The sequence below is a fragment of the Nicotiana tabacum genome, chromosome 1 (genome assembly GCF_000715075.1).
Source record: "Nicotiana tabacum cultivar K326 chromosome 1, ASM71507v2, whole genome shotgun sequence".
NCBI lineage: Eukaryota > Viridiplantae > Streptophyta > Magnoliopsida > Solanales > Solanaceae > Nicotiana > Nicotiana tabacum.
This window is the reverse complement of record NC_134080.1, coordinates 39,415,294-39,487,382: the sequence shown is the minus strand read 5'-3', so window position 1 is coordinate 39,487,382 and position 72,089 is coordinate 39,415,294. Positions and strand designations below refer to the sequence as shown.

The window sequence follows — 72,089 nt, the reverse complement described above, 5'->3', positions numbered from 1 at the left end:
GTACGAAGATCATGAAAAGGGTTTCCCATACAGAGCAGTTGATGCATGATTATCAAATTGAGGCAGACAATTGGAAAGAACAATATGAAAGTTTTCAGCTTGATATGGAAGTTTTAGAAGAAAGCAAATGTACCTTAGAGCAGCAGTTGAGGGTCATGGCATCGGAGTTACCAGTTGAAAAAGCTTCTTCCAACCAGGCAGGTAAGGATAAAACTCTCCTTGAGTCATCATTTGCCGAACAACTCTCCAAAGCCACCGAGGAGTTCAGAGGTTTGAAGGCCTTGTTGAACGAGAAAGAAGTCTATGCAGGAGAACTTGTTCAAACACTCACCCAGACCCAAGAAGATCTTTGTGTGTCTTCTGATAAGGTCAAGTTTTTGGAGAGTTCACTTACCCCTTTACATTCTTTTTACGATGTTGTTTTAGCTGAAAAAGAGGAGCTCAAGAGTGAAATTGACTATTGAGAAAGAGATTACGAGGCTCTTGAGGACAAAGCTATTGTCGAAGTAATTTGGGCTATATTGAACACACGCCATGACACCCTTATGGAGGTTAGCCAAGAAGATTTTAACTTAAATGCTGAATTAGCAAAGATTAAGGAAACTATTGAGAAAACTCAGCAAGGCCAAAATTTCTCTTCTACCATGGTTTATACTCTCGAGCACGTTGAAGCTGACTCTAGTGTGGTGGATATCCCAACTCCTTCAAATCAAATCGAGCCTTCTGTTGCTGATGATACTGTTTTGAACCCTTCTCCTGCTCCATAGTGAAAGTTTATTGGTGAAGTTTGACTTCCTTTTTTTTATGGAATATGTGGTGGTTTAACCTCTGGTCCCATTTGGGGGTTATGTTTTTTGGTGATAACAAGTCCCCCATGTCCTTTCGAGGCTTTTTGTAAGAAGACAATCAATTTATAACTAAGTTCATACTTAGTTTTAACTTAATATTATTAAGTTTTCGTTTTAACTTAATTCTTTTGAGTTTATGCTATACTCTTTTAATAATTTGCCTTGTTTTTTATAAGTCCAAGGTCTTGCTTTTTAATTCGTGGGTTTTTGTATTACCCTTTTGAATTTTTGCTTTTTTAGAAATGATTTATTAACTTCATGGATCTTTGAACCAAACATGAATTTATAAAAGAGGGCCCTTTTATATACGACACTTAATGAAGAAAACGTCTCAACTTCATAATGGTGTAAACATACGAAAGAAGAAATAAGAACACACATGTTTCTTGAAATAACTTTTATAAAGTTTTCATTCGAACTTTGTCAAGTTTAGATAACATCTTACATGTATTTAACTATCTTCTATTACTCTTCCGTAACTGTTTTCTTTACAACTGATTTTCAAAAAAGAAAATCCAAGGGTTTCTTTATGACCCATGGCTAAATACTGACTTTAACCTAAACATTCGTAAGATTCTGAAATCTGTATCCACGAGTGTCTTCTTCATAGGTTTTTGGATCAGGCTTGTGTTTTAGGCTCGTGACTTTGCTCTGAACTTGATATTTATTGAATAGACTTTAGGCTTGACTTGACATTTAGTTGTTTCAGCCTTCTTTTCCCCTCCTTATACATACATCATATGTATATTATATAGTCCCCCAAGTATTTGAGCTTTGAAGTATGAAATCTCGAGCACTTGATTATTCCTTCCATGTGGTCCTTTTCCTAAAAAGGAAAAACATATGAGACTCGGAGGTACGATTTTAGATGAAGATTGCTTAACCCATTTAAATTTCCATCAGAATAGTTGTAACCCTAGACCGGGAATTATGTTCTTTTCACGTGTCTTTCAGGTCGTAATTCATCATTTAGTACGGGCTAGCTTTCTGCCTATCATCTAAAAAACCTTTTTTTTAATAATTCAAAAAAAATCGTTAGTGAGGATACCTGCCCGGTGGTATTTTCTCCCTTAGAAGTAGTATCTCTTCAGGTGAACAACATTACAATTTGAAGGTAGAATCTTGCCATCCAATGTTTCAAGCTCGTATGCTCATTTTCCTGCGATACCATGAACCTTATAAGGCCCTTCCCAAGTTGGACTTAACTTTCCTGCATTGGCTGCCCTCGTGGATTGGAAAACTTTCTTGAGTATGTAGTCCCCAATCTTGAAGGCGAAGAGTTTGAACCAAGATTTCTAGATGAACGGGGTAGGGTATCTGAGACGAGCTTTCCGATTGTAATACCGCTCAATAACTTGTTTTTGTGATGCCATCCTTATTAATGCATTTTCCCTTTTTTCTTCAAGCAAATCCAAGTTTACTCGCATCTCTTCTTCGTTCGATTCTTTAATAGCTTGAATATATCTCGTACTTGGTTCCCCCATCTCAATTGGAATTAAGGCTTCAGCTCCGTACACAAGTGAAAATGGTGTTTCTCCCGTACTTGTTTTTGTTGTTGTTCGGTAAGCCCATAAGACTCCAGGTCGTACCTCTGGCCAATTGCGTTTAGATTCTTCTAGTCTTTTCTTTAAGTTATTGATAATGACTTTATTGTTGATTCAGCTTGTCCATTACCCATCGGATGGTAAGGAGTTGAAGTAATCTTTTTAATTCGCCAACTTTGGAAAAAATCTGTGATTTGTGCACCTATAAATTGCGGGCCGTTATCACATACGATTTCCTTTGGTACCCCAAATCGACATATGATGTTCCGCCATATGAAGTCTCTGACCTCTTTTTCTCGTACATGTTTGAAAGCTCCTGCTTCTACCAACTTAGTAAAATAGTTAGTGAGCACTAATAAAAATCTTACCTTGCCTTTGGCTTGTGGTAGTGGACCTACGATATCCATCCCCCACTTCATAAAAGGTCATGGTGCAACGACCGGATGTAATAATTCAGTTGGTCGATGCATGGTGTTACCATATCTTTGGCACTTGTCACATTTTGCCACAAAATGTTTCGCGTCTTCTTCCATTTTCGGTCAATAATAGCCGGCTCTAATCATGGCTTTTACCAAAGATCTCCCTCCAGCATGATTTCCATAATGTCCCTCGTGTATTTCCCTCATCACGTACTTTGTTTGAGAAGGCCTGAGGCATCTTTCTAGAGGACCACCGAACATTTTTCGATAAAGATTGACTTGCTTTAAACAGTAGCGAGCAGCTTTTTTGCGAAGTGCTTGAGCTTTTTTCTTATCCTCTGGTAAAATTCCATGCTGCAAAAAATTGACAATCTCGTTCCTCCAATCCCAAGTTAGATTATTGTAATTTACCTCGTTTTTGTCTTGATCGAGTACTGAATGAAACAAATGAATCACGGAAGCATTCTCTTTATTTGTCACTTCTGCAGCAGATGCAAGATTAGCTAGGACATTTGCCTCGGCATTTTCTTCCCTTGGTATTTGCATGACTTTCCAAGTTTGAAATTGCCTGACCAAATCCTGTGCCTTTTCCAGGTATTGCTGCATCCTCGCCTCTCTGGCAGTATAAGTCCCCTGCATCTGGTTAACAACAAGCTGGAGTCACTTTTGATTACTACCTGCTCTATTCCGAGCTCTCGTGCCAACTCTAAACCTGCAATCACAGCTTCATATTCTGCCTCATTATTAGTGATTGGATAGAACTTTATTTCTTATCTTATGGTTTCACCCGTAGGTGGTACTAGGACAATGCCCAGACCTGCTCCTTTCACATTTGACGAACCATCAGTAAATAAGGTCCATGTACCTGGATTAGATCTGTTAAATACCTGCAGTTCTTTTTCTGCTTCTAAGTGTATCCCTTGGCTAAAATATGCCACAAAATCTGCTAAAACTTGTGATTTTATTGCAACTTTGCTTTTCTAAAGTTGAAAAGAATTTGAAGCATTTTTCTGATGACTTGGAAATAAACCTGCCTAAGGCTGTTATTCTTCTTGTCAGCCTTTGAACTTCTTTTTTGCTCGTGAGTATGTCAGGAATATCTTCGATAGCTTTAATCAGCGCAGGATTTACTTCAATGCCACAGTTAGAAACAAGAAATCCCAAGAACTTACCTGATGAGACGTCAAATGCACATTTCTCATAATTTAACTTCATGTTAAATTTGCGAAGAATCTGAAATGTATCAATCAAGTGTTGAATATGGTCCCATGTTTGTTGTGATTTTACCAACATATCATCTATATACACTTCCATGGTTTTGCCTAAATGTTCTTGGAACATTTTGGTCACTAGCCTTTGGTATGTGGCCCCAGCATTCTTTAAACCGAATGGCATGACTTTGTAACAGTAAGTCCCCCTGTCCGTGATGAAAGAAGTTTTTTCTTCATCTAGAGGATCCATTTTAATCTGATTATATCTTGAATAGGCATCTAAAAAACTTAACAATTCATGCCCTGCAGTAGCATCGATTAGTTGATCTATATGCGGTAATGGAAAAGAATCTTTAGGGCAAGCTTTATTCAGATTAGTATAATCTACACAAACTCGCCACTTATCATTCTTTTTAGGTACTACCACAGTATTAGAACCAATTTGGATACTTTACCTCGCGGATAGACCCGATTTTTAAAAGTTTCTGCACCTCATCTTGAATCACCTGGATTTTGAAGGAGCCTTGCTTCCTTTTCTTTTGTTTGATAGGTGGGTATGATGAATCTTCATTTAATTTGTGGGTCATTACCTATGGTGCTATACCTGTCATGTCTAAATCGGACCAAGAAAAACAATCTGTGTTAGCTTTTAAAAATTCAATCAACTTACATTTCATTTCCGGGCTGAGGTTGGTTCCAGTGTAGACTTTTCTGTCTGGCCAATGTACAAACAGCACCATAGCTTCCAGTTCCTCGATCTTTGTCTTGATATTTTCATTTTATTCTAGTTCCTGAATAGTATCAGTCCTCGAATCTACATCAGTTTGCCCATTTTCAGTTGAGGTTCATGTTGATGCGTCCTCAATTGTATTCTGTGATTGCTATTTTTCATCACTTTTTGCGTGTGAATCTGCCACGGAATTAATACTTCATGAAGCTTGTTGGTCACAACGGATTTTTCGTATCCCCCATTGTGATGGAAACTTGATAACTTGATGTAGAGTAGATGGAACAGCGTCCATTTCGTGAATCCATGGTCTACCAAGAATCATATTGTAAGCCATATCCATTTCTACCACCTGAAATTTCGTATCTTTGACGACTCCTTCTGCGAATGTGGTTAGTATTATCTCCCCTTTTGTTACGACGCTCGAGTTGTCAAAACCAGATAAGGTGTGTTCCTTGGGTATCATCTTATCATCATCTTGCATCTCGTTTACCACTCTTAACAGAATAATATTCACGAAACTATCTGGATCAATCAAAACTTGTTTTACATTAGTGTCATGTACAAGTAAAGAGATTACCAGTGCATCATTATACGGGGTTAGCACGCCATCTGCATCTGCATCATCAAATGTAATACTTTCTTCTTCCAAAACCTGACGAACTCACTTCCCATGTGTGACTGTAATTTTTGAAACTTTCTTTGCTGCCGTGTATGTTACACCATTAATCTCTTCTCCTCCGCTTATGACATTAACCGTCCTTTTTGGTGAAGGAGTTTTAGGGGGCTCCTGCCTATTCTTCATATATGTTTGCTTACCCTTTTCAGTAAAAAATTCGGTTAGATATCCTTGCTTTAATAAATTTTCAACTTCGCTTTGCAGCAATCTACAATCCAGCATTTTGTGACCGTGATCGTTGTGAAACTCGCACCAAAAATCAGGATTTCGCCTATTCGGGTTTGATCTCATTTCCTTTGGCCACCGTACCTTGTCTCCCATGCTCCTTAAAATAGCCACCAACTCAGATGTGCTAACATTAAAACTCTAACCGCCGATCTTTGCCTTCGAGCTTTTGTCATCATCACGCGCCTCTCGCGTGTTTTGTTCTTTTCCGAACCTTGATGATGAACCTGACTCCTTATCTCGTGATCTATGATCGTACATCAGGTTTTCTTGTTTTGCACGAGAGTCTCTTCTTGTTGGTCCCATGTAAGGCTCGTACCTATTTTTACCGGACCTTTTTTCATTTTTAGCTCGTCTTGTACTTACCTTTTTCTCTTTTCAAGACTGAGTGATGGTATCCTCTTCTATCCGCAGCTTCGTGCTGTATCTATTGTAAACATCATTCCAAGTTGTTGCTGGAAATTCTCGTACACTTTCCTTAAGTCTTCTCGTGGCTTCTGAACTTTTCTCATTTAGATTACTAGCAAACGCCATAGCTGCCCAGTTATCAGTTATACGTAGCAACATCATCCTCTAATGCTGGAATCTGTCTACGAATTCCCTAAGCAGCTCCGTATCTCCTTGTTTTATTTTGAAAATGTCCTCCATTATTTTTTCAACTTTTTGAGCTCTCGAGTGTGCTTTGATAAATGAATCTGCAAGCTTAGCAAAAGAATCTATAGAATTTTCGGGTAAAAGAGAGTACCATGTTAATGCTCCCTTAGTGAGTATTTCGCCGAATTTTTTGACCAATACTAATTCAATTTCTTGTTTGGTAAAGTCATTGCCCTTTACACCAGTTGTGAATGCAGTTACGTGATCTCGTGGATCAGTTGTTCCATCATATTTCAGAATATCAGGCATCTTGAATTTCTTCGAAATTGGTAGAGGAGCAGCACTTGGCTTCCAAGGTTGTTGTGAGTATTTGTCCATATCTATTCCCTTGATTACAGGTGGCACTCCAAGTATTTACTCTATGCGGTTGCTCTGCTCCTTGAGCTGTTTCTGCAAAGTTAATACTAAATTTTGTAAATCAGAATTAACTGGGTTACCTGGTTCTCCATCACGAGATTCGCTGGGAGTTCCGCCACTGCCTGAATTAACGAGTCTTGAGCGAGTATTTTCCAGGGTGTTGTTGTTTGGAGTTGGTGTTGGCAGTACAACTGGCAACTGGCTGGTAAAAGCCTAAAGAGCATTGCTGACCTATTGAGCGATTAATTTCTTCAAAGCTTCATCGATGGCTTGATCATTTGCAAGTCTATCATTTTCATTCGATTCAGATCTGTCAGGAGACCCTTCTCGTGATTGTCGCTGAGAATGTTGTGGCGAAGGAGGGAGAGTTTTGTCACCTTGTTGGTTCAGCTGTTGTGGATCTCCTTGGAGTGGTAAATTTTGTTGGTTGTTGTCGTTGACATTCGATTGTTTTCGATAAAGAATCGATTTGGAAAGCAAAAGATTATCAGATTCCTAATAACGGAACCAATTTGTTTAACCAGAAAATAGGAATTTCGGTCAAAGCTCGATTTTAGAAGAACTCGGGTTACTGATAATCAAATATGAAACAAATAAGAAAAATTGACTTAAATGATAGCTGAATAAGTAAAAGAAAACAAAGTAAATCAGTGTATTCCAATAATATTATGTGTTTTTACAAATGTTATTTCTCTCCTTTTATAGCTATTTCTAAGTAATACGTTTCTTTCCTCTCATAACATAGCCATTATGAGCATTTAATGGCATTAATGTAACGTTATAATTGCCAATTGTAACTGTTTCGTAAAGATTCTATAACGTTTTCCATCATTGATGCTCATTAATCACGGATAATACGTATCTGTACTTTTTGCTATCTAGGTTCACTCCTCCGATATCTCTTCAAATTATCAAGAGGTCTGAATAACCGTTCCTTCTTGTTTCCTTGAGTCTTCATCCGCGCCTGCTAAGGTTCGTGCCTCTTCGACTATTCTTTGCCATCTGTCATTCTGTTATTGATCCACGTGTCTTGACGTGTCAGCACTTAATTAATTCCAAATGTTAACTTGATTTTTCTCAATACACTTCCTTCTGCACTTTTTAACAGAAAGAAAGCCGTAAATATGATTTGCTACTGATCCTTGAGTTCGTTAGTCACTGGGATTTGAAATATCGCTATACACCAGTGAGTGTAATCCGTTCTATCCTGGGAGAAAATAATCTTAAACGTCGAATACTAGGAGAGGATTAAGTTCCTTACTGAAACATTGCAAATTTAGTGGGCTCGAATTAATTCTGTTCTTCTACACTTCTGATTTTATATTGTTTTTATTTTTGAATATATTTTCGAGTACAGATTACTAACAAACTCTGCCTAACAAAAAAGGAAAGGGCACAACTGATGACGGTGGCTATATTAATATGAACTCATAATACTGAAGCAATTTTAGGCTTCCCTTTCATTACTTCTTTCACGATGAGAGAAATGAATCTGCATCAAAGTGGTAGAAGGTTCCCGGTTCAGAGAGATCAAGTTTTTATGCTCTTCTTTTTTAGAGCTGCTGTGTCCGAGCTAACTTGCGCAAACCTCGATTATTTCACCGGCTAAATATCGATTATTTCACCGGCTAAATAAGTTGATGAGAAATTGGTTACTTCCTAGTGTGCATCAATATTTAAAAACATATATGTATTTAGTACTATATCACCCATGAAGAACCCCTGGGTTTGCATTTCATCGCTGTTAATAACACTAGTACAGATTGATGGTTCAACCCCAAGAAATGAAACCTAATCTTACAGAATAACCATAAGCTCTATGAACAGCCATCACCCATCAGTATATACAGAATACACAACAGTACATCTCTAGCTAGCATTACTAAAAGGCAAAGCTAACTACTCGTAAATTGGTTTGTTCCCGTCATATCCTCCAGCTGGTTTCGGCATGTGTTCTTTTGTATAAACACGGTGCCGCCTCTCTCTCCCATATATCACCCAAAATGTGAGGGAAAGCAATACTGCTACTCCAACCATCACAAGACCAATGTACACCCATTTGCTGTAACGCTGTAGTCCGGGACAGTATATGCTATATATGTCACCAAAAGTTCGTCTGACGAAATCACAATCTTCTAGGTCAACTAGGAAAGGACCATAATGGTACAATCCAAAGCTCACATTTACAGCAGCTGCCATCTGGCCGTAGATGGTTGGAGTCAATCGGCCTGTTGTGGCGCAAATGCCACTTGGCGAAACTTGACATACATAATTCTTCCATACCTGCATTTATATGAAAAAATTAGAGGTGATGTGATTTCTATTTTTCAGGAAGAAGTTTTAAGGTGTACGTACCTTTGTTGCATTGCTCAAGTCCACGTCACCAGGACTACAGGATCGGTCAGTCAAGTCGGGGTTAAACGGATTGCAGAGGGTTGGCAGCTTAGGTCCAGATTGGTTGTAGTACAAAGGACCAAAGTTGGGAGAGAAATTGTTATTAGACACATTTGTAATGACCTGGTTAACAACATTGACCAGCTGAGAAGTGACTTCTTTGCTTTTCGTAAGGGTCTCTTGGGCAGTGGCATTGTCAACACACGGCAATATATCATCTAAAGCCGTATGAGCAAGAGGGTGTTGGATCCATTGATTCATTGCTACACAGGTATCTGCAGTCACACTGAAATGTCGGAACAGAAAACAATCAGAGATGTTTCACGTTCTACCTTTACAAATCAAGACTGTTGATAAAGAAGTGACTTATAGGTTTTTTTTTATAAACAGGACACAATTTCCCAACAGATAAACGAGTGATCATACATGTACAGAACAGAGCTTACTTGTGGAGAACAAGAAATATGCCACACAAAATTAAAGTCCCAGTGACAAGAATCCATCCAAAAATAACCAAGCTGCATAAAAAGAACAGGAGAACATTCGTTTAGACAGAAGAACAGAGCCAAAGGAAACGAAATACAAGAAAGAATTGGAAGGAAGAAAGAACAGCTTAATAATTTGAAATGTTCACTCACGTGTAAACAAGAACCTGCATACCGAAGAGTGAAAATACTGGAAGGAGAAAAGAAAAAAGAGACAACAATTTATTAGAAGAAAAAACTGTCAAATAATTCTTACACTCAGAATTCAAATGTAATGGTCATACTAACCAAATCCAAGAAATGTCAATAGAAGCATAATGGCTGATAGAATGATAAGAGCCAATCTCCTGCATAAATATTACCACACGCATTTTAGAACCCCAAGGGCAAAGCAGCATAGGTATATGTGTGTTTGGTGGGTTGTGCAACTAAATATGCAAGAACATAGCAAAGGTGGGATAAACATGAGCCACAAAAGAAGTTGACGACAGGATATACTGATAACTACTTAAAAGACCTGACCCACAAAATAAATGTCCCAAATAGATGCAATTAAACAGTGTTGAATAGATGAACAGACAAAATCGATCCATAAGGTAGACCGATAGAAGTACGAGAACTCGATTCAATTGTGTAAGTTATAATAAAGATATAAATTGCAAAGAACAAGCTTGTAATAATGTTCACTTACACAGACTCTACCAAACGTGCTATGTCATCCTTATTCTCTGATGTTTTAGTGGCAAGGGTATTAGCAGAAGAATTAATCTTGGTTTGGATGCGGTCTATGTCTGTTTGAACTGTACCAGGAAGCAAAACTTGATCCACAGAAATAAGTTTGGCTGCTGCTAGATAACCTGAGACGTTTCTGAGACTATCTGCTGTGGTATTTGCCTGATGGACCACGTAATCCAACGTATTAACTGTACTGCTGTGAAACTTTCCCTGGCCAATGTACAAAAGAATACATCCAACACTGCACAAGGAACAGAATACACTAAGTTATAGATTGGGCACACCAGAATAGAGAGCACGGGAATGTGACATGTTTGTGTGTGTGGGGGTGAAGAAGTTGAGTAAAGTGGGAGTATTCGTGATGTGAGAGTGGATATCAATTTTGCATACACAGCCATAAACATTTGTATATGCTAGAGAGAGAGAGAGAGAGAGAGAGGATGAATACATTGCAGCAATGGTAAAAAGTATGAGGAGTATGAGGGAGAGAGCATAAGCTATTCGAGAGTAGCCATAAGGTACTCTTCTACAGCAACAGTAGCAGAGACAGATGGACACTAAGCACAGCCCGAAGATCACAAACCAGATCAGTGCAACGACAAAGAATGGAGCTGCAGTGAAAGCCACAGACTGCACAGAAACAAATATAACATGAGAAACAATTGAACAAAGATTTTATGCAACTAAAATTTAAGGAAAGATAACCAAGTATATCCTTCATTGCTAAAAGTCAAGAGAAAAAGAGCAATGTACAGCCAAGTACAGATTGTGGGACAACTATTTTAAAGTATATGATACACGATTTTATTTGCCGATAAAAAAGATTGGAATCCACCCATTTCTAAAGGTGATCAAACATTTGAAACAAGAAAGATTTCTCTGTCCATTGATTTTGTATTACACAAAAAGGCAATTTTAAGTCGTCATGTCAGACCCGTTATAGCATAATTGGTTGAAATGCATGGGCTAAATCATCAATCGTATTGATAAGCAAAACAAAAAGTTTCAAGTCACTGAAGAGGATCGCTTTTCTGAGATGCAATTACATACTTCGCTCTGATCAATTAAAGGATAATAACTTTAATCTTCGAAATTTTTAAGTATCTGCATTCTGGAGTCCAGATGAGATCCTCAGTTACCAGTATTGTAGTCCATCATTAAAAACAATAATGGTAATACAACTCAACTCGTCAGAGTACTGAAACAAAAAATTTCATCCTTTTAAGGACAATGATCCGGACTATCTTATTATTGCCAAATTAAGCAGAAACTTCTTAGCCGTGACCTTTTCTGTAGTCAACAAAGTTGGTTAACTACCACTTAGCAATGAACTGAGAGCAACTTCTTGTAAACAAGTAAATCACTTGAAATGAGCAAAGGCAATGAACCAGATATTCTTTAGCTCAGAACTTTTTTTTTACTCAAACAAAGACTTTTATTAGGTTGAATCAGCAACGAACAAGTTTACAATAAAACTAGGAGCATACTGTTTTGGTTTAGTTGGAGAAGTATTTTTACTGTTTTGAGATCTTATTTTTACTCCATTAAAAGAGTGAAGAATTTCTTATTTTTTCCTTCCTTTTTTCCATTTCGTTTTCTCTATGCAACCCAAGAAAAGAAGTGTAAAACTTCTCAAACTTCCCTTCCACAATATTCAAACAAAATGATAAAGTAGATAACCACAGAACATTTACACATCACTAATCTACTACTTTAAAAATTAATTTTTTTCAAGTACAAGTACAGATATTTTGAATTTTATATTCCAAAGGCCAGACAATACCAGACAAAGTGGTGATTTATCTAATACTATCTCTCATTTCCAATGCAACAAACAACAAAATTGCAGCAATAAAGGTTTTAACTTTCAACCCACAACACCGTATGCTGTAACCTTTTTCAAATAATTCAGAAATCCGTTCGTCAAAATGCCCCAATGAAACCCACAAGAGAGATTTACAGTTAGTAATTACAAGAAAGGTAAAAACATTGAATACTTACAGCCCAGTAATGCCGCTCACTGATATTCCAGCCTCCAGTATATCTCTTGAAATTATCAAAAGGATCTTTTCTATATGTTCTCTTAGCAGCCAATATTAGTGATGAGTTCAATGGAGGCTCACCATTTGGACTTTCAGCAAGATACCTTTTTGTCATTTCCCCTGAAACCACCACATCATTCCCACTTCTTCCTTCACCTAAAAATACCCACAAATATCAGCACAAAAAAAAACATAAAAAGGAGATCTTTAGACAATGAAATTAAAGACAAGAAATATAATACCTGAAATGGGTGGTGTTTGGAATGTGTGAAAATCAGATTCAACCCATCCAAGGGTAAATGAAAAGAGAAATGAAGAGAAAATGAAGAAAGCAGTTACAAGAGAAAATAGCAATGACCCTTTACACAACATTGTAATTATGGTCTTATGGGTCGTTTTTCTTGATTTTTGAAGGGGATTTCTTGAAGTTGAAAATCTTGCAAAAAATTCTGCAATGGAAATGTTGAGTATATGAAATTAGACAAAAATTGGGCAGTTAATGAAACATAGTGGACAAGTGTAACAGAGAGGAGGAGGAGTTTTTAACTGTTGAAAAACATACTTCAAACAAAAGAGATCAAGAAAGATGAGAGAGAGAGAACATAAGGGAGGAAATGTCGTAATGGAAATTGATATTTGAAGCAAGGAGTTAGGACACGGGGAAGGACAAAATATATGTTTGATGTTCAAAAACTTACTAGGATGTCATTGTCTTTGAATTTTATTCCTGATTTGCCCTTAAAGATATGCTAGTAGTATATATTTTTGTCTCTCAAACATATTACTATAAAATAGATTCTTTTATGAAGTCCGGGCATAATTTGTGCGTACCATAATTAATCATTCCGTGCTTGTTTTTTCTTTCTAATATATACACGTATCAGGGAACTCTTTTTACTAATGTTTACACATAGTTAGAAAAAATTGTTGGGATTTTAAGTATATGATATGCTTAAAATAGGATGAATGGGAAATGGAGGAAAATGAAATTTTTGAGTGAAATTTTAAGTTCCCCTTAGCAAAGGGACATTGTCTCATATTGAAAGAGGAAGAAGTATTTATGGGTATATAAACAATTGCTCTTCTTCTAACTCTTAAAAAGTTGAGAAAAAGGCAAGTCTCGCGTCGTCGTCGTCGCTCGTTCGGATTCAGATTCGGTCAAATGATTGATTGATTAATTTTTTGGACCAAATTTATTTATTAACAGTAAAATATTAACAGAGATGTTATTAGATATTTGTTTTAAACTATCCTCTTCAATTTTTCCTCTTTATTGTTGAGTAAATAGCCATTTAAGTTATGGCATTTATGATGTGGCCGTTTTGCAGAAACAACCATTCTGAAGAGTTGTACCTCTTCAGATTTCAGCACCACTTTGGCTATAAATACAAGACTATTCTGCTCAGAATTTCCATACGAATTTTCTGAGTTCTTCTCCTTTCTTCTGCATATTTTAACTTTAAAGAAAGCAACAGTAAGTGTGATTTGCTACCAAACTTTGTGTTCGCTGAAACATTGGAGTTTGAAGTACCACTACACCAGTGTGTAATTCATTCTATCCTGAGAGGAAATAATCCATAACCTTGGGTACTAGGAGGGGATTAAATTCCTTAAGGAAACATTGTGAATTTAGTGGGCTTGAATTGGTTTTTGTTATTTCATTTACATATCTGTTTATGTTATTTTATTTTCTCCAAAATTGTTAGATTACTAACAAGCTTAAGGAATTTAATATATTTTCTGTATTTGTACTCACTGTTTCTGGAGAGTAAAACCTTTGTGGTTTTGTGCTCTATTGGAGATAAAAATCTACGTGATTTTAACGTTTGTGTCATTCTTTTACAAAAATAACTAATGATAATGTGAACCAAGCTGTTCCAATGGTGACTGTCAATGCCTCAACGAGCCGAATAACACTGGCAGCATTGGCACCGGCGAAGAAACCAGGAAATATTTTCGGGATTAATTTCAAGCTCTGGCAGCAAAAGATGTTCTTCTATTTGACTACTCTAAGTCTCAAGAAGTTCATCAAGGAAGATGTTCCTGTGATGTCCGATGAAACTCCAAAAACTGAACGTTTTCTCGTGATTGAGGCATGGAAGCATTTAGATATTTTGTGCAAGAATTATATTCTAAGCAGGGTGGAGGATGCTTTGTATAACGTCTACAGTGGCGTGGAAACGTCAAAAGAACTGTGGACTGCGCTTGAAAAGAAATACAAAACCGAAGATGTCGGGTTGAAAAAGTTCGTTGCTGCAAAGTTTTTGGACTACAAAATGGTAGATAGCAAGTCTGTTATTACCCAAGTCCAGGAATTGCAAGTGATTATTCACGATCTCCTTGCTGAAGGTATAAATCAAATTAATACTGATGTTGAACGTAGTAATCTTAGTATTTTTACTAATAGAAATTTCATTGAATGTCTTGTCATCAATGAAGCATTCCAAGTAGCAGTGATGATTGAGAAGTTGCCTCCTTTGTGGAAGGACTTCAAAAACTACTTGAAACACAAACGCAAGGAGATGTCCCTTGAAGATCTCATTGTTCGGTTGAGCATCGAAGAGGACAACAAAGCTGCTGAAAAGAGAGGCCGTGAAAACTCAATAATAATGGGAGAAAATATTGTTGAAGAGAACAAAAAGAGGAAGAAGGCTTCTGGACCGATATACAACCCAAGCAAGAAGCGGTTCAGTGGAAATTGCTACAACTGTGGAAAAGGCGGACACAAATCTACGGAGTGTCGTGCTCCGAAGAAAGACAAGAAGAAGGGTTAAGCAAATATGGTTGAAAAGCATGATGATGTTGATGACTTATGTGCCATGTTTTCCGAATGCAACTTAGTGGGCAATCCTAAATAGTGGTGGATAGATTCTGGAGCCACTCACCATATTTGTGCTGTTAGAGAAACTTTTGCTACTTATGCTCCTGTTGGACCCGATAAGATGCTTTCTATGAGAAATGCTGCAAAGGCCAAGATTGAGGGATGTGGGAAGATGTTTCTCAAAATGACTTCCGGCAAAGTGGTGACGTTGAACAACGTCCTTCATGTTCTCGAGATTAGGAAGAATTTAGTCTCTACCGGACTTCTTATTAAGAATGGTTTTAAATGTGTTTTTGTTTCCGATAAGGTTGTAATAAGTAAGAACGAAATGTTTGTAGGAAAAGGTTACCTCACTGAGGGCCTTTTCAAGCTGAATGTAATGGTTGTTGAAAATAATAATAAAATTTCAGATTCGTCTTACTTACTTGAGTCAAATGAATTGTGGCAAATACGTTTGGATCATGTTAATTATAAAACCTTACGGAAAATGATTAATTTGGAAGTATTGCCTAAATATGAATGTGACAAATCAAAATGTCAAATATGTGTGGAATCTAAGTATGTTAAACATCCTTATAAGTTAGTTGAAAGGAATTCAGATCCTTTAGATTTAATTCACACAAATATTTGCGATATGAAGTCAATACCTTCTCGCGGTGGAAAGAAGTATTTCATAACTTTTATTGACGATAGTACTCGATACTCCTAAGTTTACTTACTTAATTATCACTACCCCAAAATACCGGTCGGATGGCACCTATCACATTACTAGGCAAGCCGACAAATCCATAACCACAACCCATTTGCCATTAACATAAAGCCATTTTTCTAGCACAAGTTTCAAATGCGAAATTCTTTATAAGTATTATAATGACAGAAATATGCGGAAAATCAAAATAGCAGATACTACACAACCCTAACAATCTGGTGTCCCGAGTCTAGAGCCTCTAATACATAACTGAACATCTAGTACATCAAGTCTAGGAAATGTGAAAATAAACTGGATAGAGAGGAGAAAACAGGGTTGCGGATGCCATGCAGCTACCTCGTAATCTCCAGCGAACACTAAATCAGCAGAAAGCCCCCACTCTGCCCCTCGGGCACCTGGATATGTACACAAGGTGCAGGGAGTAATGTGAGTATGCCAACTTAGTATGTAACTAAAGTAAATAAGTTCTGAAAGTAGTGACGAGCAGTTCAAAAATACATAACGGAATAACCAACGAAATATCATGTCATCTTTACAGTTCAAAAATCAGTTTTCATTATAAAACCACATTTCCAGTTTAAACATTTGGAACCAATTACTTAGTAGTATATCAAACAGAGGCTTATTTAAAAGAAGAGTGAAATCAGTGAAAACATCATGACAAGGACTCTCGGGCAAGGAATCACTTAGAATCTGGCCCCTCGGGCAGCCTCTCAGTCACTCGTCACTCAGTACTCACTCTTAGCACTCGGCTCATTTATATCTCATAATAATAGAAATCATAGTAACTATTGCGGCGTGCAGCCCGATCCATATATTTATAGTCGACTACGCTCACTGGGGGTGTGCAGACTCCAGAGGGGCTCCTACAGCCCAAGCGTCATATCGATGCGGCATGCTGCCCGGTCCAATATATATATCGTTGCGGCGTGCAGCCCGATCCATATAAGTATTGTTGCGGCGTGCAGCCTGATCCATAATATATACATATAATATTCTCACAATTGGGTTCTCAACCTCTCTCAGTCATTAACCTCACAGCCTCTTGGGCACAATAATAGAAGGTAGGGATCTCAGCCCAAACAATCCTCGCATTTAGGAAAAGATTGATAAAACCAGCTTTAATCATTTAAACAGGTAAAAACATGACTGAGGATATGGTTTTAAACAAGTAAAGTGAGGGATAATAGTCAAAATGCCCCTAAGGGTTTCTATAGGTCGGCACAATGCCCCAAACATGGCATACAACCCATAATACAGTATAAAAGACTGAAATACAGTATAATGTAAGATTTCCAAATCAAATACGCAGCTTAATAGTCACTATGGGATGGACCAAGTCACAATCCCTATCGGTGCACGCCCACACGCTCGTCACCTAGCACGTGCATCACCGCTCTTATCAAATCAAGTCAAATACCGGGTTTTGTACCCTCAATTTTAGATTTACAATGGTTACTTACCTCAAACCGATGAAAATACTACTCTGCGATGCCTTTGCCCCTCAAATCGGCCTCCGCTCGCGTCGAATCTATCCAAAATCATAACGAATACATCACAATATGCTAAGGGAACAAAGCCCAAGCGAAAACAATCGAAAAATACCAAAAATCCCAAAATTAGCAAAAACCCGAGCCCTGGGCCCACTTCTCGAAACTCAGAAATTATTACATCAATTGATTTCTCAACTCCCCACGGGTCCATACATATCAATAATACCAAAATCAGAGTTCAAATGACCCCTTAAATCCTCCATTAATGGCCTCTTAAACTCAAGCCCTAATCCTTAATTTTTAGCCCTTTAATCCCATTAATTACGGCCTTAATTCATGAAATTCTACCATAGAAATGTGTTTTAAGTCCAAAATCTTTACCTCAACAAAGTCTCTTTGATTTCTCTCTTCAAAATCGCCCAAAGCTCCCAATTCCGAGTTCAAAAATGGTTAAACCCTTCAAAAATCGCGAAGGAAGGAATATATACATTCAGCCCAGTCCTTTTCGCATCTGCAGTCCCATGACCGCTTCTGCGGTACCGCATTTGCGGCCATTAGTCCGCTTCTACGGAAGTCACTTAAAAGACCCAAACCGCATCTGCGGTCAAGCTTCCGCACCTGCGGCCTCGTAGATGCGGCCCTTCAACCGCATCTGCGGCTCCTGATGAATCCTCCTAAAATCGCTTTTGCGGCTATTCTCTCGCACGTGCGGCACCGCACTTGCGGTCCCCAAACCGCAGGTGCACAAACACCAGAAGCAACAACTTCAGCAGCTGCAATTACACTTCAACTCTTCCGTTAGCCATCCGAAATCATCCCGAGACCCCCGTGACCTCAACCAAAAGCACCAACATAACCCAATACCTTATTCAAACTTGTTCCAATCATCAAAACACCTCAAACAACATCAAATCTACCAAATCACATCGGATTCAGGCTTAAGTTTCAAAAATCTTCCAAAATACGCTTTTGATCAAAAACTCAACCAAACCACGTCCGAATAACCTGAAATTTTGCACACACATCCCAAATAACACGACAAAGCTACTCAAACTATCGAAATTCCATTCCGACCCTTATATTAAAATCTCTCCTGTCAACCGGAAATCGTTAAAATATCAACTTCGCTAATTCAAACCTAATTCTAATCCGAAACTCCAAAACACATTCTGATCACGCTCTTAAGTCACAAATTGCCTCCCAAAGCTAACTGAACCATCGGAACTCACATCCGATCCCTCTAACACATAAGTCAACATCCGATTGACTTTTTCCAAATTAAGCCTTCTTAAAAGAGACTAAGTGTCTCAAACTTCACCAAACTCATTCCGGACTCGATCCGACCAACCTGATACCCCCAAACACGGATAACGAAGCATAAAGAAGCAGAAATGGGGTAAACAGAGCAGTAACTCATGAGACGACCGGCCGGGTTGTCACATTAATAGTAAAGATGAAGCAATAGACGCATTCAAGAAATACAAAAATGAAGTTACAACGCAACTTAACAAGAAAATCAAAATGATAAGAAATGATAGGGTGGTGAATATGAATCTTCTTTTAAACAAATATGTTTAGAATATGTAATTATTCATCAAACAATGGCCCCTTACACGCTCCAATCCAATGGGATTGCAAAAAGAAAGAATCGTTCATTAAAGGAGATGATGAACACATTATTGATAAGTTCTGGTTTTCCACAAAACTTGTAGGGTGAAGCCGTTCTTACGGCTAGTCGAATACTAAATCGAGTACCCCATAGCAAAACACAATCCATTCCATATGAAAAATGTAAAGGAAGGAAGCCCAACTTGAATTATTTTAAAGTGTGGGGGTGTTTGGCAAAAGTGCAAGTTCCTAAATCAAAAAGGGTAAAAATAGGACCGAAAACCGTTGATTGTGTTTTCATAGGATATGTGACTAATAGTAAAGCATATCGATTTCTGGTTCATAAATCAGAAAATTCCGACATTCATAATAATACAGTTATAGAATCAGATAAGGCTGAGTTCTTTGAAAATATATATCCGTATAAAAAGGAATGTGAATTGATTGGTGAAGGATCTAAAATACCTCAGGAAAAAACAAAAGAAAGTACACTTAACCAGGAGGATCCAAGACGTAGTAAACGTCAAAGAACGTCTACTTTATTTGGACCAGATTTTGTGACTTTCTTATTGGAAAATAAGCCTCAAATATTTAAAGAAGCTATGTCTTCTTCGAAATCATTGTTTTGGAAAGAGGCAGTCAATAGTGAAATAAAATCCATATTAAACAACCATACATGGGAATTGGTTGATCTTCCTCTTAGAAATAAACCGTTGGGTTCTAAATGGATATTTAAGAGGAAAATGAAAGATGATGGCATTATTGACAAATTTAAGGCAAGACTTGTGGTCAAAGGGTATAGACAACGAGAAAGTCTTGACTATTTAGATACATACTCTCAAGTTTGAAGAATTACGTCCATACGAACGTCAGTAGTGTTAGCTGCAGTTTATGGTCTTGAAATTCATCAAATGGATGTTAAGACAGTCTTTTTAAATGGAGAGTTGGAGGAAGAAATTTACATGGAACAACCTGAAGGGTTTGTGGTTCCAGGGAAAAGAAAAGAAGGTGTGTAGACTTGTTAAATCCCTTTACGGACTAAAATAAGCACCCAATCAATGGCATGCGAAATTTGACCAAACAATGTTGTCAAATGATTTTAAAATAAATGAATGTGATAAATGTGTGTATATTAAAAATGTTCCAAATCACATAATCATTGCTTGCTTATATGTGGATGATATGCTGATAATGAGTAATGATATTGCCAACATAAATGCGACTAAGCGCATTCTAATTGGCAATTTTGATATGAAAGACTTGGGAGTTGCTGATTTAATTCTGGGAATTAAGATCCACAAGACTTCTCAAGGAATGGCATTATCACAATCTCATTATATTAAGACAGTACTTGAAAAATTCAAGCACTTGGGCTTTAAAGTTGCAAAGACTCCAATTGACGTGAATCTTGCATTAGCAAAGAACAAAGGCCAAAGCATATCACAATTGGATTGTGCTCGTGTGTTGGGTTTCTTAATGTACATCATGAATTGTACACGACCAGATATTGCTTGTGCTATAAGTAAATTGAGTCGATATACGAGTAATTCAGGTCAATCTCATTGTGGCCATGAAATGAGTTTTAAGGTATTTAGTATATACCCAGGACTTTGCTTTGCACTACAGTAAATATCCTGCGGTCATTGAGGGATACTATGAAGCAAATTGGATCACCGGATCAACTGATTCCAAGTCCACAAGTGGATATGTATTCACTATTGGCGGAGGAGCGGTATCTTAGAAGTCGTCCAAACAAACTTGTATTGCCCGCTCTACAATGGAGGCTGGATTCATAGCCTTAGATAAAGCCGGTGAAGAAGCTGAATGGCTCCGGAATTTCTTGGAAGATATTCCATTTTGGCCCAAACCGTTAGCACCAATATGCATGTATTGCGATAGTCAAGCGGCAATTGGAAGGGCTGTGAGCGTTATGTATAACGGTAAATCTCTTCATATACGACAAAGATATAAAACTGTTAGGCAATTACTCTCTATAGGAATTATCACGATTGATTATGTAAAGTCAAGTGATAATGTGTCGGTTCCTCTTACAAAAGGCCTAACTAGAGAGGTAGTTGAGACATCATCAAGCGGAATGGGACTGTAGCCGAGAACAAGTTATAGTGGTGGTAACTCTACCTAGAAGACTGGAGATCCCAAGATCTAGGTTCAAGGAGATCAAACAAAGTCATTAATGACGGTTCAACATTGTCAATTAAACTTTTGGTCCATTCTCGTGATGAGACAATGTTCAGTACCAAGGATAAATCATTAAGGCTTTTTAATGATTTCTAAATTTGATACGGGGTATATCAAATAGTGTATCTATGGGATGACACGTTTAGGAATCACCTATGTAAGTGTGAAGTGTAAGCCGCTTCAAGGAGAATTTTGTAAGGCCAGTTCTTTATGCACTTATGAAACCAGGTGGTGTTCATGGCTGAAACGAACACAACAATGAGAACCAAAGACGGTTAAGGGTTGGTTGTGTGACTTATGGTTGTCTAGGTATACACCAAAGTTCGACGGTTCAAAGATATCAAATCTACCGATTGACCGAGTATATCCGACATAAGTTTACTACGGAAAGTTCAAAGGGAAACCTACTTATCCAGATGCGATTAATCCTTGCTTGCAAATCACACAGTTTTTCCATGCATACTTCCGTGATATAGCCATTCCCCATTCATGTGGGGGATTGTTGAGGTTTTTGTTATTTAAGATGAAATAGTCTTAAAATGAGGGTGAATGGGAAATGGAGGGAAAATGAAATTTTTGAGTAAAATTTTAAGTTTCCCCCTCTTGACAATGAGACATTGTCCCATATTGGAAGAGGAAAAGATTTTTGGTGGGTATATATATAATTGCTCTTCTTGTAACTCTTAAAGAGTTAAGAAGAAAGCAAGCCTCGCGCCGTCGTCGTCGTCGCTCGCTCGGCTCGGCTTCGGCTTCGGATTTGATCAAATGATCGATTAATTAATTTTTTGGACCAAATTTATTTGTTAATAGTAAAATATTAACAGAAATGTTATTAAATATTTGTTTTAATAACAGAATATTAATATTAAAATAAATATTAATATTAAATTCAATCCGTTTTTCAGTTGTGTAAATGAAAATTAAATTACCTTCTTCAATTTTTCCTCTTTATTGTTGAGTAAATAGCCATTTAAGTTATTGCATTTATGTTGTGGCCGTTTTGCAGAAATAGCCATTCTGAAGAGTTGTACCTCTTCAGATTTCAGCCCAACTTTAACTATAAATACAAGACTATTCTGCTCAGAATTTCCATACGAATTTTCTGAGTTCTTCTCCTTTCTTCTGCATATAGTAACTTCAAAGAAAGCAACAGTAAGTGTGATTTGCTACCGAACTTTGTGTTTGCTGAAACACTGGGGTTTGAAGTACCACTACACCAGTGTGTAATTCGTTCTATCCTGCGAGAAAATAATCCATAACCTTGGATACTAGAAGGGGATTAAATTCCTTAAGGAAACACTATGAATTCAGTGGGCTCGAATTGGTTTTTGTTATTTCGTTTACATTTCTGTTTATGTTATTTTATTTTCTCCGGAATTGTTTTACAAATACAGATTACTAACAAAAATCACCGATCACTTTTGTATGTGTTGAGATTGAAAATCTTTGTCTACCATAATTTTTTCTAAACTTTATTGATCATTAAGTCATACCAATGCAGTATCTATTCAAAGAGGTTAACACGGTCCAAGTTAATTGAACAACGTTGGTCTTCTAATTAATTTGGATTTGTGATATTGTTGTTTAAATTGCATTTGTATTGTTAAATTGTCGTCTAGAGATTTACTAAAAGTAATACTTTCAATCCTTTTTTTTAACAGAAAATATACTAGGCAGTGCTTGGTGCTAGTTTTATTAATAATAAAAAGTAAAAAAAAAATACATAGAAAGAGTACAAGTAAGGGGGATAAAAGCTTCGGTAGTATTGCCTCTATGCCTTGGCTATATAATCACTCATCTGCGCCTCACATTGCCTTATGATGACAGCCTTATGTAGAGGATCATCGTGTAGCTGCCGGCAAAGTCTCACGAGGGCATATAATCTCATAGTCGTTTGGATATATTCCCAAAGACATCGGACATAAGCAAACACATAGTGGGCTAGACCTTATCTTACTAATCCTATTGGACTTCTATTTGAAGCAAATTTAAGTTGAAGGTCTGTACTCTAAGGGCTTGTTTGGTATGAGAGATAAAGAATAATTAATTTGGGATAAATTTGAGATGAGTTTATCTATGTTTGGTTGGGATAAAATTATAGTACATCGATAAAATCGTGGTAGTATAACTAATCACGAGAATCCTAGGATAACTAATTCCGAAATAATTAATCATGAATAACTTGTTTTCCAACCAAAGGACCCCGGAAGGAATTATGTGTTCCGCCAAAACATGAATTTATATTTATTGCATAGGACTTAAAACTTGCAAAATATAATGGGTAAAAAAAGAAAAGGAGAAGGGTATTGGTTTTAGCCAGACTCAATCAATACTTAGATTATTTTTATGTGTAATCAAGAGAATATTGACTCATACCGACATGCCTCTAAGTGGAATTGGAATTTTCCTTTGTGATTAAGACTTTATATCATACTTTTAATGATAATCCAATTATTGAAATGGACAGCTCAACATTACACATGCTTGTAATCTTGGAAAATTGTATTACATAATTTAATTATATACTTCTAAGCTTTTCAAAAGCTCGATGCATGGAACAATTTTTTATGTTTATTGAGTGTTTTTGCTTTTGGTCTTATGCTTAGCCTTTTTTCTTTCTTTTCCTTAGATAATTTTATTTCTTTTTGTTTATATAGGCATTGCTTGTTCCTTTATGAGAGAACTTCATTTATAGTCCATCGGGTAAAACAAATATCATCCGGTAGCCCACAAATTGACCCATATAAGTCATAGTCTAAAAATAATGACAAGTGCTGGCCGGAAACTTCACTGAACGAATTCCCTCGCCGGAAAATCCTAGATCTCAGAAGATCTGAACTTTTACCCGTTAAAACAACAGCAAAACGCCGGAAAATCCTAGAATCGACCAGATCTAAGAAGATCTGAACTTTTACCCGTTAAATCAACATCAAAACAAAAGAAAAAGGGGTGTGTGCAAGCATCTGTTACCAGCAGCTCAGAAAAAACAAAAAGCAAAATAATTATAAAAATGGAGAAAGAAAAGGTATCCTTGGAGTTGAATAGGTTCCTGTACATCAACATATTTCAGTAGCAGCAACATATAGGGAGAGATGAGGAAAGCGAGAGGAGCAGTGTGTAGCAACGAGAGAGACAATCTTATCTTCTTTCTCTAATTTTCTCTTATAGTTTCTGTAAATATGTAGATAATATTTTGAAGATGTTTAGCTAAAAATTTAAAACTCTGGCGATCTTGTTACCATTTTTAGCAACTGTGAGGCCATGGACGCCGGTGGCTGGTTTCTCAATAAGAGGAAGAACAGAAGAGATGACTATGAAAAAAGTTAAAATATCTACAAAATAGACTGGTATTATACAAAAATTATACAAAATAGACTGTCACTATACAATTTATATACAAATAGACTGTCACTATACAATTTATATACAAATAGAGTGTTACTATACAAAATATATACAATAATAGAATACTAAATAGACTATCATTATACAAAATATGTACAAAATAGACTATCACTATATAAAAATATACTAAATAGACTACCACTATATAATTTATATACAATTAGCTCTCACTATACAAAATATATACAAAATAGACTGTCACTATACAAAATAGACTGTTACTATACAAAAAATATACAAAATAGTCTGTCACTATACAAATAGACTGTTACTATACAAAGAATATACAAAATAGACTGTCACTATGCAAAAAATATACAAAAATAGTCTATTACTATACAAAAAAATATACAAAAATAGACTATTATTATACAAAAAATATACAAAAATAGACATTTCGTATATGACCTGCATTACATATTTCATTCAACTGTTAGCTAATACTTATCAGATCCAGAAGTACATTCAAAAAGGCAAAAATATATACAATAACAGAGTGTTACTATACAAAATATATACAAATAGAGTGTTACTATACAAAATATATACAATAATAGAATGTCATTATACAAAAAATATACTAAATAGACTGCCATTATAAAAAATATGTACAAAATAGACTATCACTATATAAAAATATACTAAATAGACTACCACTATACAATTTATATACAATTAGCTCTCACTATACAAAATATATACAAAATAGACTGTCACTATACAAAATAGACTGTTACTATACAAAAAATATAATAGACTGTCACTATACAAATAGACTGTTACTATACAAAGAATATACAAAATAGACTGTCACTATGCAAAAAATATACAAAAATAGTCTATTATTATACAAAAAAATATACAAAAATAGACTGTTATTATACAAAAAATATACAAAAATAGACATTTCGTATATGACCTGCATTACATATTTCATTCAACTGTTAGCTAATACTTATCAGATCCAGAAGTACATTCAAAAAGGCAACAAAGGGTTGCTCTATCGCGCCAGGTGAGGGTCAAACCTATGACCTTCAACTTAGGAAACAAGCGCTCTAACCAAGCTACAGGCGCTTGTGTTGTCATGCTTATTCCTTTCGGCTACTATATGCAATACATTTGGGCCAAAGGGCCATTTTTTGTAAATAGGACAAAACATGGGCTATTAAAATTTTAAGGGGCTATAGAGGGTAGTTTTCTCTTCCTTTATTTGCCTTTTTACATGCCCTAAGCACTACAAAAAAAAAGTTAAAAAGAAAAGAACTAAATTAATTTTTATGGAATCAAAAGAGATTATATTTGCTTAATTTATCAGAAAGATTGAGATTATTATGTGACAGATTATTTAAAAATTGAGTGTGAGTGCTAAAATACTTTTTCTTTGTGTGTGAAGACCAATACATTTTGGGAAGGGGCAAAATTCTGTAAAGTGATTAGCCCCTGGTGGGGCCGCAATGGCCCCCCTAAACCAACGTGCTGATTTGCTATTTACCGAAGCACAAATCTAGATTGTGACAATTCTGTAAAGTGATTAGCCCCTGGTGGGGCCGCAATCTGGCATATGCACTCGTTCACATATGATGTATTTATTAAATGAAATAATCATGGTATAATACTTGGTGTTGTTGTATTTATTATTCCGTTCGGTCCACAATAAGTGATCAATTTGTTTTGTGTACACCCATTAAGGAAATACAAAATTCTAGATAAAAATATTTAGTATGATTAAACTACCCTAAATTAAATATTGCAACATAGTTAATGTGAGGAGTAAAAAACTTTTTAGGAATACGTACGTAAGGATAATTTTGAAAAAATAAATTAATTTTTTTCTTGATTATATAAATGGACACTTATTTTGGACCAAAATAAAAAGTTAAATTGGTCACTTATTGCGGACTGGAAGAAGTATTTATTTTGCTTTTAGATCATGCATAATTAATTATGATATAGTTCAATACACTAATTCGTGTACTATTTTGTACCTAAAACAACAACAATAATAATACTATTATACCATGTGTATTTTCACAAAAGAGGTCCGGAAGATAGTATGCATGTATGCATATCTTACTCTTACCTTGTAAAGATAGAAATATTATTTTCGATATATACTCTGATTAAGGAAAACATAGATCAAACATAAAAAATAATACATAGATTAAACACCAAAAGATAAAATAATCATTATTTTTTTCCTCAAACCTGTTAGCAATACCATTTCAAATTTATTAAGTTTAAAAAATTTATATTCTGATTCCTTATTACTTAATGGGCACAAAAGACAGATGCCAAGCCCCCTGATAATTTTTGAAAATAAAAATCTCAAATGCTTCTACAACTGGTCCTACTAAAAACTATTCCTATTTATTAATAATTGAAAAGAAGAGATGACAAAACTTTAGACCATGCAAATGATGATGACTCATAACAGAGAGACCAGTTCACAGACTAATTTTTGCTGTACTGGCAATCTTTCATCCCCTTTCACGTGGCAAAACTTCATTATTCTCCTATTTTTTCCTTCTCTTTGTCTCTTTTTCCTTTTTCTTATCGTTTATCGTTTGATATGTATCGATATCGAAGAGAAATTAAAATAACTAAAATGGTTTTGAAAAAATATAATCATAGTTATGCGAAATAGAATAACTAAAAAATTGATATAATACTTAGTAGGCATTTGGACATAAAAATGGTATTTTTGAAAAAAATAATTTTTGAAATTAAGTTGAAAAATGGTATTTGGAACTTGAAATTTTGTGAGTAAAATTTTTTAAAAAAGTAGTCAAAACCACATTTTGATTTATGAAAAACTCTTTTTCGAATTTTTTTTAAAAACTTACAAAATTTCATGCACAAACACATTTTTAAAAAAACATTTATGGACAAATGGGCCTTAGTTTTCTTTTGTTGTTGTTGTAAATGACAAACCGTACCCGAACCGTTGGATACCTCTAATCACAGCACATGCCCATTTTCGGCTAAAACTTTACATTTGGGGCTTCTTTCTATGTTTCATTATATCGCGTTCAGTTTAAAACGAAAACAGTATTTTGTAAAATTAAATTTTGTTTTTGTGCATAGATAGTTTATGTTATTCGTGAGAATGTTCGTTCTAACGGTATGAAAGTTATACAATTTTTTTATTGCAGAGTCGAGCCTGCTCTATTTGAATATTAAAGAAAACTTCATATCACAAATTCACAGATATGCGTCGTGGCTTTATATAGTACTTTAATTTTGAAATTTTGAACATTTGATAGGTGGCAACCCATCGATAATCACTTTGAGATAAACTTTGAAAAATGATAAATAAAGATAGTACTATGACCATGTGGTAGTTGGATAAAGGAAGAGTAACTCAGGAATTTGTTTTCTTATGAAATCTCTCCACACGTATTGTATACGTCTTGAAAGCATAAATTATGTTATTCAATTTCCAAGTTAGTAAGCAAGACAATGTAGCCATCATTTTCTCCAAAGTGTTCGTGTCACAATGTGTTACATTTGGATTGGAAAATAGCTCTGAATTTGGCATTTAAATCTTATATATATGGAATCGAGGAGAGGTTTTTCAGCTCGTTCGGAGGTACTGGGACGAGCTGTTTAACCAAAAAATAGAATTTCAGTCAAAACTAGAATTTAGAAGAATGCGGGTTACTGATAATTAAAAGAATATGTAGAAGAGAATAATTTGGAGTAACCAAAATGTAATCAGGAGAAAAACAAGTGAATCAGAGTATATTTCAATTGTGTCTGTCCTTACAAGTGACTAGATACCTCCCTTTTATAGGTGTCTTGAAGGTATGTGTTTCCTTCAAATCATAATGAGGCTATTATGAATAATTAAAGACATTGAATGCTACGTTACACAATTATTGTAATCAATACAAATTCTCTAACGTATCCGGTATTTAATGTCTATCAAATTCCGTATCTGCGCTCTTTATTATGGTCAGATCCGTTCCTTTTGATAAATGATCTAAATAGGTACGGGCGCTGAATCCTTCAAATGTCCTCCCGTGCCTCTTCCTTTGCCTTTGTTCGTTTCTATTGCTGCCCGTGACTCTTGACTAATTATAATTCTTTGACTATTTGACCAGTCCACGTGCCTCAACATATATAAATGCAATTTTTTCCAATACAGATAGTCCCCCCACTTTTCATTTATTCATCAATTGAATATTTGGGAAGTGGATTTCATTAAAACGAGAATTTTTGTCACCGTTAATGCTATGACAAAATTGACGCTTCAATTGTCACTTCCATTTAATACTTCATGCACTTGTCAATTTTCCATTGGCTCTGCAGTTTTTGCAGCCTTTTTCAAGGTTTTTACGGTGCCACTATTAACGAAGTGCTAGTTATCATAATTATGGTCTTTCCACCTCTGCACTTTTACCTTTGGCGGTTGCTTATCGGTATAAATATAATTTTTTCCTTTGTCTTTTATCACATAAAGCTTATTGAACACTTATTTCTCCAAATCTTTGTTGACTTCTTCCTTAGATCATTCCTCTTCGATATGTCTTATCCAAGCCCTAACCCTGAGAGAGTTTCCATTACTGACTCCTTCCCTAATGCCCCTGTTATACACATAAGGGGAGGTAGACTTCGTAGTTTAGGATCTACTCGAGGAGGTGGTTCGTCTATGCCTTCTTCTGGTTCTGGTCCTTCCTTTAGAACCAGAGGTTCCCTTTCTCAAAAATCTTCTTCTAGGGGTAAAGACCATTCTGAACCTTTACGCGAACCTTTAGTAGATGAGATAGTCCCTTCAGAATTGTCTTTTTACCATGACAGGGAATCTCTTAGAAACCAAGTTACGCATTAGATCGTGTCGATACTTACCCTACTCAAATTACAGAGGTTTTGACTCCTGTGGTTCGTAAGGACTGTCATTGGAGTAATGATTTTCCCATTATTATCCCTAATCCGAATCAGAGAATTACTTCCTATTTAATGGGGTTCTCTTTTGTTTACACTTACCCTTTTACTTTATGGTTTAGACCAGCAATTGACCCAGTCATTCTTGAATTTTGCCGTTTCTTCAATGTCTGTTTGGGTCAAATTGGCCCAATCATATGGAGGGCAGTTGCCTATTTAAGGCATTTAGCCACTAGAGCTGAAGCTCCTTTTACTTTCCCTCACTTGATTCATCTTTACTCACCTAGGCTTTTTCGTAATGGTGTTTTTACACTAGTGGCCAGAAGTAAGAGGGTTTTGGTGAGCCCTGAAGATGACAAGGATCGTGGCTGGTATGCCCGATTTGTTGCTGCCCCCACTGTTGGTTTAGTGGGTGAAGATAATGTTCCCTTCCCTGAGAAATGGAATTTTGCACGTAGGTCTTTTATACCTCTCGTACCTCCTTCTTTCAAATTTATCAGCTTTACTAATTTTACCCCCCCCCCCTTGTTTTTCTTTTTAGCAACTATGGGAGTTGTGGGGGATGTTCCCAATTTCCGTGGTTGGGTAGATAAATTACTGAAGATCGCGCCAATGGACGGTAGATCTTGGAAAACACTTTCTAACCGCTTTGGTTGGAAGGATAAGACTCACGGTAAGAGTTCACATTTTATTTTTTTCATGCCTATATTCTCCTTTATTGTCTTAACTTTTATCCTTCTTTTTGTCAGGATTTGCTATTCGAGGGGTTACTATGAAAGCAGTTGCAGCCTCTCGTGTCTCTTCGGGGACTCGTACTCCTTCGGGAACCCGTATCTCTCTAGAGAGAGACCGAGAAATAGTCTTGGGTTCCTCTTCTGCGAAAAGGAAGGCTGCTGAAGAGGAAAATTCTGAAGAAGAGGAAAATGAGAGTCCGTTGGTAACGAGGCCACGAGTTAGGAGACGCATTGTTTCTGATGACGAAGCTGAAGTCTCGGTTTCTTTTACCGAACCTGTTGAAACCCCAATAATAATTCCCGATGATGACGTCACTCCCTACGATACTCGTGAGTCTATCGACCAACTTTTTGTCAGTGGATTTGGTCGTGAAGATGTTGGGCCTGTTTTAGACGAAGTACCTTTATCATCTTTTTCATTACTCGTGCCTGTGATTCCTTCTTTACCGGCCCCAGCTATTTCTGTTCCTTCTTCTACTGCTCTTACCTCTTCTCCAGATCCTCCTTTGGCTATTCCTCCCCCTATAGTTCATCATACTGAAACGGGCTCTTCAAGTAAGAGTGCCGCTATGAGGCGGGTAACTATTGAAATTCCTGCTGAGAATAGCCTTTTGAGAAAATCAGGTCAGGCGGATATATGGCTGGAGCCTCTTATTGGCCCAATTGAAAAAGCAAAGCTGGAAAGCCATAGTTCCCTGACTTTAATGAATGACATCGTACATGCCACTCTGAAGGTATTTTCCTTCTCTCCCTCTTTGCAAAATATTTCATCTTTGAGATTCTTATTTCTTCTCTTTTCTTTTTTAGGCTAATCTCATCGGCACAGAGTTGATGAAAAGAATTGCTCCTTTGGAGAAGATAGCACGTGACTCTCAATTGGAAGCAACCAATTGGAAGGGGCAATTTGAGAGTGCTCGGCTTGACATAGAGAACTTATAAGAGAATAAGAATACCTTAGAGCAGCGAGTACGGGCCTTAACCTCAGAATTGGCGGTTACAAAATCTTCTTCACACCAAGTAGAGAAAGACAAAGAGCATCTCGAGTCCTCCTTCTCAGAGCAACTATCTAAAGCTAGTGAAGAGATCAGAGAATTAAAGTTTCTTTTAAATCAAAAGGAAGTTTACTCTGGGGAGCTTGTGCAAAATTTGACTCAAGCACAAGAAGACCTCAGAATATCTGCTGATAAGGTGCGTGCTTTAGAATTCTCCCACGCCTCTCTTCAAGCTTCCCACAGCTCTGCCTTGGCTGAAAATGAAGAGCTAAAAAATGAGATCACTGCTTGGTAAAAAGATTATGAGATCCTTGAAGAAAAATCTGCTGTTGAGGCAAGTTGGACTTTTTTGAATTCCCGTTGTGATACCCTACTTGAAGCTAGCCAAGAAAACTTCAACCTGGAGTTAGAGTTAGATAAAATCAACGAAACTATTGAAAAGGCTCAACAAACTCAAGACTTCCCTTCTCCTGTGGATGAAGTTCCCGTGGCTGAAGCTCTTATGAATGTTGAAGCTGATACGGGTGTCATGACTATTTCAAACCCGATCGAGCCCGTTGCTGCAAGTCAAGTTGAAGCCGCGCCTGCTGATGCACCTGCCCAAATTGAGCCTGCTGCTATCGACGTTCCTGCCTCAATACCACAAACTTCTCAGTGACCAGTTTTAATCATTCAAATGATTTTATTTTTGTTTTGATTTTGGAAGATAGTAATCAAACCCTTAACTTCATTTGAGGGTTGATTTTAGGAACGTCAGCCCCCAAGTCTTTTAATGGGGTAATCTAAACAATTTCGTAGTTTGATGACTAAGTTCGAACTTAGTCTTAGATGTTTTTTTACATATTAAGAAGTTTTTTATCTTAAACTTCTGCTTGCTTTATTCTCGCATTTATTTTTAAGGACTTACAGAATAATTTGCATTTTTGTTTTCCAAAAAATGCTTCTGTTAACCTCATGATCAATTTAAACATGAGTTTTATAAAAGAGGGCCCTTTTATATTCCAATACTTAATGAAGAAGACGTCTCAACTTCATAATGGTATTATCATACGACAAAAGAAATAGGAAAACACATGTTTTTCTGAAATAACTTGGACAAGTTTTTATTTTTGAACCTTGTCTAGTTCCGAATAAAACTTTACATGTATTTGAATTACATCTATAACTTTCTCGTAACTGTTTTTCTTGTAACAGATTTTAAAAAAAATAATAGACACGAGATTTTTCCTTATAACCCGTTTTAGTACGTAACCTTTATCCTTAGTGAGGTTTTTCTTTGGCCTTAGCTCGTGGCTTTATGACTTTTACTCTGCACTTGACTGGCTTTAGCTCGTGGTTTTATGACTTTTACTCTGCACTTGACTCTTTCAGGCTTGATTTTTCCTTAATCTTCTTTGCCTTCTTTATACACATGTCCGTGTATATTATGTAGTCCCCCACGTGTTTGAGTGTTGAAGTATGAAGCCTCGAGCACTTGATAGTTTCTCTCATTTGGTCCTTTTCCTGAAAAGGAAAAACATACGAGACTCGGAGGGACGATTATAGATGAAGACTGCATAACCCGTTTGCATTTCTATCAGAATAATTGTAACCCTAGGCTAGGAATTTTAGGTTACTCCATGTGCCTTGTAGGTCGTGACTCATCATTTAGTACGGGTTAGCGTTTTGCCTATCATCTAAAATCGTTAGTAAAATCTTAACAATTCAAAAATGAGACTTCAATTGGTTATACCTGACCGTGGATTTTCTTTAGAAATAGTATCTCTTTAAATGGATAGCATTCCAATGCGAAGGTAGTATTTTGTCATCCATTGTCTCCAGTTCATATGCTCCTTTTCCTGCAACATCACGCACTTTGTAGGGTCCTTCCCATGTTGTCTACCTTTGTAGACTGAAAAACCTTTTTAAGCACGAAGTCCCCAATTTTAAAGAACCCGAGGCGTGCTTTTCTATTGTAGTATCGTTCTATGACTTGCTTTTGTGCTGCCATTCTTATTAAAGCAGCTTCTCTCCGCCCCTCGAGTAAATCTAGGTTGACTCGCATCTCCTCGTTATTAGACTCTTGTGTCGCTTGTGTGAACCGTGTACTTGGTTCCCCTATCTCAACTGAAATTAAAGCCTCAGCTCCATAAATCAATGAGAACGGTGTTTCACATGTACTTGTTTTTGCAGTTGTGCGATAAGCCCATAAAACTCCAGGTAATACTTCAGGCCAGTTTCCTTTTGATTCCTCTAGCCGTTTCTTTAAGTTGTTGATAATGACTTTGTTCGTTGATTCTGCCTGTCCATTACCCACCGGATGATAGGGTGTTAACGTAATCCTTTTAATTTGCCAGCTTTGAAAAAATTTCGTGATCTGAGCTCCAATAAACTGAGGACCATTATCACATACGATTTCCTTTGGTACGCCGAATCGACATATGATATTCTGCCAAATAAAGTCTCTGACTTCCTTTTCTCGTACCTGTTTGAATGCACCTGCCTCTACCCATTTAGTAAAATAATCAGTGAGAACAAGCAAAAATTTTACCTGTCCTTTTGCTTGCGGTAATGGTCCTACGATATCCATTCCCCATTTCATAAATGGCCACGGCGAAATGACTGGATGTAAATTCCGCAGGTCTATGCATATTGTTACCGTACCTCTGGCATTTATCACATTTGGCTACGACACTTTCTGTCTCCTCTTCCATTTTAGGCTAGTAATAACCTGCCCTAATTAAGGTTCTTACTAGTGATCTTCCACCTGCGTGATTCTCGCAATGACCCTCATGTATTTCTCTCATTACATACTCTGTTTGCGAAGGTCCAAGGCATCTTGCTAAGGGTCCACCAAACATTTTACGATATAGATTGCCTTGTTTTAAGCAGTACCGAGCGGCCTGCCTTCGAAGAGCATAGGCCTTTTTCTTGTCATCAGGGACGGTTCCATATTGCAAAAAAGCAACAATTTCGTTCCTCCAATCCCAGGTTAAGTTATTAAAATTTACCTTATTCGTATCAGGATCAAGAACTGAATGAAATAAATGTATCACTAAGGCATTTGCATCGTTTGCCACGTCAGCCGCAGATGCGAGATTAGCTAGGGCGTCTACTTCAAGATTTTTGTCCCTGGGTATTTGTCTAATCTTCCAATCTTGAAATTGTTTACCAATTCCCCTACCTTTTTTAAATACTGCTGCATCCTTGCTTCCCTGGCTGTATAAGTCCCCAGCATTTGATTAACTACGAGTTGTGAATCACTCTTAATTATAATATGATTTATGCCAAGTTCCCGTGCCAGTTCTAAACCTGCAATCATAGCCTCATATTCTGCCTCATTGTTAGTTATGGAATGGCATTTAATAGATTGCCGAATGGTTTCACCCATAAGTGGTACCAATACTATCCCCAAACCTGCTTCTCTCATGTTAGATGAGCCATCGGTGAATAAAGTCCAAGTTCCTGGGTTGGCTCCATTGAATACCAGTAATTCTTTTTCTGCTTCTAACTGTATTCCCTGACTAAAATCAGCCACGAAATCAGCTAATACTTGCAATTTTATAGCAGTTCTAGGTTGGTATGCAATTTCGTATTCACTTAACTCTATTGCCCACTTAGCTAACCTACCTGATAACTCATGCTTATGTAGTATGTTACGTAAAGAGTAGATAGTTACCACAACGATAGGATGACATTGAAAGTAAGGTCTTAACTTCCTAGATGCCGTGATTAACGTAAGTGCAAGTTTTTCTAACTGAGGATACCTCGTTTCTGCATCTAACAAAGATTTACTTACGTAATAGATAGGTGATTATTTACCTTGCTCTTCTCGGACCAAAACAGCACTTACTGCCACCTCCGAAACAGCAAGATAGAGGAGTAGCTTTTCCCCAGCCTTTGGTTTTGCCAACAAAGGCGGATTTGATAAGTACGTTTTCAAATTCCTAAGTGCTTGTTGACATTCCTCATTCCATTCAAAATGATCATGCTTCTTAAGAACTGAGAAGAATTTAAAACACTTCTCTGATGATTTAGAAATGAATCTTCCCAAGGACGCAATTCTCCCTGTTAATCTTTGAACTTCTTTCTTGTTTGAAAGTATGTCAGGGATTTCTTCAATGGCTTTAATCTGTGCAGGATTTACTTCAATTCCACGGTTAGAAACAAGAAAACCCAAACACTTGCCTGATGCAACGCCAAATGTACATTTTTCGGGATTTAACTTCATATTAAATTTATGCAAAATTGAAAATGTGTCAGATAAGTGTGATATGTGATTTTTTGAGTACTAAGTTTTAACAAGCATATCATCTATATATACCTCCATTGTCTTTCCTAAATATTCCTGAAACATTTTGGTAACTAACCTCTGATACGTTGCACCTGCATTCTTTAGACCAAAGGGCATTACTTTATAACAATAAGTCCCCCTGTCTGTTATGAATGAAGTTTTTTCTTCATCTGCCGGATCCATTTTAATCTGATTATAACCTGAATATGCATCTAAAAAGCTTAACAATTCATGACCTGCAGTTGCATCAATCAATTGATCTATGTGTGGTAGTAGAAAAGAATCTTTAGGGCAGTCTTTGTTAAGATCTGTATAATCTACACAAACCCGCCACTTACCGTTTTTCTTTGGAACCACAACAGTATTGGCTAACCAGTTAGGATATTTTACCTCTCGAATGGAACAATTTTTTAGCAATTTTTGGACTTCCTCTTGAATCACCTGATTCTTGAAAGTTCCCTGCTTTCTTTTCTTTTACTTCACATGAGGATATGCCGGATCTTCATTTAGTTTATGAGTCATCACCTCCGGTGGTATTCTTGTCATGTCGGAGTGGGACCAAGCGAAGCAGTCCATGTTAGTTTTCAAAAATTCGATTAACCTACCTTTCATTCCTTGGTCAAGATTAGCCCCGACATAGACTTTTTTATCAGGCCACTGAGCAAACAACACGACAGGTTCTAATTCCTCTATCTTTGTTTTGATATCTTCATTCTCTTCTGGTTCTTGAATGGTATCAGGCCTTGGGTCTACATCTGTTCGCGCTTGTTCAGTTGAGGTCTGTGTTGTGGTGTCCTCAACTGCCTTCTGTGATTGCTATTTGCCTCCACTTCTCATGCTTGTATCTGCAACAGAGTTAATAGCCCTGGATGTATGTTGATCTCCGCAAATTTGACAAATTCCCCATGGCTATGGGAATTTGATAACTTGATGCAAGGTTGAAGGAATATCATCCATTTCATGGATCCATGGTCTCCCTAGAATCATGTTGTAAGCCATCTCCATGTCTACTACCTGGAATTTTGTATCTTTGACGACCCCTTCAACAAAAGTGGTGAGTGTTACTTCTCCTTTTGTGACGACACTGGAATTATCAAATCCAGATAGAGTATGCACCTTTGGTATTACTCCATCTTCAGCTTGCATCTCACATAGCACTCTTAGCAAAATAGTGTTCACGGAACTACCTGGATCAATCAAAACTCGTTTCACATTAGTATCATGCACAATTAAAGATATTACCAGTGCATCGTTATGAGGGATTAATACGCCATCTGTATCTGCATCATTGAATGTAATATTGCCTTCTTCTAGAACATGCCGCACCCGTTTCCCTTGGGTAATAGTTATTTTGGAAGTTTTGTTAGCTGCAGTATATGACACACCATTAATGTCTTCACCCCTACTTATAACATTAACAATTCTTTTGGGAGAAGGTGGTTTTGGAGGCTCCTGCCTGTTCTTCATGTAAGCTTGCTTGCCTTTCTCGCTGAACAACTCTGTAAGATATCCTTGTTTTAATAAATGATCAACTTCACTTTGTAAAAATCTGCAATCTGATGTTTTATGCCCGTGATCATTATGGAACTCGTACCAATGGTCAGGGTTGCGCCTGTTTGGATTCGATCTCATTTCCTTTGGCCATCGAACCTTATCTCCCATGCTTTTCAAAATAGCTACGAGCTCGGAGGTGCTGAGGTTGAAGTTGTAACCTCCGAATCTCGCTTTTAAATTTCTATCATCATCCCATGACTTATAGTTGTTTCGCTCGTTCCTAAATCTTGATGAAGAACCTGATTCTCTATTTCTTGATCTGTGATCGTGCCTTTGATTATCCTGTTTTGACCGTGAATCTTTCCCCGCAGGTCCCATATAGGGCTCGTACCTATTTTTACCGTATCTTTTTTCGTTCTCTGCACGTCTTGAACGTATACTTTCTTCTTTTTGAGATCGGGGAACAATATCTTCCTCAATCCTCAACTTCGTGCTATACATGTTATAAACATCGTTCCACGTTGTAGCTGGGAATTCTCGAAGGCTTTCCTTTAGTCTCATCGTAGCTTTCGAGCTTTTTTCATTCAAATTGCTTGTGAAAGCTATAGCTGCCCAGTTATCAGGTACACGCGGCAATGTCATTCTTTTCGCGTTGAAATTTGTCCACGAATTCTCTAAGCAATTCTGAATCTCCTTGCTTAATTTTGAAAATATCCTCTATTCTTTTTTCCACTTTTTGGGCTCCCGAGTGTGCTTTGATGAAAGAATCTGCAAGCTCAGCAAAAAAATTTATAGAATTTTCAGGTAAAAGGGAATACCACGTTAGTGCTCCTTTGGTGAGTGTTTCACCAAATTTCTTGACTAATACCAATTCGATCTCCTGCTTAGTCAAATCATTACCTTTTACGCCCGTTGTGAATGCAGTCACGTGGTCCCGTGGGTCTGTTGTTCCATCATACTTTGGAATATCAGGCATTTTGAACTTTTTTGGAATTGGGAGTGGGGCAGCACTCGGCTTCCAGGGTTGTTGCGAATATCTGTCCATGTCTATCCCTTTGATTATGGGCGGCACCCCGGGTATCTGCTCTATGCGTTCACTTTGCTCCTTGAGCTGTTTCTGCAAGGTTAGTACTAAATTTTGTAAATCAGAATTAATTACATTACCTGGTTCTCTCTCCTGCGATTTACTGAGGGTTCCACCGCTGCCCGAGTTAACAAGCCCGGAACGAGGGTTTTCTATAGCGTTATTATTTGGAGAAGGTGTGGCTGTTGCAATAGGTAACTGGTTAACAAGCGCTTCAACAACTTTGTTGACCTGAGCAGTAATTAATTTCTGCAGAGCTTCATCAACAACTTCAGCATTTTCAAATTGAGCATACTCGTTTATTTGAGATCCATCGGGAGTACCCTCACGAGATTGCCGTGGAGAGTCCTGCGGAGTAGGAACTTGAATGTTAATGTTCTGTGGGCCTCCCTGACTTTGTTGGTTCTCTTGGTTTCCTGGGGTGTTGTCAATGTTATTCGACATAATTGACGTAACAAGGATGGTCAAGTGAAAAGAAAATAGATTATCAGATTCCCGGTAGCGGAACCAATTTGTTTAACCAAAAAATAGAATTTCAGTCAAAGCTAAAATTTAGAAGAACGCGGGTTACTGATAATCAAAAGAATATGTAGCAGAGAATAATTTGGAGTAACCAAAATGTAATCTGGAGAAAAACAAGTGAATCAGAGTATATTTCAATTGTGTTTGTCCTTACAAGTGACTAGATACCTCCCTTTTATAGGTGTCTTGAAGGTATGCGTTTCCTTCAAATCATAATGAGGCTATTATGAATAATTAAAGACATTGAATGTTACGTTACACAATTATTGTAATCAATACAAATTCTCTAAAGTATCCGGTATTTAATGCCTATCGAATTCCGTATCTGCGCTCTTTATTATGGTCAGATCCGTTCCTTTTGATAAATGATCTAAATAAGTACGGGCGCTGAATCCTTCAAATGTCCTCCCGTGCCTCTTCCTTTGCCTTTGCTCGTTTCTATTGCTGCTCGTGACTCTTGACTAATTATAATTCTTTGACTATTTGACCAATCCACGTGTCTCAACATATATAAATTCAATTTTTTCCAATACACAAGCCATAACAAACGGTCAATTTGATGCTTATGAAGTTCGCTCATATCAAATGGTTCAAAAATTCATTAAAAAAAGGCAATTCGGTACACTAAGCTCCCGTTATGTGCGGGATCCGGAGAAAGATTGGACCACAAGGGTCTATTGTACGCAGTCTTATCCTGTATTTCTGCAAGAGGCTGTTTTCACGGTGAACCTATGACCTTCTGGTCACATGGCAACAAGTTTACCAGTTACGCCAAGGTTCAAAAATTCTTTAACTTGTCTAAAGGAATTTGTCTAATTTTGAAGGACTTTTTGAAGATTTAGAATTTAAATAAGTAAACTTCTATAGCGAGAATGAGATTATTTTTCTCGAATGCCCAAATTTATAATACTTAGATAATAGAACGTATCTTATTTATTTAAGCACGCTATATTTTTTAATCACAGCGAATGTATGGTAAATTATTATTTACTGAATAATGTGTTTGTTTTAAGGTAATAGCTAATTATGGGATATTCCAAGTTTTAACATGGGTCAATTGTGGTTAAATGTTAGATTTTTCAAGTGCTCAAGCTACTTAATTACGAGTTATGAACGTCTAAACATGTCATTCTAATTTTTGTGTTACCTAATTACAGTGATATTTTCTAATAAAAACGAAAGTCAATTTGTCATTTTCTTCTATATCTACGAAACGGAAGTGTATACCAAGAATCTAGGATAATACAATTATATGCGTAACTTCATTGCTAATTGCTATAACAAAAGAGGAAGCTCCATCATACGTTAGTTTCCATTTTCTGAAAAACTGTTATATTAACCTGTGTTCGAAAATAATTTTTGCAAAAAATAAAACAAAACAGAAACAGAAATATAATAGAAATAGAATAAATAAAAGTTCCGAACTCAACAAAAAACTGTGTTTCCTTTAGAAATTTAATCCCCTCAATGTTGCCCAGGATTATTGGATGAATCTCTCCCAGGATAGAACGGAACAACTATTCTGTAATACCGACAATGGAAAATACAGAACTTCGTCGAACTCAACAAACGGCAGTAAACCACACTTATGCTTACATTTTGCTTTGAAAAAACAGTGCAGAAATGTAGAAGAGAGTGGGGAGAGTATGCAGATTTTCGGTGCTGAAAAATGAGGCAAAACCTCTGAATTTATAGCCAAACAGTCTGGGTTGAATACGTGCGAAGGTACCTGTTCATATGAGGTACCATTTCGGCGTAAGTCTGGTCGTGAAATTTAAACTCAAAACGATCGTTGGGAATCGCAAAATTTAAATTTAAATTTTGCAAAAAAATATTAGAAAAGAAATTATATAACGAAAAATGGGAAATGGTCCAAAAAGTTATCAATCAATCAATTGAATCCGAAGCCGAAGCCAAGTTAAGCGAGCGACGACGATGACGGGCCGAAGCACCAGTTCTTATTAACTCTTTAAGAGCTAGAAGATGTGCTTTTCTATATAAGCACAAATAATTTCTTTCCATTTTCCGATGAGAGACAAAGTACATTAGTAAAGAAAACAACTTCAACCTTTTCGTTTCCTTCCAAATCTTTTCCCTCTATTTTCCATTCACACCTCTATCTAATTAGATGTGAATCCCTTTGCATTCGCGAAGAAGAAAACCAGATAGCAGCAACAACAGCAACAACTTATTCCAATTTGGTCCGAAATCACCCCGAAACACACCCGAGGCCCCTAGGACCCCGTCTAATCACATAAACCAGATCCATAACATCAAACAAATTTGCTCGAGGCCTCAAACCACATCAAACAATATCAAAATCACAAATCACACCCCAATTCGAGCTTAATGAACTTTAGAACTTTAAACTTCTACATTCGATGCCGAAACCTATCAAATCACATCCGATTGACCTCAAATTTTGCACACAAGTCACATTCGACATTACGGACCTACTCCAACTTCCGAAATCAGAATTTGACTCCGACATCAAAAAGTCCACTCCCCGTCAAACTTCTCAAAAACCTTTAAATTTCTAACTTTCGCCAAATGACCCCGAAATGACCTACGGACCTCCAAATCCACATCAGGATGTGCTCCCAATACCAAAATCACCATATGGAGCTATTTCCAAACTCAGAATCCCAAACGGACATCGATAACATTAAAATACACTTCCACCCCAAATTTATGAAATCCTTCCAAATGCCAACTTTCCATAATAGGCGCCGAAACGCTCTCAGACTATCCAAAACTCGATGCGAACATACGCCCAAGTCCAAAATCATCATACAAACCTGTTGGAACCTTTAAATCCCAATTCCAAGGTCGTTTACTCAAAAATTAAATCTTAGTCAATTCTTCCAACTTAAAGCTTCCGAAATGAGAATTTTCTTTTCAAATCAACTCCGAACTTTCCGAATTTTAATTCCGACCACACGTACAAGTCATAATACCTTAAGTAAAGCTACTCATGACCTCAAATCGTCGAACGATGAGCTAGAGCTCAAAACGACTGATTGGATTGTTACAACTACGTCTTGAATTTTCCTCATTAAATGTACTTTCCTTTGCTTCTTCTCGAGGTTGCTTAGATTTTTCACTAGACGACTCATATTTAATTTTATACGGATAAATATTCTCAAGAAATTCAACATTATCGGATTTGATTACCGTATTAATATGAATATCAGGATTTTTTGATTTATGAACAAGAAAACGATATACCTTACTATTTCTTGCATATCCTATGAAAACGCAATCAACCGTTTTTGGTCCAATCTTCACCCTTTTGGGTTTAGAAAATTGCACTTTAGCCAAAAACCCCTACACTCTAAAACATTTTAAGTTTTGTTTCCTACCTTTCCATTTTTCATATGGAATAGACTGCGTTTTGTTATGGGGAACTCAATTGAGTATTTGATTAGCTGTAAGAACCGCTTTCTCTGACAAGTTCTGGGGTAAACCCGAACTTATCAACAAGGCATTTATCATCTCCTTTAATGTCTATTCTTTCTTTCAGCAATTCCATTAGATTGCTCTCGATAAGGGGCAGTTATTTGGTGAATAATGCCATAATCCAAATATATTTCTTCAAAAGGAGATTCATATTCGACACCTCTATCACTTCTTATCATTATGATCTTTTTGTTTAGTTGCGTTTCAACTTCATTTTTGTATTTCTTGAATGCCTCGATTTCTTCATCTTTACTATTAAGTAAATAAATATAGCAACATCTAGTATTGTCGTCAATAAAAGTTATGAAATACTTTTTCCCACCGCGAGATGGTATTGACTTCATGTCGTAAATATCTGTGTGAATTAAGTCTAAAGGATTTAAATTCCTTTCAACCGACTTATAAGTGTATTTAACATACTTAGATTCCACACATATTTGACATTTCAAATTATCGCATTCAAATTTAGACAATACTTCCAAGTTAAATATTTTTCATATTGTTTTGAAGTTGACGTAACCTAAATGTGCATGCCATAAATTATTTGACTTAAGTAAGAAAAAGCTTGAACTTTATTGATATCAATAGCTATTACATTCAACTTGAAAAGTCCCTCAATTAAGTAAGCTTTTCCTATATACACATTATTCTTACTTATTACAATTTTTTAGAAACAAATGCACACTTAAATCCATTCTTGATAAGAAATTCAGTAGAGACCAAGTTCTTGCGAATTTCAGGAACATGGAGAACATTGTTTAGAGTCACAACATTGCCCGAAGTCATCTTCAAAGATATCTTTCCAACTCCTTCAATGTTTAATATTGCAGAGTTTCCCATAAAGATAGTCTCGTCAGGCCCTGCGGGAACACAAAAGACAAATAACTCTTTGTTAGCACAAACACGACGAGTGGATCCAGAATCAATCCACCACGCTTTGGGATTTCCTACCTAGCTGCATTCAGATAGCATGGCACATAAGTCCTCCATTTCATTATTCTTTTCAACCATGTTTGCTTGACTCTTCTTCCTTCTTCGGTGCACGATAATCCACAGCCTTATGTCCAACCTTTCCACAGTTGGGGCAATTACCTTTGAACTTCTTCTTGCTCGGGTAATTCTTTGGACCAGACAACTTTTTTCTCTTTTTGTTGCTTGTAGATGCTTACTCAACAATATTTGCTCACATTATTGTTGAGTTACCACGAGACTTCTTCTCAGCAGCATTGTTGTCCTCTTCAATCTGTAGATGAATAATAATGTCTTCAAGTGTCATCTCCTTGCACTTATGTTTCAAATAATTCTTAAAGTCCTTCCACAACAGAGACAACTTTTCAATAAATGCCGCAACTTGAAACGCTTCATTTACGACCCATATCTTCAATCATAAATTTATAATTAGTAAAATAATCAATATCTTGAATACAAATATTAACTCGATTTATACCTTCACCAAGGAGGTCATGAACAATCACTTGCAGTTCTTGGACTTGTGTTATGACAGATTTGTTGTCAACCATTTTAAAATCCAAAAAAATTGGCGGCCACAAACTTCATAAGTCCAGCATCTTCAATCTTGTACTTCTATTTAAGAGCATTACATAACTCTCGTGATGTTTGTTACATCTCGCGTTTTCGTACGTTAAAAGTTTTGTCTTCAGTTAATTGACATAGACTCGGGGATGAGATTATCTTAAGGTTAAGGTATTTACGCTATTTATAACAAGCAAGAAATAAGTGTCATGAAGGATAAAAGGTACACGAATTAAAGAAAACGAGTTTCGTTGAAAGTGGCCAATTTGAGATAAAATACGGGTTGAGCGATAATACCCGATAATTATGAATAGTACCATGAAAGGTACCATATGACCATGGTAGTATAATATATAAAGTATATATATAAAGTATATTAAAAATAAATATAATTTTAAATAATTGGAGATAATTTTTAAATTATGCGGGTAATTGATTAGTTATCGAATAATAGAACATTACCCAGTTAACTAATAAGTGGAAAATTTTAATAAATTAATTTACCCCCAAAAACGTGGCACAAGGCCACAAGACTAAGAATGACTCTTAGTCATTCAAAGCCTAGGTGGCTAACTAGGAACATTTGGAATTAATGAATAAAAGACTTACAATCTGATCCATTTTCATTTCATTAGACAAAGAACCAAAATCCTTTCTTTAAGTTTGAATCCTTCGAGAGTAAAACCTCAATTTATTCAACGAACTGAAGCTTGAAAAATTCGTTCAAAGCATTTCAACAAGCTAAAACTTGATTCGTCCAAATAATTCAAGGAACAGAAATGTAATTCCAACAAAAATTTTGCAGTTATAAAAGAGTACGGTGCAATCTTCGCTAAGAATATTATACGGAGTTTTCCTTACCCCAGGTATGTTAAGGCTAATCCTTCTTTCATTTGGCATAATCCAAGTAACGATATATAAATGTAATGTTATTTCATAAATGGTTCTACTCTTAGTAGTTACGAATGTCTATGTTATTCATTCCCATAAAGTGATATTCATCTAAATATGTATCTAGACAGATTCAATTAACATAAGTGATCCTTTATATTCCTCGGTTTATTTGATCTGTATCCTAAAGTTAATTGGATTACAAATAGTGGCAGATAATTAAAATAAGAACTAAAATACACTAAGATGCATATGGCTATAAAAAGGACTATTGCGTTAATGAGTTCTCTGGAAACAAAAGCTCAAAATTATATTCTTCAAGCGAGAGGGAGAACAATGTAAGAAGAAACTTATCACAAATAGAAAAAGAAAGAATTAAGCTTCAGAAAAGCAAATACACATAGACTACATATAAGAAGTAGAACTCCTCTGGATCTCGGATCAGTATATGTCAAAATGCTATATTAATTGATGGTTGAAAATTCTTACTTGCATATCTTGTATCTGACCAATCATTAATTTTTCTTGTGAATTATACGAAAGTTGCACTTTTCGATCAGGAATAATATTGAGATAACCTACTTGAAAATAAAAGGATGTCAGGCCAATTCAATAAATGGATAGCATAATAATATTTAGTTTGAAAATTTTATTTTAGGAGGTATTTGATAAAGATGTTAATATTGATAATATTGTGATATATACATATTCATTTACCACCGTGCTACGGCCGGTCGGGCAGTTACGTATCATTATTTACCTTCAATTGGGCAGTCATGCATATTCATTTACCACCGAGCTACGGTCGGTCGGGAAGCCATGTATTTACCACCGAGCTACGGCCGATCACGGCAGTTACCACAGGTTGGGCAGTTATATATTATTATTTACCACCGGTTGGGCAGTGCATTTACCATCGAGCTACAACCGGTCGGGCAGTTACCACTGATCAGTTGGGCAGTTAACGTCACAAAAATGAGGTAACTAGAACTATTATATTGTAGTTTTATTTATATATACGAGATGGGTTTTATTATATATGTTACGACCCTCAGCAGCAAGTCAGAAGTTATAAGTTGACTCTTATCTCTCCCCGAGATAGTAACTTATTATTATTACGTTTCATTTCTGCCTTACATACTCGGTACATTCTTCGTACTGATGTCCCTTTTCCTGGGGTGCTGTGTTTCATGCCACATAGGTGTAGATAGGCGAGGTGAGAACCATACACTGTAGGCTGCCTCCAGATATCAGCTTTTGTTTAGTGAGCTCTACATCTTCTGTAGTATTGCCGAGTCACGTTCTATATATGTTACTTTATTTTATGAAGATATCGGGGACCCTATTCCGACATATATATTATGATCATGTTTTCTTAGAGGTTTTGCAGACAGTGTCTTGTGTATAGCTTTAAGTATGACATGTCAACGGCCTTGTCGACCCCTATGTATCTATATATAAATCTTTTTGAATTAGATATGTGATGTAAGTTCTAATATTATTAATTATATATATAACTGTGGCCTATCATGGTCGTGACGAGTCTTATAGAAAAAAAAAGATAAGGTACGTGGCGCTTGGTTGAGTAGGGACCGGGTGCCTGTCGTGGCCCTCTGATTTGGGTCGTGACAATGTTTTCATGACGCTATAAACATTGTATGAGCCATCTTCCAAGCAACTTAAAATATCATTTTTGCATAAGAAGTCAGAATGCTTCCAAGCCTCTGTGACCACAAATTGCTCATTTTCAGGAGTTTCTTCTCCCTTAACTGGAATTCACAGACCAATCTTTCATCCCCTTTCACATGGCAAAACTTCCTTATTCCTTCTCCAGTCCTTTTCTTTTCTCTCTCTATCTCTTTTTCCTTCCTCTCTCTATCTCCTTTTCCTTTTCTTATCGTTTGATCTGTACCGATATCGAAGCGAAATTAAAATGACTAAAACGATTTTGAAAAAATATAATTATAATTATAATTATAATTATAATTATACAAAATAGAATAAGTGAAAAATTAATATGATATAATTTTTTTTGTTTGTAAATGACAAACCATACCCGAGCCGTTGGACACCTTTAATCGCAACACGTACCCATTTTCGTAAAGGCGGATCCAGGATTTAAATCTTATGAGTTCAACTTTTAACAAGATCTAATGTTTAGCTGCTACTCAGATGAACTAGTCGCTGAAGAGAAACAACTCTTAGAGAATCTGAAAAAATGGTCATTAATAGAAGAAAGCATCTTTCAAAAGAAAGCTCGAGCTAAATGGATAAGACTATGAGATGCAAACTCCAAGTATTTTCAGCAATTGTAAAGTTGATTCAGGAGCGGCTTCGCACAGCACAGTCCAGGCAGAAGAGTTACGCGGATCAGAAGGCGCGTGATTTATCATTTATGGTGGGCGAGAAGGTTATATTTAAAGTCTCGCTGATGAAGGGAATTATGAGATTCGGGAAGAAGGGTTAGTTGATCCTAAGGTTTATAGGCCTATTTCAGGTGTTGAGACGAGTTGGGGGGGTTGCTTATGAGCTTACTTTACCTCCTAGCCTATTAGGAGTTCATCTGATTTTTCACGTGTCTATGCTCCAGAGGTATCACGCCGACTTGTCACATGTGTTAGACTTCAGCACTATTCAGTTAGATGAGAGCCTGGGTTATGAGGATGATCCAATTGTCATTGTTGCTAAACATGATCGCTCGTTCCCATTGTTGCTAGACAGGATCACCAGTTGAGATCCAAGAGGATTTCTGCGGTAAAGGTTCAGTGGAGGGGCCAATCACTCGAGAAGGCGACCTGGGAGTTTGAGTAGGACATGAGGAGCAGATATCCACACTTATTCAACACTCTAGGTATCAATCTAAACTTGTTCGAGGACGAACATTTGTTTAAGAGGTGAAGAATGTAACGACTCGATCGGTCATTTTGCTTCCTAGAACCCTGTTATCCTAAATAAGACTTCCCATATATGCTTTTACTGTTTTATGACTTGCGGGAATGGTTAGTTCGGGATTTGGAAAGGTTCAGGTTAAAATCGGGACACTAGGTTCCTTAATGTTGGCTAAAAAGGCCAAGTTTGACTTCGCTCAACATTTTGAGTAAACGTCCTTGGAATCGGGATTTGACGATTCCAATAGGTTCGTATTATGATTTTGGACTTGAGCGTATGTTCAGATCAAGTTTTGGATGACCATGGAGCATTTTGGCACCTAATAGTGAAAATTGGTTCTTTGAAAGTTTAAGAAGTTCTTTAAATTTGGTTTGGAGCGGGTTTTGGTGATATCGAGATCCAAACAGAATTCTGAGATCGCAAATAGTTCTGTAATGTCATTTAAGACATGCACGCACAATTTGGTATCATTCCGAGTAGTTTAAGTGCGTTTCGGCGCATTGGAAGTAAATTGAAGAACTTGAAGTTCATAAGTTTGATTCAATTGATTTTAGGGTGTGATTCTTAGTTTTAATGTTGTTTCGGGCGTTTCGAAAGTTCAAGTGAGTCTGCTTTATAATTTCAAACTTGTTGGTATGTTTGGGCGGTGCCCCGGGGGACCCTGAGTGTCAATTGGACGAGGCTCGGACCAAGTTGAAAATTTGGAGAAATAGTTGAAGCTCCTGGTTGCTGTCATAATCGCACATGCGCTTGGCCAGCCACAGGTGCAAGCTCGCAGAAGCCAGCCAGGCCTCGCAGAAGCGGCCAAGGAAGGGCAACCCAGGATTCGCAGGTGCACCCCAACCTCCACAGAAGCGGGACCCTGTCTGCAAAAGCGGAGATACTCATTACATATTTCTTATTCGTAGGAGTAATCTTGAATAATAATGGAGCAAAAGGTAACAAATTATTGCAAAAAGGAGAAAAAACGGAAGGATTGGGAGCTCATCTATTCTCTTGTGGCACGAAAACGGATGCGAAAAAGGAGAAAAGTGAAGGCATAAACAACGAAGTGAAGCAAAGGCACAGATCGTTTCACAAAGTGGAAGAATTTCAAAAGCTGAATCAGCGTCCATAAGCGCACGACGCGCAAAGGCAGACGCGGATTCCGTTGATTCTCATATTTTCCTGTGCTATAGCCCATGCCTTCCTCGTGGGCCCGGGCTCTTGGACCCAGATAACCTAAAATTTTTTGGGCCATCAAATACGACCTAAGGAACCTTAGCCACTGTCCCACCATGATAATTCCTCTTTTTTTTTTTTTGCGATTTACGGACATGAAATTGGAATTTCGCCCGATTCCCATAATTTCGTATGTTATAACCCACACCTTTCTCGTGGGCCCGGGCTCCTGGACCCGGTTAACTTAAAAAAATTTCGGGCCTTCAAATACGATCTAGGGAACCATTGTCACCGCCCCGCCATGATTGTTCCTCATTATTTTGCATTTTACAGCCATAAAACTGGAATTCTGCCAAATTTCCATATTTTCATGTGCTACAGCCCATGCCTTCCTTGTGGGCCCGGGCCCTAGACCCGGGTCGCCAAAAGTTTTTTCGGGCCATCAAATATGAACTAAGGAACCATAGTTAGTACCTCTCCATGACCATTCCTCATTTTTTTTTTGCATTTTACAGTCATAAAACTGGAATTCCGCCTGATTCCCACATTTTCCTATGCTATAGCGCACGCCTTCGTCGTGAGTCCGGGCCTCCGAACCCGTTGTAGACATGTAAATTTTGACCCTCCCCAAGATTTTACATATTTTAGTATTTAAATATTTAGTCTAGGTCTAGTATCGTTATTTTAACTAGTTTTGACTCTTTTACTTTATTTTAAGAACAAAAATTGAAAATTACAAAAATAGTATATTTCTCTATTTAATTCACGTATTAGATACTTTTAGAAGGATATATTATTTTTAACTATTTTATTTTAATATAATTCGAAAATACAAAAATAGTTGCACTTTGTTTTCAAGGATATTAGTGTTTTTAGTAGTAATATTATTCTAATTTTTTACTTTATTTTAAGAACAAAAATTGGAAATTATAAAAATAGTTCCATATTTCTCTATTTAATTCACGTATTAGATTTTTCAGAAGGATATATCATTTTTAACCTATTTTATTTTAATATAATTCGAAAATACAAAAATAGTCACACTTTATTTTCAATGATATTAGTGTTTTTAGTAGTAATATTATTTTAATTTAATCCCATTTTTATTTTTAGTATGATATTTTAAAAAATACTAAAAAATAGTCTTGTTTTAACAGTTAGTTTTATTTTTAATAGTCATTTCTACTTAAGTAGGATTAGTTAATATATGTGGGTAGTATTTTTATTCTTGTTTTAGGGAGCAAGAATCAAATTTGGACTAAAATAATCCAATTTTGAGGCCCATTTCGATTGAGCCCTTGGCCCATACCCTTCTTAGCCCACTACACCACCTTTCCCTAAACCTAAGACTCTTTTTCTTAACCAAGACAACCCTAATTCTCTAGGAGGGGCAGCCGCAGCCGCAACACACTCCCTTTCCCCACCAAGCAACAACCTAACACCTACAAGAGAACGCCATCCCCAGCCATTTCTATCACCATACGACAAACCTCCCACCAGAAATCAGACACAAGACCAAAAACGCCACGCACAAGAACACCATCTGCGACACCCCTCCCTTCCCTAACCATCTCCAGCCGTCAATCCCTCTCTATTTCACATCTGCCGCCACCGGCCACTTCAAGCCCGCCGGAAATCGACCACAAATATAGATGCGTTTTGCTTCTTCCCTTCAGATTTCAATTTCAGTATTTTTTTTTTGAAAAATGGAAATTATTTGAGGTTTGAGTGATTGAGGTGCGGAGTTTAGTTCGAATTTGCTGTCGCCCGTCGTTCTGGTCGCGGTTCATTCTTGTCGTTGTTTTCTCGCTCAAATTTTGGAGTCAAGACCTGTGTAGTTGCTGATTTTTATTGCTATCGAGGTTCACTCTTCTCCCCTTTCCTACGGTTTGCACTGTTATTTTGTGTGTTGTGATGGATTTCCTTGATATTGGTCCGTAGTCATAATTTGTAATTGTGGTTAGAGCTCTTAGACTTGCTTAGCTATTTAATAGTATTCCTATGTTAATCTCTGTTAGGCTTAGGCTGCCATGTTTCCTACTATAAACTAAACTTGAGGTTTCATTCCAAATCTTAGATTCACATATTTGACCTCTTCCATTCTAACTGAATAATAATTCTTTGTTCCATAAATCTGTGGAATAGTTTTAATTTGATGAATATATGGAATGGTTTTGAAAACGTGATTCTTTGTTTATTTGGCCAACTCTTGGTCCCAATGGAAGGCACAGTAGCGTTTTCTTCAAGTATTTACATATAATTTTGAAATTTGAAATCATATTTTTGTGGTAAGTATTCTCCTTTCACTCTTGGTATCAATTTTGCCTTTTCATTAATACTTTTAGCATGTTTAAAACACTCTCTTAAATAAAGAGGCATTTTCATGTGTTAGTGCTTAAAAATTACTAGTAGCGCTAGTGTTCAATTACAGTGGCATAGTTTTTCTTCTAACGTAAGTTAAAATGAAAACTCTATAGTTAAATATTCAATTCACTTTAGGTTGTGATCGTACTTTTGCCTTGGGTTAGTAGGTCATTAAGAGAAAAGTTTTCAGTGGGATTTCCTCGCTAAGTTTTGTGGTTTACGTTTTGAGTTGCCTTTTATATGCCTTGCTATTTTCGTCGTCTCCTACTTCTTCTTTTTTTGTTTTGTTTCGTTTGTTGTTTTGTTTTGAATGCTATTCTTCTCATCGTATGCACATCTCTTATTTGAATGACGATGTTGAGCCGTAGAGGGTGAAATCACAAATGAAATGAAGTTGAACATGAGCATGAAATATCTTTATTTATTTTAGCTTAATTTTTACTTTTCTTTCATAATCGCTAGGATCATGTTTAGGCCGACCACGCCTGGGTAGGCAATCTTAAGGTCTTTTTCTATTTGTTTGTTTTTGGTTTCGAGGTGAGAGGTCGCTCCCTTTATTTTATATTCAGGGGAATGCCCCGTAGATCTTGTATATATTTTTATCCGGGGTATGCCCCGAAGTATTTGTATTTGGAGGCCGAAAGTAGAACTCGTAGTATTCTAATTTTATTTTCATTTTTTATTAGGTGGGACGACCTCGAGCCTCGTGTATGTTTATTTTCTTTTTCGTGTTTATTTTTACCTCAATTTGAATATTCTTAAAAGCCAACTTGATCATGTACGCAACCGTACTAGTTACGGAACTCGGGGAATGCCTAACACCTTCTCCCTGAGTCAAATGAACTCCTTTACCCGAATCTCTGGTGCAGACTTAGTTTTTGAGTCTCAAGTGTTTTGAAAGGAAAAAAAATTATTTTTAGAAAAACGGTGGCCTGACACACCGAGATCAAATGTCAGGTGGTGACTCTGAGTTAATCCTTTTGAACACAATTTTTTTATCACTTTCAAAAATTGAAAACCTTTGAACTTTACAAATTTCTTTTATTATTTTAAGAGGGGTTAATGAAGTTTGTAAAAAAGGGGTGTGACACCCGGATTGCCTAAAATTTTTCTGGACCATCAAATACGACATAGGGAACCATAATCATTACTTCACCATGATCGTTCCTCTTTTTTATTTTTTACCATTTATGATCATGAAACTGGATTTTCGCTTGATTCCTATATTTTCGTGTGCTATAACCAATACTTTCCTCGTAGGCTTGGGCGTCCGGACATGGATCGCCCAAAATTTTTTCTGGCCATCAAATACGACAAAAAGAATCATAGTCACCGCTCCACCATGACCGTTCCTTGTTTATTTGCGTGTTACGGTCATAAAACTGAAATTTTGCCCGATTCCCATATTTTCGTGTGCTATAGACCACGCCTTCTTCGTGTGCACGGGACCTCGAACCCGGATCACCTAAAATATTTCTGGGTAATCAAATACGACCTAGGGAACCATAGTTACCGCCCCTCCAGAACTGTTCCTCGTTGTTTTGCATTTTACGGCCATGAAACTTGAATTGTGCACGATTCCCATGTTTCCGTGTGCTATAGCCCACGCCTTCCTCGTGGTCCCAGGCCCCCGGACCCGGATCGCCTAAAAATTTTCTGGCGATCAAATACGACCTAAGGAACCATAGTCACTGCCCCGCCATGATCGTTCCTCGTTGTTTTGAATTTTATAGCCATGAAACTGGAATTCTGCTCGATTCCCATATTTTTGTGTGCTATAGCCCATGCCTTCCTCATGGGTCTGGGCCCCTAGATCCTGATCGCCTAAAATTTTTTGGGCCATTAAATATAACATAAGGGACCATAGTCACTACCTCGCCATGACCGTTCCTCATTTGTTTTTGCATTTTCCAGTCATAAAATTAGAATTCCATCTGATTTACATATTTTCCTATGCTATTGCCCATGCCTTCCTCGTGTGCACAGGCCCCCGGACCCGGATCGCCTAAATATTTTCTGGACCATCTAATACGACCTAAGGAACCATAGTCACTTCCCTACCATGATCGTTCCTCTTTTTTATTGGGATTTACGGCCATGAAACTAGAATTCTGCACAATTCGCATATTTTCGTGTGCTATAACCCACGCCTTCCTCGTGGGCCCGGGTCCCCGGATCTGGATCACCTAAAATTTTTTCGGGACATCGAATACGACCTAAGGAACCATTGTCACTACCCCGCCATGATTGTTCCTCATTGTTTTTCATTTTACGACCATAAAATTGGAATTCTGCCCGATTTTCATATTTTCGTGTGCTATAGCCCTTGCCTTCCTCGTGGGCCCCGTCCCCTAGACCCAGATTGCCCTAAAATTTTTTTGGGCTATCAAATACAACATAAAGAACCATAGTCACTACCTTGCCATAACCATTCTTTATTTTTTTTTGCATTTCATGGCCATAAAACTAGAATTCCACCTGATTTCCATATTTTCCTGTGCTATTGCCCACGCCTTCCTTGTGTGCATGGGCCCCTAGACCCGGATGACCTAAATATTTTTTGGGCCATCTAATACAACCTAAGAAGCCATATTCCTCTTTTTATTGGGGTTTACGACCATGAAACTGGAATTCTGCACGATTTGCATATTTTCGTGTGCTATAACCCACGCCTTCCTCGTGGGCCCGGACGCTCGGACCTGGATCACTTAAATTTTTTTGGGACATCGAATACGACCTAAGGAACTATTGTCACTGCCCCGCCATGACTGTTCCTTGTTGTTTTGCATTTTACGGCTATAAAACTGGAATTTTGCCAAATTCCCATATTTTCGTGTGCTATTGCCCTTGTCTTCCTCGTGGACCCGTGCCCCCAGACCTGGATCGCATAAATATTTTTTGGGCCATTAAATACGGCCTAAGGAACCATAGTCACTACCTCGCCATGACCGTTCCTCATTAGTTTTGCATTTTACGGCCATAAAATTGGAATTCCACCTGATTTCCATATTTTCGTACGCTATAGCCCATGCCTTCCTCGTGGGCTCGGACTCTCGGACCCGGATTGGCTGAAATTTTTCTGGGTCATCCAATACGACCTAAAGAACCATAGTCACTGGCGTTCCTTTTTTTTTTTTTTTTTTTTTTTTTCGGCCATAAAACAGGAATTCCACCTGATTTCCATATTTTCCTATGCTATAACCCACGCCTTCCTCGTGTGCACAGACCCCAGACCCGGATCGCCTAAAATTATTCTGGGCCATCTAATATGACCTAAGGAACCGTAGTCACTGCCTCACCATGATCGTTCCTATTTTTTATTGCAATTTACGACCATGAAATTGGAATTCTACATGATTCGCATGTTTTCATGTGCTATAACCCACGTATTCCTCGTGGGCCCGGGCCCCTGGACCCGGATCACCTAAAATTTTTCCAGGACATCAAATACAACCTAAGGAACCAATGTCACTACCCCTCCATGATTGTTCCTCATTGTTTTGCATTTTACGGCCATGAAACTGGAATTTTGATCGATTCCCATATTTTCTTGTGCTATAGAACTTGCCTTCCTCGTGGGCCCGTGACCCCAGACCCGGATCGCCTAAAAGTTTTCTAGGCCATCAGATATAACATAAGGAACCATAGTCACTACCTCGCCATGACCGTTTCTCATTTATTTTGAGTTTTAAAGCCATAAAACTGGAATTCCTCCTGATTTCCATATTTTTCTATGCTATGGCCCACACCTTCCTCGTGGGCCCGAGTACCCAGACCCGGATTTCCTAAAATTTTTCTGGGCCATCCAATACGACCTAAGGAACTATAGTCACTACCCCACCATGATCGTTCCTTTTTTATTGTGATTTACGGCCATGAAACTGGAATTTCGCCCAATTTGCATATTTTCGTGTGCTATAACCCATACCTTTGTCGTGGGCCGGGGACCCCGGGCCCGGATCACCTAAATTTTTTTTGGGATATCAAATACGGCCTAAGGAACTATTGTCACCACCTCGCTATGACTGTTCCTCGTTATTTTGCATTTTACAACCATGAATTTGGAATTCTGCCCGACTCCCATATTTTCATGTGCTATAGCCCATGCCTTCCTCGTGAGCCCAGGCCCCTGGCTCGGATCGCCTAAAATTTTTTTAGGCCATCAAATACGACCTAGGGAACCATAGTCACTACCCCACCATGACCGTTCCTCTTTTTTTTTTCACGATTTACGGCCATGAAAATAGAATTTTTCCCGATTCCCATATTTTCATGTGCTATAACCAGTACCTTTCTCGTGGGCCCGAGTCCCGGACCTGGATCACCTAAAAGTTTTTCGGGCAATCAAATACGACATAAGGAACCAAAGTCACCATCACGCCATGACCGTTCCTCGTTTATTTGTGTTTTACGGGTATAAAACTGAAATTCTATATGATTTTCATATTTTCGTGTGCTATAGCTCACGTCTTCCTCGTGTGTACGGGCCCTCGGACCCGGATCACCTAAAATGTTTTTGGGTAATCAAATACGACCTAGGAAACTATAGTCATCGCCCTGCCATGACTGTTCCTCATTGTTTTGCATTTTACGACCATGAAACTAGAATTCTGCACGATTCCCATGTTTTCGTGTGCTATAGCCCACGCCTTCCTCGTGGGCTTAGGGACATCAAATACGACCTAAGGAACCATAGACACCACCCCGCCATGACTGTTCATCATTGTTTTGCATTTTACAGCCATGAAACTGGAATTCTGCCCGATTCCCACATTTTCGTGTGCTATAGCTCATGCCTTCCTTGTAGGCACTGACACCCGGACCCGGATCGCCTAAATTTTTTTTGCGCCATCCAATACGACCTAAGGAACTATAGTCACTGCCCCACTATGATTGTTCCTCTTTTTTTTTTGCGATTTAAGGCCATGAAACTGGAATTTCGCCCGATTCGCATATTTTCGTGTGCTATAACCTACGCCTTCCTCGTGGCCCCCCCAGACCCGGATAGTTTAAAATTTTTTTGGTCCTTCAAATATGACAGAAGGAAGCATAGTCACCTTCCCTCCATGGCAGTTCCTCGTTGTTTTGCATTTTACGGTCATGAAACTTGAATTCTGCCCGATTCCCATATATTCGTGTGCTATAGCCCATGCCTTCTTCGTGGGTCGAAGCTGATAACTAGGGATTTTGACGCATTTTATACTCCTTCTTGCTCATGCTTTAATTAGAAACTCATACAAAATAGTCCCAAAAGACTTATAAGTTGTGCTTGATTGCAGGTTTGATCAACAAAGTGACAAGATGTCAAAGATCAGCTCAAAAGGAGTGAAACTTGCACAAGTACCAAAGACAAGACAAGCTCAGGCAAAATAGGTCCAGTACAACCGCACAGCACTTTGTGCGGTCTGCACTAGGAGGTTCAGAGAGAAGGCATTCAGGCTAAAAGGCAATGCGGCCGCACTAGATTTAGTGCGGTCTGCACTGGAGTCCATGCAGCCGCACTACCATTCTGTGCAGTCCGCAGAGCCAAGATTCAGAGAAGTTCCAGTTTGGAGCTTTCAAGCCAATGCGGTCCGCAGTTCATTTTGTGCAGACCTCACTAGAAGTCACCGTAGCCGCAGTCCATTCCCATGTTTTCGTGTGCTATAGCCCACGCCTTCCTCGTGGGCTTAGGGACATCAAATACGACCTAAGGAACCATAGACACCACCCCGCCATGACTGTTCATCATTGTTTTGCATTTTACAGCCATGAAACTGGAATTCTGCCCGATTCCCACATTTTCGTGTGCTATAGCTCATGCCTTCCTTGTAGGCACTGGCTCCCGGACCCGGATCGCCTAAAATTTTTTTGCGCCATCCAATACGACCTAAGGAACTATAGTCACTGCCCCACTATGATTGTTCCTTTTTTTTTGCGATTTAAGGCCATGAAACTGGAATTTCGCCCGATTCGCATATTTTCGTGTGCTATAACCTACGCCTTCCTCGTGGCCCCCCCAAACCCGGATAGTTTAATATTTTTTTGGTCCTTCAAATATGACAGAAGGAACCATAGTCACCTTCCCTCCATGGAAGTTCCTCGTTGTTTTGCATTTTACGGTCATGAAACTTGAATTCTGCCCGATTCCCATGTATTCGTGTGCTATAGCCCATGCCTTCTTCGTGGGTCGAAGCTGATAACTAGGGATTTTGACGCATTTTATACTCCTTCTTGCTCATGCTTTAATTAGAAACTCATACAAAATAGTCCCAAAAGACTTATAAGTTGTGCTTGATTGCAGGTTTGATCAACAAAGTGACAAGATGTCAAAGATCAGCTCAAAAGGAGTGAAACTTGCACAAGTACCAAAGACAAGACAAGCTCAGGCAAAATAGGTCCAGTACAACCGCACAACACTTTGTGCGGTCCACACTAGGAGGTTCAGAGAGAAGGCATTCAGGCTAAAAGGCAATGCGGTCGCACTAGATTTAGTGCGGTCTGCACTGGAGTCCATGCGGCCGCACTACCATTCTGTGCAGTCCGCAGAGCCAAGATTCAGAGAAGTTCCAGTTTGGAGCTTTCAAGCCAATGCGGTCCGCAGTCCATTTTGTGCAGACCTCACTAGAAGTCACCGTAGCCGCAGTCCATTCTATGCTGTCCGCGGAGCTTGAGTTCAGAGAGCTGGATTTGGAGCCAAGAGTCCTAGTGCGGCCGCAGTCCATTCTGTGCGGTCCGCACTAACCCCGCAGGGGCATTTTTTTCCAGATTTTTTAGCTTAGTATAAATAGATCCTTTTTCCATTTTTAGGTCATCAGATATTGTAATAGCATAGCTGCGCTCGTGGGTCGACTTTTCTTAGTCATTTTGGGCAACTTTAACTATATTTCATCATTGAATCTTTGTATTTAGCTTAACAATTAATTAATATGTGTTTATCTTCATCTATTTCTTGTTTTTCTTCTTTAAATATGAGTAGCTAGACCCTATAGCTAGGGTTGTGGCTCAACCCTAGTGTGGGTAATTGATGAGTCTTGTATTTTAGGGCTAAATTGATTATGGGTGTTTGATATTTGGGTCAATTTCATGATTAATTTTTGAATTAGTGGTTGCAAACACTAGTTTGTATTTAGTTGACTAGGGCTCTTCTTGAGAAAGAGAGCCTAAGTCTCCAAAATTGATCTAATAAGGAATTGGGACGTACTCAAGAGATTGATAGCCCCAATTAAAGGGTTAAACCTCGAGAGAGTAATACCCGAATTGAACCCTAAGTTGCTTGTACAAATTTGCATATCCAGTTGGTCTTGAGAAAGTCAGTTGGGCAAAATCACTTAAACCACCGAGAGGTGTAGAGTGGGTAAAGTATTGCAACGGTTATATCATACTCCCCAATCATATCAACTATGCCTTAGACTCAAGTACCCATCAATTGGCTACCTAGGCGGATGTCACTACCCTAGTGCCCTTAAAATATTTGAACAACCCGTAGCATTTAACTCTTAGTTTAATTTACAATTTGTAGCTTGTTAAAAGTAGAATTATAAAGAAAACCCCAAAAATGATGAGAAGTGTAATTTGGAACTCTACGCAATCCTAAGGTAAATAGATACACCACTCCAATTCTAGCTCTCTATGGGAATCGATCCCGACCCAAAATTGGGTAAAAGCTGCTCCGACCCTCTGTTTCTACATAATTAGTAGTGCAGAGTAGGCCGTGATCACTTTTTGGCGCTGTTACCGGGGAGCTAACGATTTTGGCTATCTATTTAGTTAGTTTCGTGTATTGTTCTTCTTTCCTTCTTTGTTACTTACTTGTTTGTGTCACTATTCAGGTACCATAATGGTAGCTAACAACGCTAATGACACTCTTGGAAACGTGATTGCGGGGGAGGAGGTAGATGATGCCGGCGAAGATGAGATGCCTTTGTACCTCAAGGACAATGTAGAGGTCAAAATGCCAATGCTAATCCAAATGGTGATATTCGCGACCCTCCTCTACCACCTCCAAGAGTGGCTCCCAGAGTACTTCCGAACCAGGGCTATGCGAGTGCTATTGTCCCACCCCGAATCTGGGCGGGTAATTTTCAAATAACCAACGTGATGTTGACCTTACTTGAGCAGCGTGGGTATTTTACGGGAGCTGCGGATCAAAATGCCTACAAATATCTCAAGGGGTTCATGGATACATATTGGGGGAGCAACCAGATGAATGTGTCCGAGGATGCTCTTAGGTTGTGGCTTTTCCCATTCTCACTTCGGGGGAAGGCATTGGATTGGCTAGAGAGACTCCCCAATCATTCCATCACAACTTGGGATGAGTTGGCGGATAAGTTCATTGCTAAATTTTTCTCGCCGGGGCATATGCGACATTGTGTGATGAGATATTGGCTTTCAAGCAAGAGCCCACGGAACCTTTGCATGAGATTTGGGAGCGGTATAGAACGATGGTGAAGGAATGCCCCAATAATTACCGAGGCTATGATCCAACAAACTTTCTACCGGGGCATCAATACAACAAATCAATGCATAGTGAACCAACTTGCCGGGGGCAACTTTATGAAGTTGTCGTATGGTGAAGCATGTGATGTACTTGATGAGATGACTGACACTTCTTCTGCATGGCAAAGTAGAACCAATGTGCCTCATGGTGACCCTATGGTTATTCATTTGCACAAGGAATTACATGACCATGGGCAATCTATAGCGGAGTTGACAACTACTATGAATCAACTGGCTAAGGCACAGTTGCAACAAGTTCAAAATCCTCGCCAAGTGAATGCCATGGAGGGTGTTAATATGCTTGTCGACAAGAGAAGGCAACAAAATCAAGGGAATCCTGAGCAATTTGATGATGAATGTGATGGGTTTCAAAATGATGGTTATGATGACCAAAGTGAAGAGGTTTAATATGTAAACAACTATCAAGGGCAACGGGGCAACTCTTATAACCAACAATAGTGGAGACCTCAAGGCAATTGGGGCAATAAAAAACAAAACAGTGGCAACTGGGGCAATTAACAACAAAATAGTGGTAATTGGGGGAGCAACAACCAAAACAACAACTGAGGCAATCAAAACAACAATCAAGGCAACCAAGGGAATTGGAATGGTAATAACAACAATTGGGGTGACAACAATAATCAAGGAGGATGGAACAATGGAAACCAAGAAAACTGGGGGCAAGGTTTTCAAAGGCCCCCAATGTACCAACAACCGAACAATCCACCCTCATTTCCATCTCAAGGTCCTAGTTCTTCGGGTAATGATATGGGTAGAATTGAGATGATGTTCGAGCAGATGATGAAGAAGAATGCAGATTCTAATGCACAGTTAGCTTCTCACAATACCTCTATCCGAAACTTGGAGGTGCAATTAGGCCAAATCTTTCGATCATTGAATACTCGCCCGAAGGGTGCTCTACCAAGTGATACGGTAGTGAACCCAAAGGGTGTGAACAATCATGTTATGGCGGTTACAAAAAGAAGTGGGAGAGGCGGTGATGTGAATGCCTCTAAGTAAAAGCAAGTCGTGGATGATGATGTTGAGTTGCAAGATGAAGAAGCCCTTTTGGTAGTTGAAGATGTGGTTGATGAAAATGTGAACAATGAAGTGAGGATTGATATTCAAGAAGTTGAGGTGGAAACTCAAAATGATATGAACCCGTCTAGGGAACACATAATTGACATGCCGGAGTCGGTTGTGCCTAAAGCCAAGGCACCTTTGCCAAGGCCACCTCTACCTTATTCTCAAAGGCTCGCGAAGCAAAAGAATGATAATCAGTTTAAAAGGTTCATTGACATGATGAAGAGCTTATCTATTAATGTGCCTTTGGTGGAGGCACTTGAACAAATGCCAGGCTATGCAAAATTCATGAAAGACTTGGTCACAAAGAAGCATTCTATGAATTGTGAAACTATAAAGATGACTCACCAAGTTAGTGCTATAGTGTATTCAATAGCCCCGAAGCTTGAAGATCCCGGTGCTTTCACCATTCCTTGCACCATTGGGAGTGCGGATTTTACCTAGGCTCTATGTGATTTGGGAGCTAGTATCACTTTGATGCCCTACTCAGTTTTCAAAACTTTGGGTATTGGGAAACCTAGGCCGACTTCCATGAGGTTACAAATGGCAGATAGATCGATGAAGAGACCTTTGGGTATTATTGATGATGTGCTTGTCCGTGTGGACAAATTTATCTTGCTAGCTGACTTTGTGATATTGGATTGCGAGGTGGACTATGAGGTTCCTATCATATTGGGTAGACCTTTCCTAGCTATGGGGAAGACACTGGTAGATGTGGAAGCAGGGGAACTCACCTTCCGGGTAGGAGATGAAAAGGTGGTCTTTCAGTGAGCAAGTCTATGAAGCAGCCCAACAGTACCGAGGTATGCTCTTTTGTTGACCTCGTCACAACAGCGATAATTGATGACACCAGTGCCATGATCAATGTGGAGGACCAATTGGAGGCCGTTTTGTTGAATCTTGATGTCAATGAGGATGCAAGCCGAGTGGAGTGCTTGAATGCTTTACATGGGATGGGCTCTTATTCTTATGAGCCTAGGAAATTGTCTTTGGATCTTGAGAATAGAAAGACTCCACCAACCAAACCTTCAATTGAGGAGCCTCCAGTGTTGGAGTTGAAACCACTTCCTCCACACCTCAGATATGAGTTCTTAGGCTCAAATTCTACTTTGCTAGTTATTCTTTCTTCTTGCCTTACTAACATGCAGGTTGATGCCAATTGGCGGTGCTTCAAAAGCGGAAAAAGGCAATTGGATGGACTTTAGCTGATATTCAAGGAATAAGCTGCGCATTCTGTATGCACAAGATTATTCTGGAAGATGATGAAAAGCCATCCTTGGAGAACCAAAGGAGGCTAAACGAGGCAATGCAAGAGGTTGTGAAAAAGAAGGTGATCAAGTGGTTGGATGCCGGGGTTGTGTACCCCATCTCTGATAGCTCTTAGACTTCACCAATGCAATGTGTACCGAAGAAGGGTGGCATGACCGTGGTTACAAATTCTCAAAATGAGTTGATTCCTACAAGAACGGTCACTGGTTGGAGGGTATGCATGTACTACCGCAAATTGAATAAAGTGACACGCAAGGATCACTTTCCTTTGCCATTTCTGGATCAGATGCTAGACCGACTTGCTGGGCGTGCCTTCTATTGCTTCTTGGATGAGTATTCTGGGTACAACCAAATCTTGATTTCTCCGGAAGATCAGGAAAAGACCACATTCACTTGTCCGTATGAAACATTTACTTTCTCTAGGATGCCTTTTGGGTTGTGTAATGCACCGACTACATTTCAGCTGTGCATGATGGCCATTTTCACCGATATGGTGGAAGACATTTTAGAGGTGTTCATGGATGATTTTAATGTTGTGGGGGGATTCATTTGATGAATGCTTGAAGAATCTTGATAGGGTGTTGGCCCGTTGTGAAGAAACCAATCTTGTCCTCAATTGGGAGAAATGCCACTTTATGGTGGAAGAAGGAATTGTTATCGGGCATAAAATTTTGAAGCATGGCATTGAGGTGGATAAATCAAAGATAGATGTGATTTCAAGGCTTCCTCCACCTACATCCGTCAAGGGAGTCCGAAGTTTTCTTGGGCATGCGGGGTTCTACCGGAGATTCATCAAAGACTTTTCGAAGGTAGTGAACCCCTTGTGCAAGTTGTTGGAAAAAGATGCTAAGTTCGTGTTTGATGACAAGTGTATGCAAGCCTTTGAACTTCTCAAGCATAAGTTGACCACCACTCCTATCATTACTGCACCTAATTGGAGCTTGTCCTTTGAGCTCATGTGTGATGCTAGTGATGTTGCGGTTGGGGAAGTTTTGGGTCAACGAGTGAACAAAATGTTCATCTGGTGTACTATGCGAGCAAGACAATGAATGATGCTCAAGTGAATTACACGGTGACCGAGAAGGAACTTTTGGCTATTATGTTTGCTATGGAAAAATTCTGGCCGTATCTTATGGGTGCTAAGGTTATTGTTCATACGACCATGCCGCTCTCCGGTACTTGGTGACGAAGAAGGACTCTAAAGCTAGACTGATGCGATGGGTCTTGTTACTTAAAGAGTTTGATTTGGATATTGTGAACCGGAAAGGTAGTGAGAACCAAATGGCGGACTACTTGTCCCGCTGGAGGAGGAGGGGAGGCCTTGTGATGGCTTAGAGATCAAGGATTCATTTCTCGATGAACAACCCCTTTCAGTGTCGATGAATGATATGCCATGGTTTGCCGATATTGCTAATTTCCTTGTGATTGGTATAATCCCGATCGATCTCTCTTCTAACCAAAGGAAGAAGCTCAAGCGGAATAGTTTGTATTTCTATTGAGATGAGCCATACTTGTTCAAGATTTGCACGGATGGTGTTGTCCAAAGGTGTGTCCCGGAGGAAAAGAAATTTAGTATTTTGGAGGCTTGTCATTCCTCTCCCTATGGTGGTCATCATGGTGGGGTGAGGACAGTTTCTAAAGTTCTTAGTTGTGGGTTTTATTGGCCAACTTTGTTCAAAGATACGGGTGACTTTGTGAAGAGATGCGACGAGTGCCAAAGAGCGGGTGGAATTTCGAAGAAAGATGAGATGCCTCTCAATACCTTCCTTGAGGTTGATATTTTTGATGTATGGGGCATTGATTTCATGGGCCCATTTGTTAGCTCTTGTGGGAACACTTACATCCTTGTGGCGGTGGACTATGTTTCAAAGTGGGTTGAAGCTGTGGCTTTGCCCAACAATGAGGCCCGAAGTGTTGTTGCATTTCTCAAGAAAAGCATTTTTACAAGGTTTGGTACTCCTCATGCAATCATAAGTGATGGGGGGTCTCATTTTTGCAATAGAGCTTTCGATACGTTGCTTTCTAAGTACGGTGTCAATCACAAAGTTTCTACCCCCTATCATCCTCAAGCAAATGGTCAAGTGGAAGTTTCCAATAGGGAAATCAAAAGTATATTGTCCAAGATGGTCAATGCAAATAGGATCGATCGGTCGAAGAAGTTGGATGACGCTTTATGGGCTTATATGACTGCTTACAAGACTCCGATTGGTATGTCTCTGTATCAGTTGGTGTTTGGGAAAGCTTGCCATCTACCGGTTGAGTTAGAGCACAAGGCTATGTGGGCTTTGAGGAAGCTAAATCTTGAGTGAGATGTTGCAGCCAATCTCCGTGTGGAGCATGCCTACTCCAGTTCGTCCTTGTATAAGGACAAGATGAAGTACCTTCATGATAAATATGCTCGTGGAAAGAAGTTCAAAGTAGGTGATTTGGTTCTCTTGTTCAACTCCTGTTATGTCTATTTCCGGGAAAGCTCAAATCAAAATGGAGTGAACCTTTTGAAGTGGTGTGTGTGACCTCGTTTGGTGCTCTTGATTTAAAGAACAGAAATGGTAAAGTTTTCAGAGTTAATAGGCACCAGGTCAAGCATTATCTTGGGAAAATTGATGACAGCCATGTGGTGGCACTTCTTCATTTCAAATGATGTGATGGTAACATACGTCGTGCCGCGACGCTATATCAGGCGCTTCTTGGGAGGCAACTCATGTGTTTTTCTTCTTGTTTTCTTTGATTTTCCTTGTAGTATAGAATTAATTTTTGGGCTAACTGGTTGTGAGATGTTACAGGGTTGTGTTGATGCAGTGCAAGACATAGTGGAAAAAGTGCCAGGTCTCTGAAGTTGCCAATGCGGTCGCACTACATTCTGTGCGGACCGCACTGGTGAAGGGTAAAGTGATAACCTCTCTGAAGTTGCCACTGCGACCGCACTATATTTTGTGTGGTCCGCAGTGCACCACTGCGGCCACAGTCCAGTTCGTGCGGACTGCAGTGGGTGGCCTATGTGAACTTGAAGCAAAGTGTAGTGCGGACCGCGGTCCATTTTGTGCGGTCCGCACTGGTTGGTGAGACTGGGCCCCAGGTCCTTTTCTATAAAAAGGGCCCGAGGCCCTTCTTTTACCCTTTTCGCAATATTGAACCTCAAACCTTTATTAAAGTACTGTTCATCGTCCCCTTGCCCGTAATTAACTGTTTGGAACTAAGTATCTGAATTACATCTCACATCTACCTTCCTTTTAATTATTTTGTTTACTTTTGTTAATTTCCTTTAATTTTTGTTTTCCTTACATCCCTCTCTATGTTTCCCGTGGTTTCTCTTCAATTGATTAGGTTTAGGTTGTAAATTTCTTGATTAGGGCAGGCCCAGGTAGTTAACATAATGGGCAATCACTTAGGGACGTACTTAGATGCATAAATAGGACTTAAATTCAATAGTTCGTAAACCCTAACTTAGTGCCAAATCTGGGCACTTAGTGCGGACCACAGTCTTCTCTGTGCAGTCCGCGGTGCCCTTGTGCGGTCTGCACTACCATTTTGTGCGGACCGTATTGATAAATTTTGGGAAGCTGAACTTTGGGCAGTGTGGCCGCAATACATTTTGTGCGGTTCGTACTGGTCCTTGTGCGCCCGCACTACCGTTTTGTGCAGTCCGCACTATCAAGATACAGAGGGTGGGTAGTCTGAAACCCACCCCTGTGCGGATCGCATGGCCATTTGTGCGGTCAGCACTGACCCCTGTGTGACCACACACCATTTTGTGTGGTCCGCACTAGGTGACTTCTGCAAACTTTCTGCAATTCTTCAAGTCTGTTCTGCAACTTTGTCTGCAACAATGTTTTTCACTGCTTCTACTGATACTAACAATGTCATTTGGATTGTGCTTCCAGACCATGGTAAAACGATGAGGCAAAGGATCTAAACAACCGGGCAGAGGTGAATCCTCCCGGAGAGGGAAGCAGAAAATGGTAAGACTCACTCCCCAAGCTAGGCAAAATATCAAAAATATGAGGAAGGCAATAAAGGCTGTTGACAGAGCTATAGACATGTCGAGGAGTGAGTACGAGCCCTCCCGGGAAATCTCTTCGGACTCTGTACCTGAATTCATCCCTGACTGGCCGGAGAGGCATAGATTGAGAGACACTCCTCCCACATCCCCCGCAGCCCAAGCATTAGTGACCATTTCTTCTGAGTCGTCTGAGGGCTCAGTAGCAGGTAGTAGGGAATACTCCACATCTCCCACAACTTCATTATCCGGAAAGGATAAGTAGGAGGTGAGGAAGAAGTACAGAGAGATGAGGGAATATGAGAAGGAGGTGAGCCTTAGGTGGAAGGCGTTGCTAGAACTAGAAAGCCTAAGGCTTGGGAGGACATATTTGTGAGTGAGGTGGCGTACTATAAATTTTAGGAGTGGTGGCCGGTGAGAAAGTTGACTCCGGAGAGGAGCTTCATAGATAAAGACTTGCTACCTCACAACCCCAACGTGAGGAGGCAAATTAGGATGAGAGTTGGATGGGAGCATTTTCTGGATGACTGTGTGGACGCCAACGAACACTTGGTCAAAGAATTCTACTGCAACGTAGCCCACATCAAAAAGGGCTCCAAAGTGACCAAGGTTCGGAATCTGAAAGTGTTATTCGACGGAAAGTCGATAAATGAATACCTTGGCTTTAATGAGGAGGACGAGACCCTGCACATGGCAAAAATGGAAATGGGCGAGGAGGTCCGTCCCTGGTTAGCACAGTACCTGGCAATCCCAGGTACTACCCTCGACTGGTTGACTGCTGGAGTCCAGATTCTGAGATAGAGTTTGAACTTTGAGGCACGGGGGTGGGAGACCTTTGTATGTAGCCGGTTGGATCCCACAACGCATGGTAACTCTCTTCCTCTCCACCAGACTGTGTTAGTGGCTTCTATCATGGCGGAGTACCCCATTAACGTAGAAAATGTGATGTCACAGATTATTACCATTGTGGGTGCGGAGCATGACAGAAACTATCCATTCCCCAGTTTCCTCACGATGTACTTTCGGGACTTGAAAGTGGACAAAAGCCACTTCGACATCAAAGTCAAGGCGAAAGCCCCATTTTCTTGGTACAACATGCAGGGGGATGACAACCCCAAGAGCAAGAGCTTCAAAGGTACAACTACTGCTCCAACTGGCTAGTCTGAAGATCCAGTTGTGGTAGTGGCTCCTGCTGAGCCCACCTCCACATCCACAACCATTCCTGCTGGCCCATCCACCTCAGCAAGCCCGGAGATTCCATCTTCCCGGGCCTATCCTATTACTGCTCACCGATTGAGCCAGGCGCTTCTTAGTATAAACAACTGGATGTAGACTGCCTCATCTAAGTTGTCCATACTCACTACCGTGGTTGAGGCTCAGTTGGCACCTCCAGCCCCAGAGGTTCCCCAGTCAATCGAGGATGCTCTTAGAGAGATTTTAGACAACTAGAAGAAAATCCTCAGCACTCAGGCAGTGCTCTCAAAGGTACTTGATTCACATAGCAAGGCTCTCAAGGGTCTTGCTCGAGAGCACAAGAAGCTGAGGAAGACACGATCCTCCAAAGAGTCCGTGAAGGAGCTGAGAGTAGATGTCGACAAACTAAAGGCAGATCACTTGCCTTTAGATTTATTGCTCCAGGGCCCAGCACCAGCAGTTTATCCAGAGCCGGAGTAGTCACATAGGCCTCCTAAGAGGAAGAGGATGATCCCTCGAGATGATGATGCAGTCATCCAGCTGGCTGACCCACAGGAGACCTCTTCCAGTCAGCCACAAGGTGCATTACCTACTAAGCCTGTCCAGGTCCAGGCCCAAGTCCCAGTAGGGGAGCAGCAGGCCACAAGGGACCAGTCTGAGGTCCCCGAGCACAGAGAGGTCCCAGGGACCACACATGACCCTATGCAGACAGACAGGCCATATGGAGTTTCTTATATCCTTTTCCTCTTATCTTTTTGGTGCTTTATTTAGGCTAGTTGGCATTGGGGACAATGCCAGCTTTCATTTGAAGGGGTAAGCCCTACCTGTTATTCATTCGGATGACTGTATATATATTTGATACATTTTTATGCTTTCTTGATTTTTCATCTTTGGTCTATATATAATTTTGACATTTCGTTACATTTATCGTACTTTTATTTTACTTTGGGTCTGTATATAAAGTTATGTTTCATTGTACATATTCATCCCATCTATTGTATATTCAAATACCCTCTTGTATATATTCATTCTATTTTCCGCAAATTTTTCGTTCTTAGCTTTTTATTTGTGATTCGTAGCTTCTTGTTTTCAAAGTTTGCAATAAGCCTTTGGTTTTCTTAATGCCACGGTTCTTTCCAAAGCTGGAGTGTTGTGTGAACCGGGTGGCTCTTCCCAATGATGGATGGCGTGACAACCTTCTTAAGGGGTTGAGTCCGTTTTTCTTTTTGTTTTTAATAGTTAGTAGTTAAGGGTGCCTCAAGAAAAGCTTCACTTGGGCCTAGCACATTTGCCTTTGATCTCATGGTCAAAAACAAATTGTTGTGTTTAGGATGGTGAAAGTCATGACCTTGAGACTCTTGTGTTGACCGATAATCATCAAGTGGTTTTTCGGGACCATTGTGTGCTCAAATCGTATCTAAGGTCGTTGTGGGCCCCTGACTCTATATCTTTAGCAATCCCTTAGCTTGTGTGGTGAGTAATTGTAATTGCAAGTCCAAGTCCCGAGCTATTGGTCTAGAACTTGCCCTGAATGTTTGTTGAGGCAAAATCATAAGTGAATTTTGACTTGAGACATGATTATAGGCTCTCCTTGATCCAAATGATAGTTTGAACAATTCCATAGCCTACCAATGATAAGATCCCTAGTTAACCCTTTTGAGCCTTAGACCTTTTTCTTTCAAGAACCATGATACAATGCCTATACCCATTCTAAAAGATACCCTCTCTTGGCACCCAATCTTTCCTTTAGCACATGACAAAAATATAAGTTGGGGGGGGGGGAGACGAGGATAGCCACAAAGTTGTAAAAAGGCACAAAAATGAAGAAAAGGAAAGACAATGAAAAAGAAAGAAAAGCAAAAAGACAAAGAGAATGTTCAATGTAAAAAAAAGAATAAAAAAGGATTCAAGAAAAGCAAAGAATGAAAGGAGTGGAAAGTTGAAAAAGGAGAAAAGGTTTGAAATGCCTAAGAAAGAGTGATAGTGTGTCTCTCTAACCCCTTAGAAAGAAGTGAAATGACTCAAAGAATCAAGTGAATATATGCCAAAATGAATCAAAAGAAGTTCTTAAGGGAAGATGGAACCTACTTAGACCAAAACATTTCCTACACTAAACCAAAAGCCTTCACAATGTCTCTATAAAAGTCCTATATGATCTTTAGTTGAATGAAGCTTACATTAGTGGATACTCAGCTAGGGGGCAAGCATATGGTACTTAGAGCCGGACTTGTGACTTTTTCTTGAGAGAGATGAGTGAATTTGCATTAACCTCATTTTGCGTGCCACTATTCTAAAGGTGAGGTTTGCTTAGGGAGAGTTGAGGATGTGTGAGTTTGGGTTCCACAATGACCAAAGTAATTGAAAGAGTTTTTTGATGTGTTGAGTCAACTCTTGATGATCTTGTGTCGCACTTAATCTATGGTGTTTTAAAGGATAAATGTTGTTAATGATTCATTTGTATTAAGGGCAATTTTTAGTTCCAATTGATGCTAGTTGAGGTTGCTTAAGGACAACTGAAAATTTCTTGTATTTTCCCTTAAGGGGTGAGTCTTATTTTGTTTGCTTGAGCACAAGCAAAAACATAAGTTTGGGGGAGTTGATAACTAGGGATTTTGACGCATTTTATACTCCTTCTTGCTCATGCTTTGATTAGAAACTCATACAAAATAGTCCCAAAAGGCTCATAAGTTGTGCTTGATTGCAGGTTTGATCAAATAAGTGACAAGATGTCAAAGATCAGATCAAAAGAAGTGAAACTTGCACAAGTACCAAAGACAAGAAAAGCTCAGGCAAAATAGGTCCAGTGCGGTCGCACACCACTTTGTGCGGTCCGCACTAGGAGGTTCAGAGAGCAGGTATTCAGGCTAAAAGGCAATGCGGCCGCACTAGATTTAGTGCGGTCCGCATTGGAGTCCATGCGGTCGCACTACCATTCTGTGCGGTCCGCAGAGCCAAGATTCAGAGAAGTTGCAGTTTGGAGTTCTCAAGCCAATGCGGTCCGTAATCCATTTTGTCCGGACCGCACTAGAACTCACCGCGATTGCAGTCCATTCTGTGCGGTCCACGGAGCCTAAGTTCAGAGAGCTGGATTTTGGAGCCAAGAGTCCTACTGCGGCCGCAGTCCATTTTGTGCGGTCCGCACTAATCCCCAGGAGCATTTTTGTCCAGATTTCTCAGCTTAGTATAAATAGATCTTTTTTCCATTTTTAGGTCATCAGATATTGTAATAGCATAGCTGCGCTCGTGGGTCAACTTTTCTTAGTCATTTTGGGCAACTTTAACTACATTTCATCATTGAATCTTTGTATTTAGCTTAGCAATTAATTAATATGTGTTTATCTTCATCTATTTCTTGTTTTTCTTCCTTGAATATGCGTAGCTAGACCCCATAGCTAGGGGTGGCTCAACCCTAGTGTGGGTAATTGATGGGTCTTGTATTTTAGGGCTAAATTGATTATGAGTGTTTGATATTTGGGTCAATTTCATGGTTAATTGCTGAATTAGTGGTTGCAAACACTAGTTTGTGTTTAGTTGACTAGGGCTCTTCTTGAGAAAGAGAGCCCGAGTCTCTGAAATTGATCCAACAAAGAATTGGGGCGTACTCAATAGATTTATAGCCCCAATTAAAGGGTTAAACCTCGAGAGAGTAATACCCGACTTGAACCCTGAGTTGCTTGTGCAAATTTGCATACCCAGTTGGTCTTGAGAAAGTCAGTTAGGCAAAATCACTTAAACCACTGAGAGGTGTCGAGTGGGTAAAGTAGTGTAACGGTGATATCATAGTCCCCAATCATGTCAATTGTGCCTTAGACTCAAGTACCCGTCAATTGACCACCTAGGCGGATGTCACTACCCTAGTGCCCTTAAACTATTTGAACAACCCGTAGCATTTAACTCTTAGTTTAATTTACAATTTGTAGTTTGTTAAAAGTAGAATTATAAAGAAAACCCCAAAAATGATGAGAAGTGTAATTTGGAACTCTACGCAATCCTAAGGTAAATAGATACACCACTCCAATTCTAGCTCTCCGTGGGAATTGATACCGACCCAAAATCGGGTAAAAGCTACTCCGACTCTCTCTCGCTACATAATTAGTAGTGCGGAGTAGGCCGCGATCAGAAGCCCCCAGCCCGAATCGCCTAAAATTTTTCCGGGCCATCAAATATGACCTATGTAACTATAGTCACTACCTCGCCATGACCGTTCCTTATTTATTTTGCATTTTACGGCCATAAAACTGGAATTTCGCCTGATTCTCATATTTTCGTATGCTATAGCCCACGACATCCTCGTGCGCCCCGGCCCCCAGACCTAGATCGCCTATAATTTTTTTGGTCCATCAAATACAACCTAAGGAACCATAGTCACTTCCGCACCATGATCGTTCCTCTTTTTTTGCAATTTATAGCCATGAAACTGGAATTTCGCCCGATTCCCATATTTTCATATGCTATAACCCACGCCTACCTCGTGGGCCTAGGCCCCTGGACCTGGATCGCCTAAAAAATTTTCGGGCCATCAAATACGACCTAAGTAACCAGAGTCACCTCTCCGCCATGACCGTTCCTCGTTTATTTGCGTTTTACGGCTATAAAACTAGAATTTCGTTTGATTCCCATATTTTTGTTTGCTATAGTCCACGCCTTCCTCGAGATCCTATATCCAGATCGCCTAAAAAATTTTTGGCCCATCAAATACGACCTAAGGAACCATAGTCACCTCCCCGCCATGACCGTTCCTTATTTTTTTTTGGTGTTTTACAGCCATAAAATTGGAATTTTAACTGATTCCCATATTTTTGTGCGCTAGCCCACGCCTTCCTCGTGGGACCAGGCCCCGTACCCGGATCCCTAAATTTTTTTTGGGCCATCGAATATGACCTATGGAACCATAGTCACTGCCCCACAATGACTGTTGTTCGTTTTTTTATTTTACGGCCAATAAACTGAAATTCTGCCCGATTCTTATATTTTCGTGTGCTATAGCTCACTCCTTCCTCGTGGGCCTAGTCCCCTAGACCCGGATTGCCAAAAATATTTTTGGGCCATCAAATACGACCTCAGGAATCATAGTCAGTACCTCGCCATGATCGTTCCTCATTCTTTTTGCATTTAAGTCCATAAAACTGGAATTTTGCCCGATTCTCATATTTTCCTATGCTACTGCCCATGCCTTCTTCGTGGGCCCGGGCCCCCGGATGCGGATCGTCTAAGATTTTCCTTGGCCATCAAA

At 38.7% G+C, this 72,089-nt stretch overlaps 1 protein-coding gene and 1 long non-coding RNA gene across 3 annotated transcripts; one reads left to right on the top strand and one right to left on the bottom strand.

The window, feature by feature from the left end:
• Positions 1-8,376: 8,376 nt before the first annotated feature.
• Positions 8,377-12,978, bottom strand: LOC107766443 (uncharacterized). Its single transcript, XM_016585223.2, has 9 exons — positions 12,563-12,978; positions 12,280-12,476; positions 10,727-10,908; positions 10,235-10,519; positions 9,832-9,890; positions 9,697-9,733; positions 9,505-9,576; positions 9,020-9,344; positions 8,377-8,947 (listed from the first exon to the last, which is right to left on the bottom strand). Exons 1-9 carry the CDS (start codon positions 12,690-12,692, stop codon positions 8,564-8,566), a joined length of 1,671 nt encoding a protein of 556 aa, XP_016440709.2. The 5' UTR covers positions 12,693-12,978; the 3' UTR covers positions 8,377-8,563.
• A 31,194-nt stretch (positions 12,979-44,172) lies between these two features.
• LOC107776857 (uncharacterized) lies at positions 44,173-56,457 on the top strand. Of its 2 annotated transcripts, XR_012707989.1 has the most exons (3): positions 44,173-44,396; positions 45,196-45,401; positions 56,115-56,457. It is a non-coding gene; the product is annotated as an uncharacterized LOC107776857 (long non-coding RNA). The 2 variants fall into 2 exon arrangements; XR_012707988.1 differs by lacking the exon at positions 56,115-56,457 and having other exon boundaries at positions 45,196-51,604.
• Positions 56,458-72,089: the final 15,632 nt, after the last annotated feature.

Excerpts from the sequence above, each read along its gene's own strand:
- LOC107766443 (XM_016585223.2), bottom strand. The coding sequence starts at position 12,692 with ATGTTGTGTAAAGGGTCATTGCTATTTTCTCTTGTAACTGCTTTCTTC. Across the intron at positions 9,891-10,234 it reads GCACGTTTGGTAGAGTCTGT|GAGATTGGCTCTTATCATTC; the intron begins GTAAGTGAACAT and ends ATATTTATGCAG. Across the intron at positions 8,948-9,019 it reads ACTTGAGCAATGCAACAAAG|GTATGGAAGAATTATGTATG; the intron begins GTACGTACACCT and ends ATATAAATGCAG.